This window comes from Euleptes europaea, chromosome 5 (genome assembly GCF_029931775.1).
Source record: "Euleptes europaea isolate rEulEur1 chromosome 5, rEulEur1.hap1, whole genome shotgun sequence".
Lineage (NCBI taxonomy): Eukaryota > Metazoa > Chordata > Lepidosauria > Squamata > Sphaerodactylidae > Euleptes > Euleptes europaea.
In genome coordinates, this window is record NC_079316.1 from 21,703,849 (window position 1) to 21,775,937 (window position 72,089).

Here is a 72,089-nt window from a genome sequence, read left to right on the forward strand (position 1 = left end):
TTTGCATGCCCACTTTTTCTACCTTTTAAGGAGAATCAAACTGGCTTACAATCTCCTTCCCTTCCCCTCCCTACAACAGACACCTTGTGAGGTAGGTGGGGCAGAGAGAGTTCTGAGAGAACTGTGACTAGCCCAAGGTCACCCAGCTGACTTCATGTGTAGGAGTGGGGAAACCAACCCGGTTCATCACCAGATTAGAGTCCACCGCTCTTGGGGAAGTGGGGAATCAAGCCCGGTTCTTCAGATTAGAATCCACCACTCCTAACCACTACACCACGCTGGCTCTCCTTAGGGGAGGGTAGAGCATCTAATTTGCACATAGGAAGTCCAGGGTTCAATCCCTTGCATCTCCAGTTAAAGGGATAATGCACTGGATTATGTGAAAGATCTGAAGCCAGTCTGACATTTCAGACTGAGTAGACAATACTGACATTGATGGACCAACGATCTGATTCAGTATAAGGCAGCTTCAGGTATGTGTTCATGCATAAAGTTATCTATAAACATCTTCAGTCTTGATATCTTGGATATAATGTTGATCCTGCTGATAGTGTCTGGTGACAGTTACCAGCATGCAAGTTCTCACTGAAGCTAAAGCAAGGAAATGGGCAAAAGTGTTACTCCTGCTTCGCCCACACCTGCTGCAAGAGAGGAAGATGGAAGCAAAGGGCAAAGATTGAGAAAAGGAATGGAAGCTCCACATCTGGGGTTTTTTTAGCTCACTTTTTTTTAGTCTTGAAGATGGAGAGCAGACGGTGGAGGCTTTGAAGTTTGAGCTGGATTTACAATCTCTGTGTCCTATCCCTGTATATTGACTAATCATCCAGCACCCTCCCGCTACAGGTTGAGAATAAAACTGCCAGTAGTATAGTTAACAATGTTACAATGTAAATATCATACCCCAAGACTGCTTGATGTAAAAATGTCAAATTTTCGGGCTAGTCTAGTAATCAGGATTTGGACTACATATACCAAATTTCAGTTCTTTAATTTATCAGAAAGTACAAGTTGAGCATCCCTTATCCGGACTGCTTGGGAGCAGAAGTGGTCCATATTTTGGATCTTTCCATATATTGGAATATTTTGGAATTTGTGCATATACATAATGAGATATCTTGGGAATGGGACCCAAATTCATTTATATTTTATATACACTTTGCACAAATAGTCTGAATGTAATTTTAAACAACATTTTTTAATAGTTTTGTGTACATGGAACCATCAGAAAGCAAATCTTACCGGAATACCTGTATCAGCTGTTAAACAAGAGCAACAACGAACAAACTAACAATGGCAGGCTTTCGGTTTCCACCTACGATGCAGCGTATACCGTATTTTATTTTGTTAGGTGAGAGGAAACATTGAAAGCAGGCAGCATGGATCTGCCTGCATGCCTGTTCGAAGGGTCCGGTTTTCAGGTCAGTCCAGATATGGGATGTCTGGATACGGGATACTCTGCCTGTACCTGCTGCTTATGTTTTGGAACTTGGAATATAAACCCCATCAGCTCACATCAAAGGCAGATAAGAATTCTCCTTCCTTCCTACAACTACATACAAACATCATCTACAGCATCTAAAGGCCCTCCTGAGACCTTCTTGTCTCCCTTTTCTCACCCTTCTTCGAGTCCTTTGACTGTTGCCTACGTTTCTGGGAAACAGTCCGACATTAGACTCATAGGTTATATTCCAGAATTTAATTTGACTCCTGTCTTTAAGCAATCGTATAGCATTGTCTTTATAATTTATGCTCTTTTCTTCCTTGGTTTGTATATTAATAATATAATGCTATTTAATTATTCATCTTTTTTTTTTACAATTTACTGACTTTTTAGGGGGTGGAAATCAAACATATTTTAAACATTAAAAATTAAAAGGTGTCTTCGTCCATTGTACTGGCTTTTTTTTTTTAAAGGACACCTTCATTTTTTCTTGTGAATGGGATGCTGGAAGGAAGGAAGATGGGAAGAGAGGAGGCCAAATGAGGACATTTCCCCCCCACAAGGGCATGCAATAGTGTTCAACTAGCCAGCAGGTCGTCACCAATCTCTTAAAAAAAAAAAAAGGATACTGCCCACCTCAAAGGGACTTTGAATCTTACATGCATACGTGATACATAACCTCCACTTCAGTCCTTTAATATGCATTTTGTTCTATTACAATATTACATTACAATATGGAAATGGATGGTCATTGCTGAGTGCTAACCCAGGGTTCCTTCTTTGCTTGAAGCTTTAAACCCAGCTTCCTTCCTTTTTGGGGTTTTCGCTTTCATCCCTCAAATGATTAGGGTTGCCAACCTCCAGGTGGTGGCTGGGGATCTCCTGCTATTATAACTGACCTCCAGGCAACAGAGATCAGTTTCCTTAAAGAAAATGGCTGCTTTGGAAGGTGGACTCTATAGATTTTGGAAGGTGGACTCTATAGCATTGAAATCCCTCCCTCTCCAAACCCCACCCTCCTCAGACTCCACCCCCAAAATCTCCAGATATTTCCCAACCTGGAGCTTGCAACACTACAGATAAGGCATACTTATGTACTATTTTGGTCTACTCGAATATTCCATTTGGCCAACTTTGGCAGTGCTGTTTGGACTTTCTAATCTCTTCTGTAAATAGAGACAGGTCTTAAAAACAAGTGTGGGAGCTAAGCAGGACATATTCTATGGATTGAGGTTATCTGAAGGTGCCTCACTGAGAACAGAAGATGCTTCTGCTTGTGCACAGAGAGATTTGCTAAGTTCTCTGTTCAAAGTGCAGACTTCCACATTGCAGCTCTCATCGTTCCCATGAGTCCTCCATATTCAGAAGCAGCTCCTTTGGTAGTGAAGAAGACAGACAGTGATGAAAAGGACCTGTTCCACCACTGCAGCTGTGTTCATTGTTCTTTAGATCAACCCCATAGTCTTCATGCTGTGCCAAGTCTCTTACAGTGCAATGGGACACTGAAGCCCGTGGGTTTGGATGGATTTAACTTGGCTTGGGATGGCATTGCTGGTCATGTTGCAACAGGAAAGCCTGGATACCCTTCCCAAAAATGCAACAGTACAGAATCATGTTTCATGAGAATGCGAAGCTGCTGTATAGCCAGAGCTTTGGATCCCCATTAATTCAATTTTGTTTTGTTTTTCTAGAGAGAGATTTTGTGTCACGTTGATGGAACCAGAGGGCAAGGCCTGAATTCAAACAGATGACCATTAGAACCTCAGATCTGAACAATGGGGAAATCTACTTGTGTCTTATCAGAATAGCAGTTTCATTTCTTTTCTTCCATTTTATGTCATTATTAATACGATTAACTATATGTTTCTAACTGGGAATATTTGACCTGCTCCAGATTTGTATTAAGAACACTGACACTGTAGGGCTGATTGCCTGATAAATCCTACTTGTGATAAATACGTACTTGTGGAAAATCTTGACACACAAGGATCAGCAGCCATTTTAAAAGTTATCTTCCCTACCTGACATATTCAATAAAGATATTTATGTAGTTCCTCCAAAGATATAAACATATAGCCAATCTGAAAACATTAAAAAATTTCAGATAAGTGTAACTGTGCCATATGATCACTCATTGTGCTTCAACAGCTTTGAAAAGTTTGTCTAAGGTGTTCTAGATTTTATATAGACCAGTGGTTTTCACACTTCCTATGGTCAAGGAACTCAAGCCTATTAAGGAATCCCTATGAATGTGTCACCCTGACCTGGATGGTCCAGCCTAGCCCAATCTTGTCAGACCTCAGAATCTAAGCAGAGTCAGCCCTGATTAATACTTGGATGGGAGACCACCAAGAAAGTCTGTGGTTGCCACACACAGGCAGACAATGGCAAACTGCCTCTGTTCATCTCTCACCTTAAAAACCCTACAGGATCTCCATAACTTGGCTGCACCTTGACAGCACTTTCTGTCACCATGTGGGGTGGGGCTGTGGCTCAGTGGTAGAGCATCTGCTTGGCATGCAGAAGGTCCCAGGCTCAATCCCTGGCATCTCCAGCTAAAGGGACTAGGCAGGTAGGTGATATGAAAGACCTCTGCCTGAGACCCTGGAGAGTTGCTGCCGGTCTGAGTAGACAATACTGACTTTGACAGACCAAGGGTCTGATTCAGTATAAGGCAGATTCATGTGTTCATCATGAATCTGTCATGGGACTCCTTGGTGTTACAAAAGAAATCTGGGATGGATTCTAAAAGCCCAACATAAGCTGGCAATATCCGGGAAATATAAACGCATGGGAACCGAAGGCCCTGAGCCTATACTACGAAACCATTTGCTAGCGGTCACCAAGTAGCAACGATGACCTTTTAGTACCTAGTGTTCATTTGGGGAGTCATTCACAAAAAATAACTTTTTCAGTTAACGGCGCCCTAGTCAAGCAACGGCAAATCGGAATGGGTCCTGTGGTTTCTCATTTGAGGTACAAAGTCCTTCCCCGCTCAGCAGGAACTCTTAAATGTTATGCCACGGAGGCCTCTCAGAAGCCAAGGCCGCTCGGTTCATACATAACGCCGCCAGGGGCTGTGAGAAAAAAAGCAGCCGCTCACCACAAATTTGGTGGCCACCTGTTATGTGCCTGCCTCATTAATCAAGCTGCTTTCCCCGATAAATGCTGCTGAGTAAACACCCTTAGCCTTCTCCTTGTCCTTAGAGTTACAAGACAGCCTCAGCGAGGCGCATAACCGCACTCTAAATGGTGACACTGATGTTTTCCCCAGGTACGTCCTTTTTTTATATGCGTTAATAAAGTGCTGAGAAGCATGTGGGGGGAAAGCAAATGCATTTGTGACAGCGATTTATGCAAACAAGCTGACTTTCCAAGGAACATTTTGCCTCCGCGTCGCTTTTTCCTTCTGTGCATTTCTAATCTGCTCTTTGCACTACGTTTACCAGAGAAACGGATCTCGGTCCTGAGGAGTGCGCGTGAGTCTCCTGTCCTAAATAAGTGATGAAGATGTCCTAGCCAGCATTGTAAGATCCTGCATTTGTTTGCTCTGCCCGAGGCATCTAAATGGCCTCCCTTGTGTATAAAAGCCAGGAAGCCAAGGCAGGCAATTCTTCTGAAGGGGGAACTAATTTAGTTCCATCAGCCAAGACAAAGAGTTGAAGGCTAGCATGGCTTTTCCCTACCTCTTTCATTGCTGCCTATCTAATTTTTTTATCCCATTCTCCTTTCCAAGGAGCTCAGGGCAAATTTCAATAGTGTTTTTCCCCCCTTTGCTTTAGCTCCACAACAACCCCATGGAGTCAATAAAGTTCAGAGGTTGTGGTCTCCAGTATTCCCATTTGACCCTCTGACCACTGCACTGAATTAGTTCGCTGCAGAGCTCGTATAAGATAGTGATTAAGGACCAGACTTCATTACAATGCATTTGTGTCTAACAGGAGCCCAATAATTCCAATAACCCTTTATCTATTTCCAAGCTTCTTTCTGCTGTGTGCTGCAGTATTTTTAAGTCCCTTTCCCATTAGCTCAAGACATGGGCGTGCTAAGCCTCTGCCCTAGGGTTGCCAACCTCCAGGTACTAGCTGGAGATTTCCTGCTATTACAACTGATCTCCATCCGATGGAGATCAGTTCACTTGGAGAAAATGGCTGCTTTGGCAATTGGACTCTATGGCATTGAAGTCCCTCCCCTCTCCAAACCCCGCCCTCGTTAGGCTCTGCCCCCAAAACCTCCTGTTGTTGGTGAAGAGGAACCTGGCAACCCTACTCTGCTCTGTGATTAAGGTTGCCAACCTCCAGGTAGTAGCTGGAGATTTCCTGCTATTACAACTGATCTAGATCCAATAGAGATCAGTTCACCTGGAGAAAATGGCTGCTTTGGCAATTGGACTTTATGGCATTGAAGCCCTTCCCCTTCCCAAACCCCACCCTCCTCAGCCTCCACCCCAAAAGCCTCCTGCCGGTGGTAAAGAGGGACTTGGCAACCGTACCTGTGATCTGCAAAATGAGAGTACTTGCACAGTTCTGTGTTATGAAAAGCGCTTTGAATGCTCTACAGTTCTTTATCAGTGACAGCATTTATACAGTAATATTACTATATGATGAAGTTGCCTTATATTGAATCAGACCACAGGTCCATCAGGGTCAGTATTGTCTACTCAGATTGGCAGCAGCTCTGAAGGGTCTCAGGGCAGAGGTCTTTCGCATCACCTACTTGCCTGGTCCTTTTAACTGGTGATGCCAGTGGTTGAACCTGGGACCTTCTGCATGTAAAGCAGAAGCTGTTCCACTGAGCCACACTCCCTCCCTGTCCCACACACCAGTATTTTTCATGTAGTTTGGACTCTGAGAGAGCTTCTGTTTCTTTCATATTGTATCCCATGAGGAACAGCGCTGAGTAAGGGTGTAAAATTACCAGCCCTGGGTGATTCAGGGAGCAGGTACATAAGACACCGATGTCTTGCTTCAGGCAGCTGACTGTAGCCTTTTTGGGGATGAACCATTGTGAGAGCCAGTGTGTTTAGTGGCTAGAGTGGTGGATAGGGTTGCCAACCTCCAGGTACTAGCTGGCGATCTCCTGCTATTACAGCTGATCTCCAGCCATTAAGATCAGTTCACCTGGAGGAAATGGCCGCTTTGGCAATTGGACTCTATGGCATTGAAGTCCCTCCCCTCCCCAAACCCCATCCTTCTCAGGCTCCACCCCAAAAACCTCCCAGCGGTGGCGAAGAGGGACCTGGCAACCCTAATGGTGGACTAGTATCTGGGAGACCTGGGTTCGAATCCCCACTGCTGCAGAAGCTTGCTGGATGACCTTGGACCAGTCATACACTCTTAGCGAGACCTACCTCACAAAGTTGTGGTCAGGATAAAATGGAGGAGAGGAGACCAGAGTGAGCTCTTTTGGAAGCAAGGCATAAATAAGTAAATGAACCATTAGTAGAAAATGTCTTTTGTGGGCCGGTTCAGTTCCTGTTATTCCTGGCTTTTTAAAAATATGAATAAATTAATGCTGTTTGCATGATTTTATCTTCATTTGCAAGCTGCCTCAAGCAGGTCTCTGGATTTTCAAAATGAATCTCATCTGGTGACCTTTCTTAGCTTGCGACCCTGGGGAGCTAATGCCAGATTGGATCCACAAATAATTGGGTTTGTTTAACATAATTCCCCCCCCTCCTGGATTTATTTTTGGCCATACAAGAAAATGCAGTAAGTGAATGGTTATGTGTGTGCAAAATCCAGCAATGTCTAGATCATATGCCGGTCAGCGTAAAAAATAATGAGCTTGATGGACAAAGATCTAACTTGATAAAAGGCAGTGCCAGATGTTCAGGTGCACCTGCTGGTATTCTCCATTCTGTGCAGTTCTTATAGTCTGAGCCTATGCATATTTACTCAGAAGTAGGCTACACAGATTCAAGGGGACTTACTCCCAAATAAACCACCTCGGATCCTTATTAAAAGAAAGATGGGATATTTTTAAAAAATACAAATAAATAATTAGGTCAAATATATTTACTTGGAAGTAAGTCCTATTGAAACTGACAGAACTTACTTCTGAGTAAACAGGAGTCAGCCCTCGCTACAAAAACGTGAAGAATCCTCTCAGACCTTGTATCTGGCAATCTTATCTGTCTGAAGAGGAAGGAAAAAGTAGACGAAAGGAGGCTAATTGCTTTCACAAAGATCAGTGACCTGCAAACTGCAAAGGGCTGAATTAATTCCATTTAGTGTTAGTACGAGGGTCAATTTGGCATTTGATAAGAAAAAGCGACAGATGATCTTACCTTTTTGAGGCAATCCTTAAAGGTACAGGAGTACTCTAGCTTGACATTTTACACAATGTATGAATAATGATATTGCACACATCATATGGGTGAACTCTGATGGCTTTTCAGCCCCTGGAAAAGCACCTTTGGAAGGGGGACAGTGCAAATTGGGGGGATATGTATGTGAGATTACTTTCTCTACCCACCGTCATATGCGCTACACTGCCCCCCTGCCTGCATTCCCTGCCCCCACCATGGGTTCGCATCTTGGACTAGAATCTGGAAGATCCCAAGTCAAATCCCTGATCTGCCATGGAAGCTTGCTGGGTGACCATGGGGTAGTCACTTTGAGCCAAATGGATAAACAAATGGAAGGAGGAGAGAATGATGTTGTAAGGTGCTTTGGGGTTCCCATTGGAGAGAAAAACCAGGTATAAATATCTAAACATGTTTTAATTTGCCAGGGATATTTTGAGAACAAATTAATTCATTATATCTATAGACCACCTATCTTCCATGGAATACAAGATCATATCCATACAGTTCACAGGAGATCTCTCATCCATACCAACATGGAGTATGTAGTGGTGTAGTGCATTCAGTGTCAGAATAAGATTTGGGCAACCTCGGTTCAAATCCTCACTCTGCCACAGTAGCTTGCTGGATGAATTGGGCCAGTCGCATACACTTAACCTAAGCTACCTCACATGCTTGCAGTGAGAGTAAAATGGAGAAGATAAGAGTGTTGTAAGCTACGTTGGGTCCCCATTGGAGAGAAAAGTAGGGTATAAATGAAATAAACGAATGTCCTGACTGTATGCAAGTTGCTCATTAAAGTGCCTTGGACAATTTTCGCTACCTTGCATAAAAACATGCCCCTTTTCTATTCTGTACCTGTACTGACAGGAGCCCCATATTTCTTGTTCTCCACTTGGCCCACCCAGATGTATGGGGTTTGGCCTCAACATAGGTTATGCAGGAATAGGGATGCCAGCCTCCAGTTGGGACCTGGGGATCCCCCCAAATTACCACAGACTAAATAGACCAGTTTCCCTGGGAGAAAAGGGATGTCTTGGAGGGTGGACTCTAGGGCATTGTAACCCACTGAGGTCCCTGTCCTCCCCAGGCTCCATCCCCAAATCTCCAGGAGTTTCCCAACCTGGATCTGGCAATCCCACCCCCCCATCCCCCACTGGTGACTGGGGGGGTGGGGACATGGCAACCCTAAGTGGGAATGCTGCTTTCATTAGCCCTGGGAAATGGGCTTTCTGTTTCCAATGCAGTATGCTTTTCCATAGCTGCATCCATTAATTACCACAAAACCGTTAATTGCTAGTAGTGAAACCACACTGGTAATAATTAGTAGGGATTCTAGTGTGGTAATTTTTTATCACGGGGGGGGGGGGGACTGAGCGGAGAGTGTTTTTTAAATGACCAAAATAAAAATTGCCAATGGTATGCAATTGTGTAGGAGAGCCGTGCATGAGAAAGTGAAGACGCTTCAGTCAGTTATACACTGTCTAGTAGTCTGGATTGGTGTCCTGCCTTTTCGATGGGTTTTTAATTTATGGATGCAATAAAGACATGTGGCAAAAGAACATAAAGGAAATGAGGGTTTATGTTGCGGGAGGACCATGGGGCTTCCTGAAGGGAGACTGTGATTATTCCAAAGATGAATAAATGGAATCTTATCTACCAGAGTAAATCACACCAAAAAAACCCAATGGGGCTTCTCTCATAGCAAATGGTATTTAGGATTGCAATCGCAGATTATAATCTGAAACCCAGTACTTGGATCACAAACTTTGCACTGCATTGTTGGAGTGATAGAGCATATTCATCCAGTACTTATTGCTTCTTCTAGAGCCAGTTCTGTGTGGGAAATACCTGGAGATTTGGGGGGTGGAGTCTGGGGAGAATGAGGTTTGGGGGGAGAGACCTCAGACTCTACAATGCCATAGAGCCCACCCTCCAAAGCAGCCATTTTATCCAGGGGAACTTGTATCTATTGTCTGGAAATCAGTTGTAATAGTGGGACATTGGGTTACCAGGTCCCTCTTCACCACTGGCGGGAGGTTTTTGGGGTGGAGCCTGAGGAGGGAGGGGTTTGGGGAGGGACTTCAATGCCATAGAGTCCAATTGCCAAAGCGGCCATTTTCTCCAGGTGAACTGATCTCTATTGGCTGGAGATCAGTTGTAATAGCAGGAGATCTCCAGCTAGTACCTGGAGGTTGGCAACCCTACTAGTTGAAGAGGGGCTGAAGTTTGTGTTACGTATTCATCCCACTTTTGTCTGTGGTAAGCAAGTTTTTGTAGGGGAGGAGTTGTATCAAAGACTTGTTTGACCAGAAATAACAGTAGGACAGGAAATCTCCAGCTAGTAACTGGAGGTTGGCAACCCTATCTCTTTAGTAGTTTGACCCACAGAAAAATATAAGTGATTTTTTAAAAACCTTTGTGCCATGAAAAGGTTCACTTGCCCATTTCTACACATTTTAAACCTCTTTTAAAGGGACTGGACCCTTTTTTCCTGATCTCAGATCATCATTTTGCTACTGATCTAGGTTGCGGGGTGAGCCTTACAACAGTTGCCTTTAGTTGCTAGGCCACCACAGTGTGTTTCCTTTGCTATTGCCCCCAGCAAAAAGGCTGACTGAGGAATTAATTGGGGTATTAGAAAGGGTACCCTGAGGCAGCAGTTTAAAACTTGAGCCAGGGAGAGCGGGATAGTAAGTCGAAATAATAAATAAATATAAATAAATAGTAGTTGAGGTTCACTGGGAAAAGGGAAGGGAAAATAAATGAGAAAAAGTGGGCTTGGGGAGCAGTGGTGTGGTGATAATATCTAGGGATATAAAATTGGAATGATGAGAAGGGCGAGCTAGAATCTGTTATGCTCTTCTAAGCCATTTGACTTAGAGTGGTTTGACTCTGCTTTGAATTGCACTGTTAGAATCACATCTAGAGATGTAAAATATCCAAAAATGTAGAAGCCACAGCGAACAAAGGTCTCCCCCACCCTTTATTTAAACAGAAACTTTGGGGGAAATTGAAATTCATGCAACGCTTACTTTCCTATCAAATCTAAACTAGTTTTTCTGCTTAACGCCATAAAATTCATCATGTGTAACAACCTTATCATATAAAATTGTACTATTTGGCATATTTATGGAATTTAATATTATGCCTCCCATATTGCTGGGTTGAGTTTTTTCTTCCGGGGTCTTCACATCTCTGAGAGCCAGTGTAGTGTAGCAGTTAAGAATGGCAGACTCTAATCTGGAGAACCAGGTGCGATTCTCAACTCCTCCGCATGAAGCCTGTTGGGTGACCTTGGGCAACTCACAGTTCTCTCAGCCTACACAGAGGAACCACCTGTGAACGTCTCTTGCCTTGAAAACCACATGGGGTCGCCATAAGTCAGCTGTGACTTGATGGCAAAATCACACACACACACATACTTCCATCTCTAGTCACATCTCTGCTATGAAAATAACAATCTCTTTCGTAAATAGGGTTGCCAACCTCCAGGTTGTGGATAGATCGGCCGCTGTTACATCTGATCTCCAGGTGACACAGATCAGTTAACCTGGAGAAAATGGCTACTTTGGAAGGTGGACTCTATGGCATTATACCCCATTGAAGTCCCTTCCCTCCCCCAAACCTGCCTTCCTCAGTCTCCACCCCCAAATCTTCAGGTATTTCCCAACCCGGAGCTGGCAACCCTATTCATAAAGTTATTTTGAAGTCACATTAAGGAAAAGTGTTGCAGAGAAGTGATAATGCCAAACTTAAGGTAATTTGTTTCAGTGTTAGACAACTTCATTTCCAATCATTTGACAGCAAAAGGACTGACCAAGCACGCTGCTCCAATGGGAAAGATTTCCTTTCTGAAGCTTCTTGTGACGGTGATCAGGATTTGCCTGACAAGCAGCCACATCAGCATCCCAACGGCTGATGGTATTACTACACCCTTTGCTGTGGATCTCTACCAAGTTCTTCGTATAGTCCAGAAAAGTGAGAACATTCTGTATTCCCCGCTCGGGGCTGCATCCTGTCTGGGAATGGTACATCTGGGGACGAAGGGGAAAGCGCAAAATGAGATAAGCCGGCTTTTGAACCTGAAAAATGATTCCCGTAAGTATCTGTGGCCTATACTTTGTAAGCTTTGGCATATCCCCAATAACTGTTATTGTCCGTCCTGCCTGTTTTTTTTTTTTTAAATGTGTTTTAATTGAATTATTTTATGTGTTATTTTAAACAATCAAATGTTTTAAGGTTTTTGTGTTCGCCACCTTGGGGATCCCATTAAGGTGGAAAGGTGGCATAAAATGTTTCAAATAAAGATAAATAAATAACATAAATAATAACAATGATGTAGCCCAGTGGTCCCCAGCCATTGAATTTAGAGGCACTTTTGGAATTCTGAAAACAGGGAGTTCACAAAATGCTGCCATGGGAGAGCAGGTGGGGCCAATCAGAAAACATTGGTAGATACCACAAAATTTTACGAGAGTCCAACCCCAGCCTGCTCTCAGGATAGGGTTGCCAACCTGCAGGTACTAGCTGGTGATCTCCTGCTATTACAACTGATCTCCAGCCGATAGAGATCAGTTCACCTGGAGAAAATGGCCACTTTGGCAACTGGACTCTATGGCATTGAAGTCTCTCCCCTACCCCAAACCGCACCCTCCTCAGGCTCCGTCCCAGAAACCTCCCGCCGGTTGTGAAGGGGGACCTGGCAACCCTACTGATCTAGCCAGCTATCTGGGTGAAAAATTACAAAACGAACATCGTACAGACTGTGAACAACCATAGCTTTACAGTATGGCTTAGAACAGGGGTGTCGCACTTAATTGTTACGAGGGCCAGATATGACATAAATGCCCCTTGGCCAGGCCCAGCCATGCCTTGCCAGCCCAGATTGAGAGTTGGGGGGAAGTGGCTGGCTTAGGTGGCTCGCAGACCAGAGAAGAGCTCTCAAGGACTGGATCCTTGTTTGACACCCCTGGTTTAGAACTTTCTGAAACACTATCCTGCTGAACTCTGATCCCTTTGGGATCTACTTATTCCATCTCCCATGTGTTTTGTGAAAGTCCACGCAGCTACTGCTAAATGTAGATTTTTAAAGAAAGCGGTTTTTGAATTTTTTTCTCACTGGGAATGGCTAGCAGAGCAAGGAAGACAAAGATATTATCTCCTGCCTGTTGGCAACATGATATTTTGATTTTTGTATGTTGTGCACAAGTGTGTGTGCGCGTGTATAAAGGCTGCCTTCTACACAGCTAAATGAGAAGGTAATTGAAGTCTGCTTTTCAACTGTAGTTGACATAATTATGCATTGTTCCAATGCAATCTGGGCAAAATGCAACCTACAGCTCCAACTGAATGTACAAGGAACATATCCGACAGAACGCCATGTGTTTTTTTTTGTGGTTATATAATACACAGAGAGACAAACAGAGAGAGGTTGTTTTTTTTGTTTTTGTAAATCTCCTGTCTTCAAACGAGAGAGAGAAAGATGGGAGTTTTTTCACAGCGCATTTTTCAGACCTTTCACAAATGATGTAAATCCATCCGTTGGAGCAGATGATTGCCTACCATTACGGTTCAATTTTCCCTTTAGAGGGAAGATGTTCTCTTTCCTAATGTATTTTCCAAATTCCATCAAATGCCTTGCTGTCAGTCACGTGCAAGATGAAAAGTTCTTTGGAACATCTGTCGGGTACATGCAATTGCAGCATCCAGCGAATGTTCACAGTCCCTTTCCTTAATGGATTCCCTAGCCCTGTGCTGTAAAAATGTAGCACCTGATGATACAGGAAAGAAATAAGATGAGCTTGGGGCACATGGGAAAAAGAGGTCAATCTAGAAGACATCAGTTCGTTACCCTGGAGGCAACTATTTTTAATAGGGTTGTATTTTGAATGGCACACGGGGTTGAGTGACCAGCGTCAATGATGCCACCTGTTGACTGGTTTCCGGCACAAGTCAGCTACAACCAAAGGGCTCTTTGGCTCCCTCCTTCTGGAACCAGCCAATGATTCAGCAGAGCCCTTCACTTCTTATATAGCTCAGCTGTTGACTCCCATTTGCCTTGATTCATGTATAAAGAAGCAGGCAGCTGCCAATGGAATATTTCTGGGTCTGTAGATAAAAGCTTCTCATTTAATCTAATGCATTTTCCATTCTCCACTTCTGACACAATGTACTCTTCCTTGGTCCACAGGCATGGCTTAAAACAATGTTGACATGAACAGCAACTAATCCATTTTGCGCAGCAGTCTCTAAGCCTTTTTCTAAATCAAAGGTCATGTTATCTTAGGACAAATTCACACATTACCAATTTCTTAATACCGTAACTTAATACTATAATCACTGGCAAAGACAATCATGCTAGAGAAAGTTGAAGGCAGCAGGAAAAGAGGAAGAACCAACAAGAGACTCAATAAAGGAAGCCACAGCCCTCAATTTGCAAGACCTGAGCAAGGCTGTTAAAGATAGGACATTTTGGAGGACACTGATCTATAGGGTCGCCATGAGTCGGAAGCAACTTGATGGCACTTAACACAAACATAGAAGTGAAGGTTTCTAAATTGTCAGTTCTGTCACTACAGTCAAAGCTTCTGTTCATGCTATTAACAGGGGCTCCTAACCTATGAATGAGTTTCATGTGCCATAGATAATCTCTGCTACGGAGCTTCCTCCTTCTTCTAAAATTTCCATTAGTGCAGGATCAGTGGTTTCCAGTGGGCCCCCAAGCAAACAGAAGCCGTAGTGGAAAAGGAAGCATTCTGAGCAGCAGAGATAGTTCACACAGAACTCTTTCAAATGATCCAAGCCAGTATGTCTGTGTGTTTTAAAGAGTTTTTGTCTGTAGGCGCTTCCATGCTAGACCTTTTCTCCATCACTGAAATAAATAATTCAGGAAGTTACTACAGACATTTACCTCCATACTTTGTAGCCTGATGCTCTCTCTGATGTTGTTCTGCTTACATCTTCCTTGTGTGCAATGATCACGATGAACCAAAACCTTCGTCAGGTTATTCATCTGCACTGAGCCAGTGTGGTGTAGGGTTAAGAACAGTGGTTTGGAGTGGTGAACTCTGATCTGGAGAAGAAGAGTTGGTTTTTATATGCCAACTTTCTCTGCCACTTAAGAATCAAACTGGCTTACAATCACCTTCCATTCCCCTCCCCACAACAGACACCCTGTGAGGTAGGTGGAGCTGAGAGAGCTCAAGAGAGCTGTGACTAGCCCAAGGTCACCCAGCTGGCTTCATGTGGAGGAGTGGGGAAACCAACCTGGAGTCCACCATTCCAAACCACCACTCTTAACCACTACACCACGCAGGGTTTGATTCCTCGTTCCTCCACATGAGAGGCAGAGGCTAATCTGGTGAAATGGATTTGTTTCCCTACTCCTAAACATGAAGCCAGCTGGGTGACCTTGGGCCAGTCACACTCTCTCAGCCACACCTACCTCACAGGGTGTCTATTGTGGGGAGGGGAAGGGAAGGTGCTTGTAAGCCGGTTTGAGTCTCCCTTAAGTGGTAGAGAAAGTCGGCATATAAAAAACCAACTCTTCTTCTTAAACACGCCCAGTTGCAAGGAAAAGATTTCATTTATTTACTTGTTTGTTTGCATTTATAGCCCCCCTCGTTCCCGACAAGCCGGGCTCAGAGTGGGTCACAACAATTATAACCACAAAACATACATTAAAACATATATTAAAGCTACATTCTCCATACAATCCAATAAAACAAGATGGCATACATTACCGTAATCGTGAATAGCAGCCACTAGAGAACCTGGTCAGGCAGTGTAAAAACTCCCCATAACCAAAATGTGGGGAGGGGGGAGATGAGGAGGCCAGCAACAATGTCAGAGAAAAACATGCACTGCCCTCATTTATAAGATGCCCACCGCTTGCCCTGTTATGTGCTGCTTTCTCACAGCAGCTACCCTCTCTCCTCATATCTGGTGCTCTCAACTCCCATTTAACACTGTTAAAAACAGGCAAAAAAAACCCAAACATTTTTACATTTTGTATTGAGATGTCTTCCTCTGGTAGCACTGTGCCTTTTATTATGACAGTGTAACTCACTGGCTGTTAATAGCTGTTGAGCTGTTCAGATCAATTCATGCTTCTGCATTCTCAGCCCTGCGCTTTTCTCTCTCCTTTCACATCCATTAAACAAACAAAATAAATCTTGGTTTTTAAAACTTTAACTACTAAAAGGGATGTGTCTCATGGCTTGCTATAACTCTATGCCTTGGAATACTGTGAGAGGGTTCCAGTACTTGAAAAGTAGGTCACATTAACGGCCTGACCTTGATCCTAATGGATACCTGAAATCTTCAGCGGTGATTGAGAAGATGGTGTTTCCCAACAGTGCAAGTGCAAAAGCAACTGCAAGCTGCCGCACAGAATTAAACAAAAACTTACCTAACAAGGTACAACTAAGCCATACAACTATAGTACAACTATAGTACAAGTAGGGCTGCCAACCTCCAGGTGGTGGCTAGAGATCTCCCACTATTACAACTGATTAGTTCACCTGGAGAAAATGGCTGCTTTGGAAGGTGGACTCTATGGCATTATGCCCTATTGAAGTCCCTCCCATCTAGGGTTGCCAACTGCCAGGTAGTAGCAGGAGATCTCCTGCTAATTCAACTGATCTCCAGCCAATAGAGATCAGATCACCTGGAGAAAAATGGCCGCTTTGGCAATTGAACTCTATGGCATTGAAGTCCCTCCCCTCCCCAAACCCCGCCCTCCTCAGGCTCCGCCCCAAAAATCTCCCACCAGTTGCAAAGAGGGACCTGGTAACCCTACTCCCATCCCCAAGCCCCGCCCTCCAGAATCCACCCCTAAAATCTCCAGGTATTTGCCCACCTGGAGTTGGCAATGGCAACCCTAAGTACAAGTGACTACCATGTAGCCACAAAGCGGCTTGCTACAGTGTTTGAGTTGGACATCAAAGTCCAATGCTGAGACTTTCTGGTGAAGTAACTCAAGTGAGATGTTTGATCAAGGTAAGTTTGGCTTCCAATGAGGTGTCTGTGTTAAAGTTCTCACTATCCCATGTCTCCATCATTACCTCCTGGTATAGTTGGGTTGCCAACCTCCAGGCAGTTAAATATAACTGCCAGTGGCGAAGAGGGACCTGGCAGACCTAGGAAGGCCTCATGTAGGGTTGCCAGCCTCCAGGTAATAGCTGGAGATCTGCTATTACAACTGATCTCCAGCCGATAGAGCACCTGGAGAAAATGGCCGCTTTGACCATTGGATTCTATGGCATTGAAGAGGAAGAAGAAGAAGAAGAGTTGGTTTTTATATGCCAACTTTCTCTACCACTTAAGGGAGACTCAACCTGGCTTACAATCACCTTCCCTTCCCCTCCCCTCCCCACAAGAGACACCCAGCTGGCTTCGTGTGGAGGAGTGGGAAAACAAATTCAGTTCACCAGATTAGCGTCTGCCGCTCATGTGGAGGAGTGGGGAATCAAACCCGGTTCTCCAGATCAGACTCCACCGCTCCAAACCACGGCTCTTAACCACTACACCACGTTGGCTCCAGTGAAGTCCCTCCCCTCCCCAAACCCTCCCCTCCTTAGGCTCCACCCCCAGAACTTCCTGCCGGTGGCAAAGAGGGACCTGGATACCCTAATGGGGACCAGCAGCTGGCTCAGGGATGCCAGTCTTGGAGGTAAACATGTGCCTTGTTTGGCCCTCAAGGACTCCTCTAAATGAATGTTATTTCAAGCCTCACACAGGGGGTGCGAAAAACACATTATGCAGGACAGCCTGATGGACTTTTACCTTAAATTTAAAGATGCTTTTACTATGTGTGAAAGAACTTTATCCTGCAATAAAAAGGAGCAAACTTTCAAGATTAATAAGAATATAGAAGTAAAATGCGGATACACTTACAATAATTAAATGGCACCAGAGATTATGGTCAATAGTTTTTACATCCCAAGTTTGAAGCATTTTATTAAGAGCACATAAAAGACAGCAAAGTAATGTGATGTTTGAAAATTGGATTCTTTTTCATTATGTATTGGGAGGATAAGTATGATGATGTTTCCTTGTACGCTAAGCTTTCAATGTAGTATTGGTAATGAAACTTTTCAATACAAAAAGAAAGGTGCATATACACTTGGCATCATTGAAGTCTATGCCATCCTACTACTCAAGGTCCTCCTGTATCTCTGGCATAATCAGGGCTACGAATGGAGCAGGGGCAACAATGGAAGAGTTGAATCATGCCACTAGAGGCATTTGTAGGGTTGCCAACCTCCAGGTAGCTGGAGATCTCCTGCCGATATTGGACTCTATGGCATTGAAGTCCCTCCCCTCCCAAACTCCACTCTCCTCAGGCTCCACCTCAAAAACCTCCTGCTGGTAGCAAAGAAGGACCTGACAATCCTAAGATCTCCTGATATTACAACTGATCTCCAGGCAATAGAGATCAGTTCACCTGGAGAAAATGGCCACTTTTGAAGGTGGACTTTATGGCATTATACACCATTGAAGTCCCTCCCCTTCCCAAACCTCACCCTGCTCAGGCTCCACCCCCAAAATCTCCAGATATTTCCCAACCCAGAACTGGCAGCCCTAGGCATTTGCCAAATCTGGCCTTGGGTATGGCTTGGCCAATAATGCTTATTAACTGACAATCAAGACCATCTAATAATATTACCCCAACCTACCTAAGTGCACAAAACAGTAGCAAGAGGTTTTGACTGCAAAACAGTAGCAAGAGGTATCAAACAGTAGCAAGAGGTTTTGACTGCCTAAGGGACACAGCTGCTAGAGTAGCACGTAGTATCTGGTAATAGGTAAATAGAGATGGGAGGATCTGTCTCTTCTTAATCAGTAGACTTGGCAATTCATAACTGAAATTCATAGCTAGTCAATTCAGTGTTACTTAAAGCAGCACACACATTCCCTGAAAGGAACATTGGTTCTTAAGGGACAGGCCATGGCTCATTAGTAGAGCATCTGCTTTATATACAGAAGGTCCCCAGTTTCAACGTGTGGCATCTCCAGTTGAAAGGTCATGTGAAAGATCCCCACCTGAGACCCTGGAGAGATGCTGCCAGTCAGAGTCATGACCTTGATAGACCAAAGATCTGACTCAGTCAAAGTTAGTTTCCTGCAATCATGTGTATTACTAGGCACCTGCATGGATGGCAATGGCTGCTTCTGCACCAGTATGTGCAACAGTGTGCTACCATGACAGGACGAGTTTTGACATTAAACCTTGGGGGGGGGGGAGTGGAGACTAGTAGCATTGGTGCTATCATGCTGGGAATGGATTGCATATTTTTCAAGGCTGTTTGCCTCGAATTCTACAATGCAGGACTGATCTCTTTATTAATTCGGTGAACAAATGGCTTAGCACCCAAAGTCTCAGAAGGCAATTCATGAAGCTGCCGTGTACTGAATCAGATCGTCAGCCCATCAAGGACAGTATTGTCTACTCTGACTGACAGTGGCTCTCTGGACTTTTAGTCAGAGGTCTTTCATATCTTCTACTACGCTGGTCCATTCAACTGGAGATGCCAGGGATTGAACCTGAGACCTTCTGCATGCAAAGCAGATGCTTTAGCAATGAGCCACAGCCTCCCCAATTCATTAAAAGCAGCAGTAGATACAATACTTTCATATAATCTACTACCCTAGTCCTTTCAACTGGAGATGCCAGGGATTGAACCTGAGACCTTCTGCATGCAAAGCAGATGCTCTAGCAATGAGCCACAGCCTCCCCAATTCATTAAAGGCAGCAATGATACAATACTATTGCACGCCCATCTCTCCCACCTTTTTCTTCCTCCATGTAATTTAAATCCTCCCAACTGGTAAGGAAAACATGACTGGCAAATGGAAGATGTCCTTTTTTCTCTTCCAAAGCTAAAGATAGCATGGGGAGTGGCTAGGGTTTCCAGGTCCCTCTTCGCCACTGGTGGGAGATTTTTTTGGGCGAAGCCTAAGGAAAGCAGGGTTTGGGGAGGGGAAGGACTTCAATGCCATAGAGTCTAATTGCCAATGCGGCCAATTTCTCCAGGAGAACTGATCTCTATTGGCTGGAGATCAGTCGCAATAGCAGGAGATCTCCAGCTAGTACCTGGAGGTTGGCAACCCTAGGAGTGGCAGGCCTCAGGTTGGTTTCAGCTGGTAAATCCCTCCCCCATCCTACTCAGGGCTCTGCATGGCTGCGATTGCCCTTTTAAAGCCATAGAAAGGAACCAAGCAGAGGTCACCAAACATCCCAATACGTTAGGCCCTCAGAATCTTAGAAAAAGGCTTAAAGTTTTGGGACATTACCATTTTTATTGTGTGTGTCACGTTAAATACACAAGTTCTGTTCCCCGGAGAAGTCATTCGGTCACTCCTTTCCTTTCTCTGTGCTTTCTTCAAGCATAACAGTTATATCACACATGCATCAGAAATAACTACCTGTCCTCTGCAAAGAAGCCTGGCTTCCAAGCGCACCTACGACTTCAGGGGGAGCTTAGGAGGGGGACAAAAACATTGTCTATGTTGGATAACTACCTTTTACCCAGCTGCTTTGTGTTCTTCGAATGAAGACATTCACTCTTAACATTTATTTTCTGCAGGTGAAGCCTTCGCTCCACTCCAGACACTCTTCTCTGTCACCTCGAAAAGAAAAGAATTTACATTTAATCTTGCCAATGCCCTTTACCTTCAAGAAGGATTCATGGTGAAAGAACAGTATCTCCATAGCAACAAGGAATTCTTTCAGACGGCTGTAAAGCTGGTGAATTTCGAAGATACTAAAGCTTCCGCAGAGGCCATAAGTACTTGGGTAGAAAACAAAACAGATGGTAAAAACTCTCTCTCTTTCTGCAGCTTTCGCTCATTGTTTGCTTTGCGGCGCTGGCTGGTTAAGTCTTGTTGCTTTCATCAAAGCCCAGGGGTGGTAGCTAGGAGAGGATTTGTATGAAAAATGTTGGGTAAGCATGTGCACACCCAGTCTTATTTCAGTTTTGGTGTTATATCCCCTCTAAAGAGCCAGTGTGGTGCAGTGGTTAAGAGTGGTGGACTCTAATCTGGAGAGCCTGGTTTAATTCCCCACTCCTCCACATGAGCAGTGGACTCTAATCTGGTGAAGCGAGTTGGTTTCCCCACTCCTCCACATGAAGCCTGCTGGATGATCTTGAGCCGCTCACAGTTCTCTCTGAACTCTCTCAACCCCATTTACCTCACAAGGTGTCTTTTGTGGGGGGAGGAAAGAAAGGAGACTGTAAGATGGTTTGAGTCTCCTTAAAGGTAGAGAAAGTTGGCATATAAAAACCAACTCTTCTTTTTCTTCATCTCCATCTGAAATCTGGAGAGCTGCTGCCAGTCAGAATACTGTAGATAATACTGACCCCAATTGGCCAGTGGATTGACTTAAGGTACCTTCATGTGTTCTAGGAAAAAGCCCTGCACATCCTTTTCCTGTCTGCCCTGTCACCATGCGTGCCATGACATCAGGTTCTGAGTCTCCCCACTCCTGCAAGCAGCTGTCAGTCGTGAACACATGAAGCTGCCTTATACTGCTGAATCAGACCACTGGTCCATCAAGGTCAGTCTTGTGGACTCACGCTGGCAGCAGCTCTTCAGGGTCTCAAGCAGAAGTCTTTCACATCACCTACTCCCTGATCCTTTCAACTAGAGATGTCAGGGATTGAACCTGGGACTTTCTTCATGCCAAGCAGATATTCTACCATTGAGCCATAGGGGATTTGACTCCAGTCTCTTAACTCCCCTCCATATAAGGGTGGAGGATGGGAAACTTGAACACGCACACATTTGAACACATGAAGCTATCTATTACTGAATTAGACCATTGGTCCATCAAGGTCAGTATTGTCTACTCAGGCCGGCAGCTGCTCTCCAGGGTCTCAGGCAGAGGTCTTTCATATCATCTACTGCATGATCTTTTTAACTGGACTTGCCAGGGTTTCAACCATGGGTCTTCTGTATGCCAAGCAGTTACTCCACCATTGAGCCACAGCCCCTCCCTTTAACTCTCAATGCTATGATGTCCCATCATGTATTTTTACATGATGATATTTTGCCAGTTGTGGGTGGGGGGAGGGGATGAGTGGAGATACTATGTTACAGGGTCACCCTGGTGGGGAGCAAAGGACAGAGCTAGATGCCATTGGTGTGCAGCTGGGCCCTTTATTGAGAGAAGAGCATGACCTTGGGACTGTCTCCACCTAACATCCATCATGGGGTTTTTGTGAGGCTAAAATTGGGGCACCCTGACATGTATGGCCCAGGTTAGCCCGATCTCATCAGATCTGGAAGCTAAGCAGGGTCGGACCTGGTTAGTAGATGGATGGGAGATGACTGAGGAAGTCTAGGGTTGCTCTGAACTTCCCCGTTCATCTCTTGCCTTGAAAACTCTACAGGGTTGCCATAAGTTCACTGCAACTTGACGGCAACACCGCCAAAACTGGGGTACTTGTACACTGCCCTGAGTATCTTGGAGGAAGGCCAGGATATAATTGTGGAAAACTGAATGGTAAAAAAATGATGGTGGCATGATGAAAACTGGTAGCCAATTCATGTTTACAGCAAATCATGGGATTTATTTTGATTGGGAGTTTCGGTTGGGTCTGGATGGTGTGAGGGAACATTTATCACAGGTCTCTTGGCTGCCCTTGTTTTGAGGGAGAGACAGGGTGAAGACTTGGGGCTACTGCTTTTGGTGGCCACTGACCATGTTCTATAACATCTAGCTTCAGCTTGTGAGAGGATTTAGCTCCAGTCTCCCAAGCCCAAGTCCAGCCCTCAGCATCACACACATGATGGTTTTTCTTAGCACCCAGTAGGCAGATTTTTAAAATCTGATATTGTAGCCTCTTCTTACCAAATGTATCTTAACTAATCAAGGAGGCAGCTAAACATGCTAATGGTCTTTTTCCATATAGGCCAAATAAAGAATCTCATTTCAAGTGAAGACCTTGGTCCCCTCACTCGACTTCTTCTGGTGAATGCCATTTACTTCAAGGGGAATTGGAAACAAGCATTCAAAGCAGAGAGCACCAGCTTGATGGATTTCACTAAGCGTGATGGCTCAGTAATCAATATACCAATGATGCATCTTCAACTTAGAACAAGGCTTGGTAATTCATATATATTTCTCTCCTCGCGGGTCGGATTGTTCTGGTCCCTTCTATTGGTGCCAGTGTATTCCTCTGATACTAGGAGTCAACCATTGTTGCAATAAGCTCTTCCACCAGTGAAGGAGGCCCTTGCATTGGTGTTACTGGTTCCTCTGATGCAAGGAGACTTAGTTGATACAAAAGGTTCTTCCACCAGTGAAGGGGGCTCTTGCATTGGTGTCGGTTATTCATCTGCGAAGAGACTTCAGTTGATGCAAGAGGCTCTTCCAGCACAGGAGGTTCTTGCACTGGTATCAGTGTATTCCTCTGATGCTAGGAGTCTTTCACTGATGCAAGACACTCTTCCACCAGTGAAGGAGGATCTTGCATTGGTGTTAGTTGTTCCTCTGATGCAAGGAGACTTCAGTTGATGCAAGAGGCTGTTTCACTAGGGAGGAGGTTCTTGCATTGGTGTCAGTGTATTCCTCTGATGCTAGGAGGGAAGGCATCACACTATAGCCCAATCTTGTCAGATCTCGGAAGCTAAGCAGGGTCACTACTTGAATGGGAAACCGGTAAGGAAGACTCTGCAGAGGAAGGCAATGGCAAAACACCTCTGCTTTGCATGCATGGGCTGTGGCTCAGTAGTAGACCCTCTGCTTTGCATGCAGAAGATCCCAGGTCCAATCCTTGGCATCTCCAGTTAAAGGGACTAGGCAAGTAGGTGATGTGAAAGACTTCTGCCTGAGACCCTGGAGAGCCACTGCTGGTCTGTGTAGACAATACTGACTTTGATGGACCAATGGTCTGATTCAGTATAAGGCAGCTTCATGTGTTCACTTATTTTGAAAGCCCCTTGGTGGGGTCATCATAAGTCGGCTGTGATGTAACTTTACATGCACACAGGAGTCTGCCAATGATGCAAGACTCTGGATGAAGACATTGGTATGCAAGTAAAGTGTGCCGTTGAGTTTCAACTGACTCATGGTGACCACCTCATGGGGTTTTCAAAACTAAAGATGAGCAGAGATAGTTTGCCGTTGCTTTCCTCTGAATAGCATCCTCGGTCTTCCTTGGTGGTCTCTCATCCAAGTACCAGCACTGTTTAGCTTCCAGTCTCTGACAATATCAGGCTAGTCTGGGCTATTAGGACTGCTCTTGGGGCATTAGTATCAGACTCCAACTGAGGAATTGTAGGTAGCCCGGCTGTAAAACGTTTCTCTTTTGAAAACTTGATATGAAACCTTCACAGAGCCTCAGTCCTGGCTCACATGTGTGCAGGAGAAGATGACAGATAAAATGATGTTGAAGAAGTAGAATGGACTGGTCCACTTCAGACAGCAGATGACTGGCCCAAGGTCACCTTCATGGTGGAACATGGATCTTAAACCAAGTCTCTTCAGTCAAAGTGCAGCATTCTAGCCAATAAACTACATTACCTCTCTTACTATATCTTCCAAGGCAGATATTGAGGAATGAAACTAGCTCAGAGCAGGATGAAATGCTCAACATAAAACCCAGCCCAAAATTGCCTTAAAATTGCCTATTGGGTGGATTTACCTCAGGGATTCATCCATTTTTTGGTTGAATCCTGTCTTGGCTTGTACTTTTCCTGTGTGTTTGTCTGCCTATCGGCCAGTACTGACATTGTCCCAGCCTGCTGATGGATATTTCCTGTGACAAGTGACCCCTTTCCTCCTGTAAGATTGTATAACTTCCTTTCTTCATTTTATTTTCCACTAATTTTAATCCTTTAGCAGCATGGCTCTTCCCATTATGAGCCCCATCATCAGAACATACATAGGACACATTATTTTTCAAATGTACTTTATTTTGGAATTTTTCATAAAAACACAGATCGCTTTAAAAACCTAAACGGTAAAATACATCAATGATGCTTTTGTCAAAACAGTAAAGTAATACCAGTGACATTCCAATTAAATCACCTGTTCCCATACATGTCAAATAATTCCCAAGCCTCGAGATCTCAGCTTGTCATCGCTCTCTTTTCCCTGAATCTAACCAGAAGTGTGAAATAATAAAGCACAAAGTATACTGAACTTCTAAAAAACAAATCTCAATCAGGAGCCCATTTGTGGATTTCTGTTTACTAAACAGAGAGCCAGCGTGGTATAGTGGTTAAGAACGGTGGACTCTAATCTAGAGAACTGGGTTTGATTCCCCACTCCTCCACATGAACACAAACAAGATAATGCTGCTGCAGTAATCTTATTTGTGGACTTCCTAGAGGCCCCTGGTTGGCCACTGTGTGAACAGACTGCTGGACTTGATGGACCTTGGTTTGATCCTTCAGGGCTTTTCTTATGTTCTTATGAGCGGCGGACTCTAATCTGGTGAACCGGGTTGGTTTCCCCTCTCCTATGCATGAAACCATCTTGGTGACCTTGGGATAGTCACAGTTCTCTCTGAACTCTCTCAGTCCCACCTACCTCACAAAGTGTCTGTTGTGAGGAGAGGAAGGGAAGGAAAGGGGGTTACCGCATTATGTATTCCCAGCGATGTATTAAGAATTTGAAAATGTTATAAAAAACATCGCTTTAAAAGGGTTTTTGGATACCATGGCTAAAAAATGGTTGGAAGACGTCTTCACAGCTAAAGGGGCCAAACAAAGTGCGAACAGTATTTTTTATAATGTTTTCAAACTCTTAATACATTGCTGGGAATACACAGAAAGTGTGAACAGTATTTTTTATAATATTTTCAAACTCTTAATACATCCCTGGGAATATATAATGCGGTAACCCCCAGAGCGTAAGCCGGTTTTGATTCTCTTTAAAAAGGTAGAGAAAGGCGACATATAAAACCCAACTCCTCCTCCTCCTCCTCCTCCTCCTCCTCCTCCTCCTCTTCTTCTTCTTCTTCGCCACTCAGTTCTAGTTTGTGAGACAAGCTGGCTCTCTGTGGTGAGCTTGCATTGAGGTTAGGGTTGCCAACCACCAGGTACTGTGGATGACAATGTTAGAATAAATGGCACAAGGTCCGAGAAAAATCCATAGAAGGAGGGACCTTGTGCCATTTTTCTCGGACCTTGTGCCATTTATTCTAACATTGTCGTCCACAGTTGGATTGGAAGAATTCTTCTTTTGCCTTGGATTTAGACTTTGCCTGGTTTATTGGAGATTGCTATTATGCTTGTGACAACTACTTTGTAAATAACTATAATTGTATATATTTTGTGTGTAGTTTTGCACTTTATTGTCATTGTTTCTTTGTTAGCACGTTGTTAATGAATTGTTGAATACAGTGAGTTGTACTGATTTTTTTCTTCAGCTTATTGTTATCAGTACTGTCAGTATTTGTTACATAACCTCCAGGTACTAGCTGGAGAGCTCCTGCTATTACAAGTGACCTCCAGCCGATAGAGATCAGTTCACCTGGAGAAAATGGCCGCTTTGGCAATTGGACTCTATGGCATTGAAGTCCCTCCCTTCCCTAAATCCCACCCTCCTCAGGCTCCGCCCCAAAAACCTCCCGTCAGTGGCAAAGAGGGACCTGGCAACCCTAACTGAGATGGCAACTGCCCTTTGTGATGGCTGCTGGGCCACAAAAGTCCACAGGACCTTTTTCCTGTTTAGATTTCACAAATTGCTTAAGGCACTTTAACTTCAAAGGGCTTTTAGAGAAATAATAATCGGATTTTGTTGCTGGGGTAATGCTCTCATATTGATGGATTAACAGTGCAATCGTAAACCGGGTTACACCCTTCTAACTCTTGTCTGGGATTGCACCATTGATCGTTTTTAGGCTGTTACTATTATGATTTTATATGCATTTAAAATATTGCATCGTGTTTAATCAAATGGCTAGCTGCTTCAAACATGCAGAGGAAGCTGTATGCCTGCGTGCAAATAAATAAATAATGGTCCAGTTTGCCAGTCGAGATTTCTTATGCTCCGTTCTTTGTTTCAGGCCTCTTTTCTGACTGTAATGTGAGCTACCAGGTTTTGGAGCTGCCCTACAAAGGGGAGGAATTCAGTTTAGCTCTAATCCTTCCTGCAGAAGATGTGCCTATCGAAGAGGTAGAAAACCTCATTACCGCAGAGCTGATAGAAGACTGGTTTGTCAAGATGGAAGAGGATGATGAAATAGAAATCAGTCTTCCTAGGTGTGTAATGAACTCGTTGGTCCTCTGTGCTTTCTCATTATCCCTTTTGATTTTAAATCCCACTAGCGGGAGAGCTGGGGAATTAAGACACTGGAAAGGGCAAATAGATTTACTGACCCTGAAGCTTTGCACTTATTTAAACTAATGGCCATTTATGCTTAGTAATTTCTCCAGTGAGTGTTGGTGAGGCGAAGGCCTATATTAGAGCTGTCAGGTACCAAATTTCTGTTCTGAAGGACACTGTGGAGTTGTAGACTGGGATGTTAGAACAGCTGCATTGGTTCCAGAAAACAAGAAATATATTCCTACTGTCTGTTTACCAGTGAAAGTTCCTCTTTTCTGCAACTTTGTTGTGGCTATATTCAGACACGACAATAAACCGTGGTTTGACCAAACTCTGGTTAGTTGAGTTGCCTGGTATTTGTTGGTTGGCACTAAACCAGATTACCAGACTACCATTTGTAGGTGGTTTATCAACCACAGTGGGAAAGGGAAGGAGGCTGAAAGTAGAAGACAGCTTCTTTGCCATCTGTCTTCTTTCTCCCTCTTAGCGACTGCCACTGCTGGTCCCTTCTCTCTCCCCTTCCCCCCAGCCCTCGAAATATATTTTGGGATAGCAGTTAAGATCTTGCAACACAGCTTCATCAGATCTGTTTTTTTCTGTAACTTTGGGTTTTCTTTAAAAAAACTTGTCATTTCTTATTTTGCCTTTCAGATTTCTCTATAAGCCTGGTCCCTCAGGCTTGTAACACACAAATCTGTCCTATTTGTACATGATCCCATTGTCTGGATTGTTTTGATCTGTACTCTGGGGACATTTTCTGAATTAGAGATCAGATGTTTTCTCTATAACTCGTAAGACTGTATGTATATAACTGGGAACGGGGACCTGTGTTTCAAGTTTGCCCAGGGCATGGGGAAATTGTGTGTGTTCTTATGAATATGAGAGAGGCTCAGATGTGGAAACTTTGCCTGAAAGGGAATCTTTCCTTCAGAAGGAATTGTTGACTGGGGGTCTAGCTCAGTGGCCTTGACTGTAGAATTAAAAAGCTGCTGGTGGCGTATGTTAATATACTCGGCAAAAAAAAAATTCATCTGTAGAAAGATTGAAGCACTTACAGTACATTCCTAAAAAAGGGGGGGGAATACTCTTAGGAGCCAGTGTGACCCCAGTGTTGGCATCCATGCCATTTGCACATGAGAGCCAGCGTGGTATAGTGGTTAAGAGCGGTGGTTTGCAGCTGTGGAGTCTGATCTGGAGAACCGGGTTTGATTCCTCACTCCTCCACATGAGTGAACTGGATTTGTTTCCCCGCTCCTAAATATGAAGCCAGCTGGGTGACCTTGGGCAAGTTACAGTTCTATTAAGAGATCTCTCAGCCCCACCTACCTCACAGGGTGTCTGTTGTGGGGAGGGGAAGGTGATTGTAAGCCAGTTTGAGTCTCCCTTAAGTGGTAGAGAAAGTCAGCATATACAAATCAACTCTTCTTCTTCTTCTTCTTGCACCATGCAAACTGGCATGGACGCCAGCATAGTGCCACTTACACCAGCCCGATGGACCACAGTGGCAGCAGCGCGGGGCTCGGGTGCTGGCAGGGCCTTCCACTAGCATCCTCTCAGCCCGAGTCCCCATGCCAGCATCCCAGCAGACGTTCCCGGGGCGTTCTGGGGGCAGAGCTGCCATTAGGCATCTTCCAAACCCCTTTTGCCCCAGGAACACTTCCCAGGGTGGTGGCAGCCCTGCACCACCTTTTTAAGTGGCGCTGGCCCGCTTTCTCCTGTGAGAGAAAAATGCCTTTTTTCTGGTTTTATTTTGGGGAAAGGGCTTTTTTCCCCTCCGCAGCAGCCAGGAAGCCTCCGAGGAAGCTTCTCAGCTGTGCCATCCCGGCCACCGTGGTTCACTCCCCCCCCCCTTCAGGAATGCACTATCTGACTGGGATCACTTAGAATAACATTAAAATTGTTTCAATAATACATGAGTGTCCCAATTTTCCACTGTGAATTGCTGGAGAATATGGAAACAGAATAAATGAAGCAACCGTTTTTGCAAGATTCGTTCATCTTGAAAATGTGGGAAACAGGACTTGGAGAAATGCTATTGATTATCACACAGAAAGCCAAATGTCAGGGCAAGTCTCATAGATGGAGGCACACTAATGTCTTGTAGGGTTGCCAACCTCCAGGTAGGGGCTAGAGCTCTTCCAGAATTACAATCGATCACCACACAATGGAGAAAATGACAGCTTTGGTGGGTGGACTGTATGGCATCACATCCCTGCTGAGCACATGGTGAGGGCGGTTCAACGATGGAAAGCGCTGCCTTGGGTGTGTGTGTGTGTGTGGAGTCCCCGTCTTTAGATGTCTTTAAGCAGAGGTTGGATGGCCATCTGTCAAGAGTGCTGATTGTGGGATCCTGGATGGCAGGGGGTTGGACTGGATGGCCCTTGTGGTCTCTTCCAGCCTTGTGTGATTTTGTGATTTGTGACATAAAACTGCCTTATACTGAACCAGACCCTTGGTCCATCAAAGTCTGTATTGTCTACTCAGACTGGCAGTGGCTCTCCAGGGTCTCAGGCAGAGGTCTTTCACATCACCTATTTGCCTAGACCCTTTAACTAGAGATGCCAGGGATTGAACCTGGGACCTTCTGCATGCCAAGCAGATACTCTACCACTGAGCCACAGCTCCCTCCCTTCCCCAGCCTGTGCCCCAAATATCTAAGAACTTGGCAACCCTACTCCCTCCCCATCACTCAATATATAAGCAAAGAAACAACGTTGATCTACAGCAACTACGATTGTCTACCCACACAGTCAAGGCAATTTATTGCAATACATTGCTCCCAATAAAATTGACGAACTGTGGCTAGCCTTTCTGTTAGATAATGTTTACAAAAGGGGGGAAAGTCCAGATTTGTCCAATAATAATAAATCAGCTTAATATCTTTAGAGCTGCCAAAAATGAACGTCATTAAAAATGCCATAAAAAATATCCATAGACATACATATATATTTCCCACAAGAATGTTAATATGCTGGTTCTTGTCGCTCGGAAAAAAAAAAAAAAACAATGGCTCTCTTAAGATTCCAGTTATCCAAGCCCCTTTATATGGACAACCAAGCAATGAGTTTGGAGTCCGGTGACTGTGAATGGGTCTGTTCTGTGTAGAGTTCCCAGGTCCCCGTCTACTGGTGGGGGATGGGAGGGTAGGGTTGCCAGATCCAGGTTGGGAAACTCCTGGAGATTTGGGGATGGAGCCTAAGGACCACAAGGACCTCAGTGGGAACAACGCCACAGAGTCCATCCTCCAAAGCATCCATTTTCTCCAAGGGAACTGATCTCTGTATTCTGGAGATGAGCTTCAATTCCAGGGGATCCCCAGATCCCACCTGGAGGCTGGCATCCCTAGTTCTGTGGGCTTAGACCTCAGTGGCAAGATGGCGGGAGGAGGGAGAGCCTTTGACAAAAAGAATAGTGATATTTCTTTACACTTTTGTTAAGAAGCACCCACCAGAACTTGGTTTTATAAAAAAACCCAGAGGTGATGGTAAAGAAAGATATGTTTGTGGGTGAAGAAAGAACAGCTTGGATTCTGGCAGAGTTTGTTGTGAATAGGCTGAAAAGAGGGGCATAGGTTGGATCCAGGCGAAATATTCTGCTCGTGCAAGACACGTCTGTGGAACAGAATGTCCTTGTGTCCCCCCTCTCATCCCACTACAGTCCACTGAGCTACTTGACATGCTAATCCTTGGGGACAAGGAAGCCCCAGGAATAGCTGGAGAGGCAAATTGGGAGTCTGCTTTAGGAAGCGGGAATAAGTGAAAATTACTCCATCGCTTCCATTAGCAGTAAATTCAGACTGGCTTAATCTTTTTCTGCAGGATCTGCAGTGAGACAGCTGCCTTGTAGGAACACTTCTTTACGTCTAGCTGTGCTCTAATTTTATATTAACAAATAAAAAATCCTCCAAAATATCATGATCATCATCATAAAATGCACTCAAGTCACAATCGACTTAAGGTGACCCCTCAGGGGGTTGCAAAGGCAAGAGATGAGCAGAGGTGATCTGCCATTGTCTTCCTCTGCATAGTAACCCTGGTCTTCCTTGGTGGTCTCCCATCCAAGTACATACTAACCACGGCTGACCCCGCTTCGCTTCCAAGCTCTGACGAACTTGGGTGATTCTGGGCTTCAAAATACCATACATCTATGTTATTGTTTCCTCCAAAGGGAACCAACCCCAGGTAATGGTCTCTGAGCTGTATCAGCACTCAGACCATCAGGAAACGCATAAGGACAAAATCATTACCTTCCTCTGTCCTTGCAATAGGCAAAAAAAACAAAGAAAAAAAAACAGATCAAACCCAAAATATAACCAGAATGACGAATGTTTTTTGGTAGATCACTGATCAGCAGTTAGTATTAGAGTTGCCAACCTCCAGGTAGTGGCAGGAGATCTCCTGCTATTACAACTGATCTCCAGCTGATAGAGCTGTTCACCTGGAGAAAATGGCCACTTTGTCAATTGGACTCTATGGCACTGAAATCCCTCCCCTCTCCAAACCCTGACCTCCTCAGTCTCCACCGGTGGCAAAGAGGGGCTTGGCAACCCTAGTTAGTATTGCCAGAGGCCTACTTGAAGGTAGCAATTTGATTGGAGCGGGCCCCGTAGCCCTCTGTGGTCTGCTGCCGAATCCCATTGCCACGGATGCCACTCATCCTTACACCCATCCTTACATCCTTGCATGAGGATCTTAGACTGGCAGCTGTGGACCAAATGGGAATGCTCAGGAGTGGTCCTGGGCTCGCCAGATTGCTCATTTAGTTGAAACCAATAAGCTGGGGAAAAAAACCTGAGAAAGAGATTCCATTGTTGGTTCATAAAAGAGTTTGCCGCTGTATGAGATCAACATGTGAACAACCCTGGCTTCCCTTAGTTGTGGACATGTGTGGATGTGTACAAAGCATAAGTATACAAGCGTACAATTTCTACAACTGCGATGCTGCTGTGGTCTGGGAAATTGCTATGAGTGGCACATCAATGGTATGCATGGCCATCCAGTCCATAAACTACGGTATATTATCTGCACACATAACTATTTGGGGATAGAGAAGATCGATTGTGTGGAAAGACATAAGTCTTGTATCAAATTATGAACCAGTCCTGTGCTTGATTTCCTTCCATTGTAGTCAGTGGCCCCCAGAGTGTTCCATGTTGGCTGGATCATGGCCATAGAATGGCAGCTCAACAGTTTTCTTGTGGAATCACCTTTTATATTTACCACTCCTACAGGTTTAAAATAGAGCAAAAACTGGATTTGAAAGAAACTCTCCAGGCACTCAACGTGATCGAGATATTTAATAATGGATGTGACCTTTCTGGATTAACAGGTACTTTGATTGATTGTGCTGATGTTGCTATTGCAAAAAAGTTTTATCTCTGTTTTCTGCCCTCATTGCCTGCTGAAATAATGTACTTTAAACTAGGTGTGTTTCAGCATTTGCTCAAGGACATAGCAAAGCCATGTGTGTGTGTATGTGATGTGAGTGTGTAGTGCTGCTTTTTATTCTGCATTGGAATCCTTGCTTCCTTTAGACTTCAAATTAAAATATGAAAAAGAAACTGAATTCAAAACACAGCGACCACTGAAATTTTACTTTAAGTACAATTCTAAGCAGATTTGTGGAGTCAATGTTGGCAGAATTCTGAGAGAAACCAAACCATTTTAATAAGACTAATGAACACCCTGACAGGAGTCTGTACATTATCACAAAAGTTATTCACTAAAGTGAAATTCAAATCAAATTTGGGTCATTCCCTTCTTAGATTTCATCTGAAGAAGTTTTCAGGGAACCAAGAAGCATGTGTATAGGATTAGTGATACTTCTCATTAATGCCTTATGTATCACTGGATAAAAGTCAAAGCAAATTTGGGGTTCCTCCTCAGGAAAACCTTCCGAAGAATTTTGAAGGAAACCAAAGAGCCTCAGTATGAAATTTCTGATGGAGGTTTTGCAGATGATGGACCTAAAACTGTGAGGCCAAACTAGATGATAGGGACACCACTGCCATTTCACTGCAAGAATTCCCTCACGTTGCAAATGTTGCAGGGGCCCGATCATGCTAGGAACCGTGGCATGGGGGGAGGAGCTCCCGTCCCCCTTCACCATTTTCAAGAGTCCAAATACCATGTGGAGGGTTGGGGTCTTGAAAATGGTGGGGGGATAGGAGCCCCGCGTTCCATGCTGTGGTTTTGAGCAGGATCAGGCCACCAGGGTGTTTGTAAAGTGAGGCAATTCCTGAGGTAAAATGGCAACAGCCATCCCCAAGGCATCCCTAGGGACACCATATCATCTAGTTTGGCCCTCACAGTTGGGTTAGTAAAAAAATCAGCGTTGAGGAGGCTTTTCTTGTGGCTGCTATGTGCAAAAAATGATTATGACGACAGACCTTTTGACACACCGTGTTCTGAAACTCAACAAAAGCTGCATTGAACTAGTATATGGGATGGGTATGCATGGGTATGCGTTTAGGTGCTTGATCGACGTGCATGGAAATCCATTCCAAATGACAACATCATGTACTAATCTGAGTTCACCTTTTTCTCACCCATTGTGGTGAACTGGAGAAGAACTGAGGAGATTCTTGTCACAAACAGTCCATGTTTTACCAAAGGTGTTAGTATTGAAAGGAATTAAATGGATGCATGCTTGTTTGCCGTGTGCAGACTATTCATCGTTCACTTCTTCCATCAGATTCTGCTGATGTACACATTTCTCAGGCTATTCAAAAAGTCTGCATTGAGGTAAACGAAGACGGGAGCGAAGCAGCGGCATCGACTGGTAAGGCCATGACAGAGAGCTCATTCAGCCTATCAGGATGCTAATCAATGCGCCATTCTCGCCATCGCTGGCGCCTGTGGCTAGTGAGAAAGAAGAAGGGAAGCTGTCCAGCATGGAAAAGTAGTTAGGGCTAAGGCCAGGCCCTATTATGAGAATTAGCAGGGGAGCTGTCCAACCAGGCGGAATAGGGGTTGCATCAGCAGCAACAGAGGGTTTATATAGCATGTTTTGCAGCCCCACCCTAGTAACTTAATGGAAGTCCAGATCTTGGAAGCCCTAAAGTTGGAAAGTTGTTTTCAGGAGTGGAGCTTAGGGGAGAGAAGTGTCATGCCTATAGGGGAAATCAGTGATCTTTCCCCATACAAATTACCCTCTGCCAGGTAAGAGGGAAAGGCAGATATCTTCACGTCCACAAGTAAAAAGTGTGTGTCTTTTTAAGCCGAGCCAGAACAAGCAGATGAGGGGAGCTAAAGACTGGCCATCCTATATTGAACTTCATGGCTTTGGGCATTTTTTCCCAGGCTTGGAAAAAAATGTTGAAAGCATCAAAGTGAAATAAGTTTATTTGTATAGCCATAGGCCGTTACACAGTATCCTAAAATATTTACAAAATTCAAAAAAGACCTATTAAAAGTTTATTACAGGATAAAAAGTAAAACAATAATTATCACAAAATCACAAATCTATTATCATACAGTAAAAGAAAAAAAAAACACACGTTAAAACTAAAAGCGCTCTCACTGGCTATACCTAAACAGCTTCCTTCTTTGCGGCCTCGAGAGCTTTTATCTTCTTAGCAGCCAGGGCAAATTGAGACATTCTATAAGTCACACGCGCATCAGAGTCTGACAGTAGGAAAATCAATTTTTCAGATTTGGAACAGAAGTTTACTCCTTTCAATATTCCATCCAGAAATTTAGCTCTGGGCTCCCTATACATCGGGCATAATAAGACATAATGAAATATGTCCTCCGGAGACAGGGTTCCACAGATGCATATCCATTGTTCCTTTGGCGTTTGACTATACCGACCTAACAGAAAGGCCGAAGGCATGGTCTGAAATCATAAAGCAGTGAAGGCCACTCTGAGACTTTGAATTGTGAGGTTGGCAAGACATGAAGATCTAAGGTGATCTTTTTTAATGAGTTTAAACCAAAGTGAAAATTTGGATTCCCGGATTGTTGCTCTATCGATCAGTGCATCCATCCTGAACACCCAATCTGAGTGAAGTAAGGTATGCACTGGGGAGGGTGTATGTGCTCAAAGTGCATATCTATTCTCTCGCAGACTCTATTTTTGGTGTGTGCAGGAGAATAGACCTCCTTACCTACTGCTTCAACATCCCACGAAAGGAGGAAAAAACTAGCTCATTCACATGCCAGTGGTCTCACACCTCCCTGTATACCTTTCCCCTTCTATCTCCACAACAAAAAGGGCTAGAGACTATTAAGAATGAAAGCTTGTGAATTAAAAGAAGCTACAATAGATCATATCAATGTTAGTGCTCAATAGCGAGTCCCACTGTAAAAAAAAAAAAGCCTGCAAAAGAGCTCTGGTGCTGCCCGTGGGGAGGGGGAGAGAAAGCTATTTAAACAATTGCCTGCTTGATCAGGCTGCAAGAGAAAGTTCACGTGCAAAAAGCCAATTGTTCTGTACTGTTAGAAAGTCAGGGGGTAAAATATTGTCGCAGGCTTTCACGGTCAGAGTTCATTGGTTCTTGTAGGTTATCCGGGCTGTGTAACCGTGGTCTTGGAATTTTCTTTCCTGACGTTTTGCCAGCAACTGTGGCAGGCATCTTCAGAGTAGTAACACTGAAGGACAGTGTCTCTCAGTGTCAAGGGTGTAGGAAGAGTAATATATAGTCAGAAAGGGGTTGGGTTTGAGCTGAGTATTGTCCTGCAAAAGTATTGTCCTGTAAGTATCAAGATAATGTGCTAATGAGGGTATGGTATGTTAATATGGAACCATTGTATCCTGAAGTGATCTGTTAATGTGTGTAATCCAAAACTAATCTGTATGGCTATTGTTGAATGTTGTCTTTGTCTGGAGGTTTTTCAGGGCAGGAAGCCAAGCCTTATTCATTCTTAAACTCTCCTCTTTTCTGTTAAAGTTGTGCTGATGTTTATGAATTTCAATGGCTTCTCTGTGCAATCTGACAAAATAGTTGGTAGAATTGTCCAGTCTTTCAGTGTCTTGGAATAAGACCCTGTGTCCTGTTTGTGTCAGTCCATGTTCAGCCACTGCTGATTTCTCAGGTTGGCCAAGTCTGCAGTATCTTTCATGTTCTTTTATCCTTGTTTGTATGCTGCGTTTTGTGGTCCCGATGTAAACTTCTCCACAGCTGCAAGGTATACGATATACTCCTGCAGAGGTGAGGGGGTCTCTTTTGTCTTTTGCTGATCGTAGCATTTGTTGTATTTTCTTGGTGGGTTTAAACACTGTTTGTAGGTTATGTTTTTTCAAAAGTTTCTCCATCCTATCAGTGACTCCTTTAATAAATGGCAAGAATACCTTTCCTATGGGAGACTGTTTTTCTTGAGTTTTCTGATTTTTGTTTGGTTCAATGGCCCTTCTGATTTCATTCTTGGAGTAGCCGTTTGCTAGCAGTGCGTGATTTAGATGGTTAGTTTCTTCCTTGAGAAACTGTGGTTCACAGATCCGTCTTGCACGGTCCATTAATGTTTTGATTATTCCTCTTTTCTGTCGGGGGTGGTGGTTGGAGTTTTTGTGTAAGTAGCGATCTGTGTGAGTTGGTTTCCGGTAGACCTTGTGACCTAACTGAAGGTTTGATTTACGGATGACAAGGGTATCAAGAAATGGGAGTTTACCCTCAATTTCCTTTTCCATGGTAAACTGAATGTTTGGATGGATATTATTAAGATGGTTTAGAAAGTCCATTAATTTTTCTTCACCATGGCTCCAAATGGTAAATGTATCATCTACGAACCTGAACCAGACTGTAGGTTTGTAAGGTGCTGATTCTAATGCTGTCTTTTCAAAATATTCCATGTAAAAGTTTGCTATTACTGGACTGAGTGGACTTCCCATAGCTACTCCATCAATCTGTTCATAAAATTCTTGATCCCATAGGAAATAACTTGTTGTCAAACAATGGTGAAATAAGGCTGTTATATCTTCTGGAAAAATCTGGTTAATCAATGAGATTGTGTCTTTAACTGGAACCTTGGTAAAGAGGGATACAACATCAAAACTGATCCTTACCATAAATGTGTCCCTCTGCATTTAAACCCAGAAGCTGTTCCAGATCTTTTCTCCTTTCTTGGAGGTTTTTAAAGAGGAGGTTAGATGGCCATCTGTCAGCAATGCTGATTCTGTGACCTTAGGCAGATGATGAGAGGGGAGGCATCTTGGCCATCTTCTGGTCACTGGGGGTGTGGTGGGGGGAGGTAGTTGTGAGTTTCCTGCATTGTGCAGGGGGTTGGACTAGATGACCCTAGTGGTCCCTTCCAACTCTATGATTCTGTGATATGAGACAATGAATGACCAAAAATTGGCTGCCTGTCCATGACTGGCAAAATGGCATGAGCTGAACCAATGGGTGTTCAAGCATCCCCAGTTCTCCCTGGTGGTGGAAAGTGTCACCAAGTCACAGCTGACGAACGGCACCCCCTCATGAGGTTTTCAAGGCAAGAGACCAACAGAGGTGGTTTGCTATTGCCTGCCCCTGTATAGCAACCCTGAACTTCCTCCGTAGGCGCCATCTAAGTACTAACCAGGGCCGACCCTGCTTAGCTTCCAAGATCGGATTAAATCGGCCTAGCCTGGGACATTTGGGTCAGGGCCTAGTTCTCTCTAGAGGGTGGTAGTTAGGGTTGCCAGCTCCAGGTTGGGAAATACCTGCAGATTTTTTGGGTGAAGCCTGAGGAGGACGGGGTTTGGAGAGGGGAGGGATTTCAATGCCATAGAGTCCAATTGCCAAAGTGGCCATTTTATCCAGGGGAACTTTGCTGGAGATCAGTTGTAATCCCAGGAGATCTCCAGCTAGTACCTGGAGGTTGGCGAGCCTAGTGGCAGTCCTTGTGGCTCTAGCAGGAAATGTGGCTTTCATGGGGCTCTCACTCTTCTTCTAAAGAGTTTCTGACTCAGCCTTCAGAAGCTGGTAGGTCTTCACAATCACATTGACTTACTCCATTATTGGAGAGTGGTGGGAGGAAAATAGGGTCTGCTTGTATATGGGAAATTTATAAAGATTGCTTCTGGAACAGTGAGACCAAAACTGAAATCATGTAAGTCCTGGTATGAACGCATCCTAAACCTTTCTCTCATAAGAAGAACATAAGAAAGGCCATGCTGGATCAGACCAAGGTCCATCAAGTCCAGCAGTCTGTTCACACAGTGGCCAACCAGGTGCTTCCAGGAAGCCCACAAACCAGACAACTGCAGCAGCGTTATCCTGCCTGTGTTCCAAAGCAACTGATATAATAGGCATACTCCTCTGATCCTGGAGAGAAGAGCTATGCATCATGACTAGTATTCATTTTGACTAGTAGCCATGGATAGCCCTCTCCTCCATGAACATGTCCATTCCCTTCTTGAAGCCTTCCAAGTTAGCAGTTGTTACCACATACTGCAGCTGGGAGTTCCCCAATTTAACTAGGGATATTCAGCCAATCTAGATATTATGTAGAAGAGTTTTAAAAATAGTCACTGCATTGAAGACTGGGGAAGCAGCAATGAGGACAGGGATTTCAGTCCTTTCATTCTATAGCATTTCCCTAATCTAACCACCCCCCAATGCATTTAGCTCAGAGGTAGAATAGCAGCTGCATGCTGCTATTAGTTAAATACATATTTTTCATTAAGTAGAAGAGCCAATGGGCAGTAGACTCAGGATGGACAAAAGAAAACATTTCTTTACACAATGAATGATTCAAATGTGGAATTTGCTGCCAGAGGATGTAGTGATGGCCACAGGCATAGATGGCTTTAAAAGGAGATTAGACAGATTCACGGAAAATAGGTCTATCGGTGGCTGCTAGCCATGGTGACAAAAGGGAACCTCCACGTTCAGAGGCAGTAAACTTCTGAATCCCAGTACCAGAGAAAGCAACATCAGGGGAAGGCCTCAGCCCCTATGCCCTGCTGTTGGATCTCCAGAGTGGTTAGCCACTGTGTGAGACAGGATTAGGATTGCCAGGTCCCTCTTTGCCATCGGCGGGAGGTTTTTGAGGTGGAGCCTGAGGAGGGCGGGGTTTGGGAAGGGGAGGGACTTCAATGCCGTAGAGTCCAATTGCCAAAGCGGCCATTTTCTCCAGGGGAACTGATCTCTATTGGTTGTATTAGCAGGAGATCTCCAGCTAGTACCTGGAGGTTGACAGGATAGGATGCTGGAGTAGATGGATCACTGGTCTTATCTAGCAACCCCTTTTCAGTGGGAGCATAAAACTTTGTAGCAAAAAACAAAACAAAAATAGCAAAAAGAAACAGAAGACGTTAAGTCGAATTTATTTACTGAAATGTGGTAAATGGAATATGATGATTCTCCCAGGCAAACTGTCAGGCCTGTATCTCAGTTGCTTTTGTTTTCCCACTGACCAGACTCAAGGACTGTTATATGCATACCTAAACTCCTTTGAAGCTGTGAGAACCACGGCGCTGTTTGTGTTCTGTAATCTCTTGCTTTTTTCCATGCTTTTATATTACCAAGTGCAAGCCAGCAAGTTCCATTGCTGTCACCTTTTCTTTGTGCTCTGTTAATCTATATGACCAGTAAAAATCAACTTCTTTGGACCTGACTGTCTCTGATGCGATTTCTGGTTCAGATTGGGCCAAGGACTTACACAAACCTTGACCATATCCACGGGATTTTTTTCCTCTTAATCGAGGCTGATGAAGCTTTATATGGTGAAAGCGCTATAATTATCTGGGAAAGCGTTTCCTCCTCTCCGTCCTGCTTTTGTCCGGTTTTCGGCAGCGGCAGGATTGTGGATTCCATCTTTGGAAGTTAACATCAAGATCACCTACCTTAGTGGACTTTGCTTCACGTCTTTTTGGAGACAGCCAGTGTGCCTGTTGGTGTTATTGCTGTTCATATTTATGACAGCTGTTGTATATTGTTGTATATATGTATGTTACATTGAGATTGTTTGTGTCTTGCACCATTCATAACTTTGAATATAGTTTTTTGATATCTTGAGCCTGCTCTGTTTTGTTCTCACATTCTTGTATTAACAGTAGTTTTGAGTTTTTCTTGTTTAGTACCTGGAGGTTGGCAACCCTAGACAGGATAGGATGCTGGAGTAGATGGATCACTGGTTTTATCCATCAGGGCTCTTCTTATATTATTAACCGTGTGAGACTGGTTAGGCTGACTCAAGTTCACTCAGTTATATCCATGGCTGAGTGAGGATATTTAAACCTAGCCCCCCCCCCCAGTCCTCCTTAACCACTAAAGCAGAATGACTCTCCATCGGGTTACAGGCAAGTTTTGTTTGTCCTGGCTATCAGGTGATGGACATCCGTTTGTGAACCACCATCCCTATGATTCATTGATTCAACCTGCAAGTGCTTCAAGACTGCATAAATATTGGTAGGACTGTGTGTCTAAGACCTGGCTCTTCTCAGGACACAGTTTATCTCAAGGAGCTAAATAGGCCTTGAATGCGACGGCTGCCTGTTCTGCTGGCTATTTTGTATTGTGTATATAAATGGCACAGGCATAGTACAATTTGCAAAACCCCTCATTATAAATTATTTCCCACACGTAGCAAAGGTGCTAATAAAAACAACAACAACCAGGAAATACACTGATTTTATTTTAACAGCACAATCTGCTAGCATCGTATCTTTTTCTCCTCCTTGAGGCCATGTATTTAAGCCACTCTTCCCGAGCACATTCTGGAGTTTATGTGGCCCATTTTCAACTTTCTGCTTGACAAATGCCTGTGGGGAAGGTAATAACTATAGTTAACCGTGAATGTAGTCACAAATACGCCCTTGAAACGAGTTTCAAAATGGAGAGCCACATCTTGAGTTTTTGACTTCTTCAGCTGAATGCATCTCTAGCAGGTTATTATCCTTGATAGCTTTTGCTAAATTCCCAAAGAAAATACCATATTATAAAACAACGACACGGAGTATGAGAATTTTCTAGTAATGGCTCAATTGCCTTTTGATGATTTGTAACTAAAGAGGGGGGGAAGGACTGCTGTAATTCATTTCCCTCTTACTAAGACCCAGTTGAGAACAGTAGGTAATCTATAAAGTGAAAAGCATTTAACAGGATTTAACGTCTGTTTCTCTTCTACGTCATATTTTGGATACTGAGCTGATGCATGTTGCGATCTTATCTATTACAGAAAATCTTCTTGGTTAATAAAAAAAAGTATAGACAGCCAAAAATTATCAGTGACAAATTCAGTTACCTTATTACACAGCCATCAAAGTCCCTTTGACAATGAATTCAACACAGGACAAAAATGTGAGGGCTGAATATTAGGGCTGTCAAAAAAAAAAAAATTCGGTACAGTTCGGATTCGGCCGAATTTGGCCCTTGTGGGTTCGGTACGTGCCGAAGTCCGAACTCCCCCACTTCGGATCCGTTCAATTCGGCGGGAATTCAAAGTTCGGGAAAAAAATTTGGCCGAATAAAGCCATTAAAAACACAACCGCGCCTTTCCGCGGCTCTGGGGGGGGGGCATTTTTGGGCTTAGAGGTCCCAAACTTTCAGCAGAGCTTCAAAGGACGTATATTGAAAGACTCCCCAAGTTTTGTAAAGATTGGGTCAGGGGGGGCTGAGATATGGGCCCTGAAAGGGGTCCCCCCCACCCTTAATGTGGATCTCTCCGCAGAGCTTGCCGCCCACGCACAAAGCTCCCGGCCCGACAAACAGCTGATGAGAGCAAGGGCGGGGCAGGTGCTAAGAACTTTGCAAAGCAACACAACTGCAGAGCAACCCCTTTGCAAATATGCAAAGGGCGGGGCAGGTGTGAAGAATTTTGCAAAACAATACAACTGCAAAGCAACACAAGCACGCAATGCAAAACCTTTGCAACAGTGCATAGCAACACCTGACACCTGGGAGTTTGCATACCATGGAAAGGGACAGAGGCAGCTAGCTATGCATAATGAGCACGAGGGGGTGGAATGTCTCCTTTTGCATTGGACTTGGGACCAGGCAGATGCATTCTTTAAGTCACCATTTGAAAACCAGTTTTGAGCAAGCATCAATAACCTAACTGATCTTATGAATGAGGAAAAACCTGAAGAATAAAAATGAAGCCCCCCCTCAAACCAGGGAGAGACTGGAGGGGGAACACACACCCCAGGCAGAACCGGCAAAAGCCCCCTTTGGCTTCCCCCCCCCACCCACAGAAACTGCTCCCTCCCCACACACACACACAGACTCTGCTTTCCCCCACACACACACACAGAAAAGAAAAAATATAGATTAAAGCCCCCAAAGGGGTCTTACTGTGGCTGTCTTCTGTTCCAGCAGGAGGGGCTGGGAGGCTGGGTAATCCAATATGATTCCATTTGTATCCAATAGAAGATCCATATGTATGCATCTCTCGAGGGTGATCCATTCATCCCAATAGGGAAAAGGGGAAAGCCCATATCTCGGGGGGCCCTGACCCAATGTTTACAAAACTTGGGTGGTCTCTTAAAAAGCCTTGACTGAAGCTCCGCCGAAAGTCTGGGATCGGCACACCCAAAAATGCGCCCCCTGCAGCCATGGAAAGAGAAAAGGGGGGGAGCCAATATTTCAGCCCCCACTGAACCCATCTTTACAAAACTTGGGTGGTCTCTTAAGAGGGATTCTCTGAAGCTATGACAAAAGTTTGGGGGCTGAACCCCCAAAAAAGCGCCCCCTGCAGCCACGAAAATGGAAAAGGGGGGAGAGGAAAAAGGGGTGGAGCCCATATCTCGGGGGGCCCTGACCCAATGTTTACAAAACTTGGGGGGTATCTTAAGAAGCCTAGTCTGATGCTCCGCTGAAAGTTTGGGGTCGGCACACCCAAAAATGCGCCCTCTGCAGCCATGGAAAGAAAAAAGGGGGGAAGCCCATATCTCGGGACCCCCTGACCCAATGTTTACAAAACTTGGGTGGTCTCTTAAAAAAACCTGTCTGAATATCCCCTGAAAGTTTGGGGTCGGTACCCCAAAAAATGCGCCCCCTGCAGCCACGGAAAGGAGCGAATGTGCACAAGCACCCCCTCACACACACATGAGGATTTCCCTCTCTCTCTCTCTTTCCCCGGCCGGCCGCACATCAGCTGATTCCTCCAGCACTCAATCCTGACTGATTGTCCAGAAGAAGACCCAGCTTGGCCACCGATTGGCCGGGGGAGGAGAATGCTGCTTACTGACGGTTATGCTGCTTACTGACGGCCGAATTGGCCGAATTTATTCGCCGAACTCCCGAACTCGCTGAATTCGGGCCCCCCCGGTTTCCCGCCAGTTTTGAGTTCGGATCCGTCCGAACTAAAAACCGCCGAATCAAGGGAAATTCGGCTGATTTTCAGTTCGGGCCGAACCGAATTGACAGCCCTACTGAATATGTAGACTGTGAAACAGTTTTGCCACTGGGATATCCCATCCCAAATTTCCCAACCCAAAGCTGGCAACCCTAACTTTGAATGGCCTTCCCTTCTGAACGTGTCTCATTGGCTGCCCTGTTATTTATCCCTTACCCCCAATGACTGGTGCCTCCAATTATCTGAGATGTGGTACTAAATTGCATATCCAAGTTTTTTAAAAAGTACTTCTGTGCACTGCACCCAGCCACGGCTGCTTGTCACCCTTGGAAAAGGTTCTATATTTAACTTACACCTCAAACTCTCCTTTTACCGTAGTTTACAGTTTAGAAAAGGCAGCTTATTTCAAAATGACCCCGTTCTATAAAACACACAGTCCTAGATCAGTAAAATTCTATGGGACACATAAAAATTCACAGCTCTCCATAAATCATCACTTGAGTTGATAAGTCCAAGACTTTGCTGTGCATTTTCCCTCCCAAATCCTCCCCTCCTTTCAATTACTTTCCATATTCATAGGCAACATCATCATCCAACTTCTTGAAACTTTGATTTGATCTTTGATTTCTTAGTATTTTCCTGCTCTCCATATTCAATCGGTTGTCAAACCATACTGTGACTTACTGCTGTCTGCACAGGAAAATAAAAACCCATCCATGGACTCCATAGTTAAAACTCCTCTACGTTCCCCATTTTTCTTCCCACCCTGACTACCGCAGCCTTCTTCTTTATCATCTTCTCTTATGCCTTCATTCCTCTTACCTCTGTCCAGTTGTCTACTGCCCAAATAACTCACATAAACCATGCCAGGAGGCAACATCATGCCCTGTTGTTAGACCTCCAGAGGAACTGGTTGGCCACTGTGTGAGACAGGATGCTAGATTAGATGGACCACTGGTCTGATCCAGCAGGGCTCTTCTTGTGTTCTCTCTACAAATCCGTGCTTCCATTGCATCCACAGTCCTTAGCTCAAGGAGCCCCAATCTTGTTGAGCCTGTGAACATTTTTGAGAATGGGGAGTGGATGCCATTACAAGATGGCTGCCATGGAATGCAAGGGCCAATTACAAATTGTTGAGACCAAGGTTAGGGTTGCCAACCTCCAGGTGGTGGCTGGAGAGCGCTTGCTATTACAACTGATCTCAGGGTGACAGAGATCAGATCACCTGGAGAAAATGGCCACTTTGGAAGGTGGACTCTATGGCATTATACCCCATTGAAGTCCCTCCCCAAACCCCACCCTTCTCACGCTCCATCCCCAAAATCTCCAGGTATTTCCCAACCCAGAGCTAGCAACCCTAACCAAGGTGGAGAAGACCAAGGGCAACAGCCGAAGGGCTCTTGGTCCTTGACTTTCAATCTGTGCCTTGCAGCCTTCATGGGTCCTGCGGCCAAAATCAACATCAGCCCAGAATGACTTCATTTCCCACCACTTGCTGGAAGAGAGTCCTAAGTACATGCTTTTACTGTTTAAATTGTGGGTGTTTTTTTTTTTTTTTGTCAGTTTTATATCTAAGTCTCCTTAATAGCCCTATGTAGGAGGCAAGCAGAGTTTAAAAGAAATAATTAGAGATTGCAGTTTTGGGTATGAGAGGAACGTAGAATTTGCAGCTAAACTAATATGACAGTATTGTTTGCAGAGACTCTGTTTTCAAAAACACACACCTGTATATTGCAGGAATGCATGTGGCAGCAATCATGAGCACGACACGGAATCAGTTTGTGGCTAACCGACCGTTCCTCTTTATCCTGAAGCATAATTACACAGGTATGTTGCTACAAGTCACAGTTGCCTGATATTAGGTAATGGAGAAGTATATGAAGCAAGGGAAGAAAGGAAGTGATGGAACTAAATACACTGCTACAACGTATTGAGGAAAAGTGATTAATATTATATCCAAAGGTCTGGAAATAGATATACCTATGAAACCAGAAACAATTTAATTAAATTGCCTACCGAACATGCATAAGAAACATCTCAATATATTCCTCCACATGTTAACAATAGCAAGAGTAAATTTTGCTAGATGTTGGAAAGGGGAAAAAACTCACCAGATTTAATTAGTTGGTTTGGTAAAGTAAAAGAGACCTATGTTTTGATTAAATTGACATTATCAAAATGATAAAAACATAGAGGATTTAGAAGAAGTATGGAATCCTACAGTTTCCAGAATGGAAAATATACTTAAAAGTCTAGAGTCAGATGGTGGAGGTTCATAAAGTGACTGCTTGCTCGGAAATATTATATGTATTACATGTTTTATATATGCTATATGTTTTGGTTGATGTTTGGATTGGATTGTTTGCTTTTTAATGCTATAATAACATTTTAAAAAGAAGTAAATACTCTGCATGCATGTCCTGACATGGGTGTCCACTTTGGTGACAGGACCTTTACGTACAAAAGCCATGTGGGATATAGGTGGTAGTATGGAGGGGAATTGGGTGAGATAGAGCAGTAAAATTTCAACCCATTGTCTTCATCTCCATGACTTCTAATGTTTGTTCCTAATCATGGAGATGGGATTTGAACATGCATGGGCACTGTGTCCACATTTAGGTAAAGGGGCAGTTCCAGAGTGCTAATTTCTACTCCTTGTTAACTGCTCAGGGGTGTATCATGTGTCCTGAGCTAAAGGCAAGGGAAAGCAGACGTCCAGAGAAGCACTTGACATATAACAGAAGGAGAGGGCAGAGTGAATGATCTGAAAGTCTATTTCAGGGCCCTTTGACACCTTAGATAGCAAGTTTTGTCACCAAATGGACACTTGATAGGGAGCAGCACCTGATCCCAGTTCCCGGATATTTTTGTGGCATTCGCACTTTAAAAAAAAATGAATAGTTAGAAATGGCAGCCTAAATAGCCCTGACTAGCCAGAGCTGGTCAGAGCTTGTAAGCTTAAGCAGGGTTGGCCATGGCTAGTACTTGGATGGGAGACCACCAAGAAAGACCAGGGTTTTTATGCAGAGTAAGGCAATGGTAAACCACCTCTGAGCATCTTTTACCTTGAAAACCCCAGGAACAGTTGCCATAAGTTGGTTGCGACTAGATAGCACTTGATTATTAATTATTATCCCTAGAAATGTAATGTGTGAATATAGGCTCTCAATGATAGCCCAGGCAACAGTTGCAAAGACCATAACTCTACCCTAGTAAATCATTCTGCAGCGAGCTGCAACAGGAAGATTGCTACTACAATTTCTCCTGTTACTACCTGTAGTAGAACTACTGCCACCAATAGTACTAGGTAATAATCAGTTAACACAAAGGGTCTGTTGAATTCTACATGGTTTGCTTATAGTAATCGTCCTAGAGTGATTAGCATTCAACCACCTTTCTGATTCTTTTCAGTGCACATGCTAAACATGTAGTGTTTAAAAATTAAGGTTGCCAGCTCCGGGTTGGGAAATACCTGGAGATTTTGGGGGCAGAGCCTGAGGAGGGCGGGGTTTGGGGAGGGGAGGGACTTCAATGCCATAAAGTCAAATTGCCAAAGCAGCCATTTTCTCCAGGTGAACTGATGTCTATCGACTGAAGATCATCAGTTGTAATAGCAGGAGCTCTCCAGCTATTACCTGGAGGTTGGCAACCCTATTAAAAATGGATGTGACATAGGCACACACCCCAGGAAACTTCTGGTTCGCTGTGGACCCCTATGAAATTTGCCATTTTTGGAAGACTCGTGGCTTCCGTGGATACCGTGTAAAGAAAGAGGGGCTGTGGGACTCTTAAAAGACCCTGTAGTCACGTGGCTGCCATTGTCATAATATCCTTAGGAGAAAACAGGGGAGAAAATCCTTTTTTTTATTGGCTCCATAACATTTAACAACTGGTGCTTAGTGCAAAAAAAAAAATCCTGCTTTACTGTTTTATGATCTCTGTGAAAATCAAATTGTCTAAACTAACCTGCTGCTTTAAATTGAGGATTAGGATGAGTGACAGCTCATTTTCAGGAAATAATAGCGGCTGCAATAAAGAGGGGGAAATTACTGTTATTTTTAGCAATTACACAATCAGTATTTTTGTTACAGAAACTTCCACATTGAATTACTGATAATTTGTCATAATGGTAGACAAACCTTAGCAAAGCTCTTGGTAACCTGAACGGAATAAAACCGGAGTCTCTGGAACTAACTTTTTATCGGCATTCTGATTAGGGTTGCCATCTCTGGACTGGGAAACTCCTGGATATTTGGGAGGGGAGCCTGGGGAGGGCGGGGTTTGGGGAGGGGAGGGATCTCAGTGGGGTACAATGATATAGAGTCCACCCTCCAAAGCAGCCATTTTCTCCAGGGGAACAGATCTCTGGAGTCTGGAGATCAGTTGTAATTCTGAGAGGTCTACAGGCTTTGCCTGGAGGTTTGCAACCCTAATTCTAATCAAGCTATGTAGTGTATTTTGGTACCTGGAGTGAAAAGCTGGAATTTATTTTGCCCCTCCCCCCAAAACCACCATAGTTTTTTCAAGCAGGAATGTTTGGCTTGCTTCAGACGTAGGGTTGTCAGCTGTGGGTTGGGAAATACCTGGAGATTTTGGGGGTGGAGACTGAGGAGGGCATGGTTTTAGGTAGGGGAGGGACTTCAATGGGGTATAATTAGGGTTGCCAACTGCCAGATAGTAGCAGGAGATCTCTTGCTAATTCAACTGATCTCCAGATGATCAAGATCAGATCACCTGGAGAGAAAAATGGCCGCTTTGGCAATTGAACTCTATGGCATTGAAGTCCCTCCCTAAACCCTGCCCTCTTCAGGCTCCGCCCCCAAAATCTCCCACCGGTTGAGAAGAGGGACCTGGCAACCCTAGGTATAATGCCACAGAGCTAGGATTGCCAGGTCCCTCTTTGCCACCAGCGGGAGATTTTGGGGGCAGAGCCTGAGGAGGGTGGGGTTTGGTGAGGGGAGGGACTTCAATGCCATAGAGTCCAATTGCCAAAGTGGCCATTTTATCCAGGTGAACTCATCTCTATCACCTGGAGATCAGTTGTAATAACAGGAGATCTCCAGCTAATACTTGGAGGTTGGCAACCCTACACTTACTGAGCCCACCTTCCAAAGTGGCCATTTCTCCAGATGAACTGATCTCTGTTGCCTGGAGATCAGCTGTGAAAAAAAGAAGAAGAAGAAGAAGAAGAGTTGGTTTTATATGCCGATTTTCTCTACCACTTAAGGAAGAATCAAACCGGCTTACAATCACCTTCCCTTCCCCTTCCCACAACAGACACCCTGTGAGGTAGGTGAGGCTGAGAGAGCTCTAACAGAACTGTGACTAGCCCAAGGTCACCCAGCTGGCTTCATGTTTAGGAGTGGGGAAACCAACCCAGTTCACCAGATTAGAGTCCGCTGCTCATGTGGAGGAGTGGGGAATCAAACCCCGTTCTCCAGATTAGAGTCCACCGCTCCAAACCACTGCTTTTAACCACTACACTATGCTGGCTCTAGTGGGAGATCTCCAGCTACCACCTGGAGGTTAGGCTGGAGCAAAAAAGGCACGTTTACTATAAAAGTCAAGCTGAGAGAAAGTATAGTAAGGGCTCTATAAATGACATACAAACTCTTATTCTATAAGCCAGTGAATTTAGTGACAAAAGTGAAAAAATTACATACAATCTAATAAAGGAAACTTATGAAAATAACTATGAGTACATGTGAGGCAATACAATACAATACAAAAATATATTTTTTTGGCTTATCTCATTCAATGACTTATTAGTCTCTTAGAATTTTGTACTGTTCATATGCTTATTGTTCCCTCAGGAACCGGGAGAAAGATGATGGACGATAGGTGGAGAGGAACGCCGTCCGGATGCTTTGCGTTTTCACTACCCCGTGGGCAGCTTCATCAGCTCTCCTTTCAATTGGAGTCAAAGCTCCTTCAATAAGTTACCATATTCATATAATCTCTCTGAGGTTAGAAGTTTCACGCGCCCACTGGGCTGCTCTGCTCTTAGCTGCTTAGATGCTTCTAAGCAGCTAAGAGCAGAGCAGCCCAGTGGGCGCGTGAAACTTCTAACCTCAGAGAGATTATATGAATATGGTAACTTATTGAAGGAGCTTTGACTCCAATTGAAAGGAGAGCTGATGAAGCTGCCCACGGGGTAGTGAAAACGCAAAGCATCCGGACGGCGTTCCTCTCCACCTATCGTCCATCATCTTTCTCCCGGTTCCTGAGGGAACAATAAGCATATGAACAGTACAAAATTCTAAGAGACTAATAAGTCATTGAATGAGATAAGCCAAAAAAATATATTTTTGTATTGTATTGTATTGCCTCACATGTACTCATAGTTATTTTCATAAGTTTCCTTTATTAGATTGTATGTAATTTTTTCACTTTTGTCACTAAATTCACTGGCTTATAGAATAAGAGTTTGTATGTCATTTATAGAGCCCTTACTATACTTTCTCTCACCACCTGGAGGTTGGCAACTCTCCTATTAGGACCCAGCCAAATCACAACTGTCAGAGTGGAGGGGGCTTAAGATGTCAGGTGGGAAACTGTCAGAGACTACAGGACTAACACAATACATTGTTTATGGGTCTGATCCCGGCTGTCCCAGAGTCACATAGGAAGCTGGGTGGGGGGAGTACACATTACCTCCACACTATATGGTAACCTGAAATGGCATCAGGGAGTCACTAGTTGCCCTGTTGGGCAAATGCGGCCCACCAGTACATGGACTATCCTTGAACTCTCTAACCCAGAGTGCCAGGCTCCAGAAAAAATAATTGAAATGAATGAACTAATTAATATGCTGTTTTCCCCATTCATTTTTCATTATCCAAAAACACCCCCACCAGTATTCCCATTTGACCCTCTAACCACTGCACGAAATTAGTTCACTGCAGAGCTCATATAAGGTAGTGATTAAGGACCAGACTTCATTACAATGCATTAGTGTCTAACAGGAGCCCAATAACCCTTTATCTATTTCCAAGCTTCTTTCTGCTGTGTGCTGCAGTATCTTTATGTCCCATTCCCATTAGCTCAAGACGTGGGCTCGCTATGCCTCTGCCCTGTGATCTGCAGCATGAGAGTATCAGTTCTTACACAGTTCTGTGTTATGAGAAGCGCTTTGAATGATCTACAGTTCTTTAGCAGTGTCAGCATTTATGAAGTATTATTACTATATGATGACGTATTCTTATACTGAATCAGACCATTGGTCCATCAGGGTCAGTATTGTCTACTCAGACTGGCAGCAGCTCTGCATTGTCTCAGGCAGAGGTCTTTCGCATCACGTCCTACCTGGTCCTTTTACCTGGCACTCCAGGGTCTGAGCCAGGGTGGTGTAGTGGTTAAGAGCGGTGGTTTGATTCTCCTTTTAAAAAGGAGAGAAAGTCGTCATATAAAAAACAGCTCTTCTAAAATGAATAAACCTCCAAAGGAAGGACTTTAATGTTCAGGAAGGCTCCAACAGAATAAACCAAGGGTTCTAAGTCAATTCTCAGCAATGAAACAATCGCTGTAGCACATCCATTGACCTGGATATAGATGTATGTTAATGATTTTTTTTGTTCTGGAATGGAAGAGAATTTATTATAATCTTAACATTTGACACCTGAATGTCAGTAATGTCAAAACATTTCTTTGGCATAATTAGGTGTATGACAGGGAAAGTTACAGAGAGATTAAAAATGAAAATAGGTTCATTGACTTATTCCTGTCATTGGGGATTAAAATCTTACCTATCCTGCTTCGTGCTAGCCAAACCAGTTTTTGCTTTTGAGCTGAGCTCACTTGATAAATGTAGGCAAACCACCTCAGCCTTAGCCATCCCATCTGACCTACCTCGCAGGGCTGTTTTAAATTACATACATATGCAAGTGCTGGCAAGTTGCAACCAACCTACAGTGACCCCCAGCAAGCGGCTTTCAAGGCAAGTGAGAAACAGAGGTGGTTTGCCATTGCCTTCCTCAGCAGAGTCTTCCTTGGTGGTCCCCTATCCAACTACCAACCCTGCTTGGCTTCTGAGATCTGACAAGATTGGGCTACACCATGCCAACTTCCCTCTAGTTTAAAGGATTATAACCAAATAATAAGGGCAACAAAGAAGTCTGATAAACAAATCTTTCAGAAAACGCTGATGAAACAGGGTTTTCTAAAGAAAACTGTGCAGAGATATGAGCAAGAGATATGAGCAGGAGTCCAGTAGCATCTTAAAGACTAACAAAATTTCTGGCAGGGGATGAGCTTTCGTGAGCCACAGCTCACTTCTACAGATACTTGAAGAAGTGAGCTGTGGCTCACAAAAGTTCATCCCCTGTCAGAAATGTTGAGAAATGATGAGAGTTTGCTTCTTCAGATACCCGAAGAAGTGTATCTGAAGGTATCTGAAGAAGTGAGCTGTGGCTCACGAAAGCTCATCCCTGCCAGAAATTTTGTTAGTCTTTAAGGTGCTACTGGACTCTTGCTCTTTTCTACTGCTGGTGACAGACTAACACGGCTACGCATCGTGTGCAGAGATACGATTGCATTCTTCAAATACCTGAAGGGGCGTCTCATAGAAGAGGGCAAAGACCCTCTCTGCTGCTCAAGAAAGGAAGACTAGTTCCTGACTTAATTTACATAATGGTAGATTTCTGCTGAACTTCAGAAGAAACTTCCTAATGCTAAGGACACTTTGACAATGGAACCAGTTAACTTGAGTGGAGGGAACTCTCCCTTATTGGAAGTCTAGACAGCCATCTGGTGGGATTGCTCTCACTTAGGCTTCTTGCGGTGGATTTCTTTTTTCAGTGGAAGTTGTAACTCTAAGCTGATATTATTAAACTGAAGTCTGAATAATATATTTTTTCTCCCTAATGCATAGGGTCCATTATATTTATGGGGAAGCTGGCCAGTCCTGACATCCAGTCCAGAAAGAAAAGAGATAGAGACTCACTGTAAAGAGCAGAATCACTGTGAAAGCAAATGTGCTATCTGTGTGTATGAAGACTTCTATCTCTTAATGCAGTTTTCTGTGGGCAGATCGTTCTTTCTGTCTCGATATATAAAGGATTTAGGGATTTCCAAATAAACCTTTGTATATTACCTGCTTCTGTCCTCTCTGTAAATTACGATTGAGAGTTTGCTGTCTGATTACTGTGAATTGGGTTTCTTAATATGGTATAGAAGCCCAGTGGCTCAAAGTGGTAAGCTGCAGTACTGCAGTCCAAGCTCTGCTCACGACCTGAATTCAATACTGACGGAAGTTGGTTTCAGGTAGCCTGCTCAAGGTTGACTCAGCCTTCCATCCTTCCAAGGTCGGTAAAATGAGGACCCAGCTTGCTGGGGTTAAAGGGAAGATGACTGGGGAAGGCACTGGCAAACCACCCCGTAAACAAAGTCTGCCTAGAAAATGTCGGGATGTGACGTCACCCCATGGGTCAAGAATGACCCAGTGCTTGCACAGGAGGCCTTTACCTTTTTTAATATGGTATGGTTCTGCCTAAAGCGCCTGGGACCTGCCTGTTCTTTAATAACACTGGATGTTTTATCAGTGGGACTAAATTATTAGAAAATGTTATCTTGAATTGAAGTGCCTTCTAGAACGTGGCAAAGTGCCACCCAGTGGGTGACTAGGGGTGCCGGTCCAGCAATGGGACTGGGTGGGAGGCAGAATGGGGTGGGACATGCCTGAGTGACATCATGCCACCCTTATGATGCTCTGGGATCCACCAATGGGATTTCACCATACAGTTCTTGGTGAATCCTAGAGCATCACATCAACGTGATGACAGCACTTCTGGTTCATGTTGTCAAGTGGCGACAAGAAATGGGAGGCTTCAGGATGGGAAGTCTCTCGCTATAGACCTGGCCACCCTAATGTGTGTGTGTGTTTGGGAGATATCAGAATATGTGTGAAGAAGGTGATTTTGGGCTGAAACACAGGCAGGTAGAGAGGCATGAAACAGTTGAAGGTAAAAAAATGCAAAGGTTCAGGGTGTCTCTGAACATCTAATGTGGGGTAGTGGATCAAGTTCTTTATAGGCCTTTTTGTTTCCACTTAGTAGGGTTTCCAGGTCCCTCTTTGTCACTGGCGGGAGGTTTTGGGGGCAGAGCCTGAGGAGGGCGGGTCTTGGGGAGGGACTTCAATACCATAGAGGCCAATTGCCAAAGCGGCCATTTTCCCCAGTGATGCACTGACATCACTTCAGTCATGCTGGAAGTGATGTCAGCATGTTGGGATGCTAGTGGTTGCCCCCCCCCCCCCAATTTCACTCTCATTTATCTCCTGCTACCCAGCTGAGTGGTGGCAGGAAGGGCTTGCTGGAGTCTGGAACTTCCCCGCCCCCAGTGGGAACTCAGAAACCCTATATCCAGAGGGAGAATGAGTGTAGGCTTTGTGAGTCAAGAGAGAGACGTCTGGCTGGATAGGAGCCGCGGGACAAATAAGTGACTTTCTTACTCCCATGTGACCTGAAGCAAAAGCTTGCAAGGCCTGTTTCCCCACAGACACCCCTGGAACCGGATGCAGGAGTAGAGTTGCCAATCTCCAGGTGGTGGCTGGAGATCTCCCGCTATTAAAACTGATATCTCCAGGATCAGAAGAGCATGCCTATTATCTTGGGTGCTGTGGAACACAGGCAGGATGGTGCTGCTGCAGTCGTCTTGTTTGTGGGCTTCCTAGAGGCACCTGGTTGGCCACTGTGTGAACAGACTGCTGGACTTGATGGACCTTGGTCTGATCCAGCAGGGCTTTCCTTATGTTCTTATATCCTTATGATCTCCAGGCGACAGAGATCAGTTCCCCTGGAGAAAACAGCCACTTTGGAAGGTGAACTCTATGGCATTGAAGTCCCTCCCTACCCAAACCCTGCCCTCATCAGGCTCCACCACCCACCCCAAATCTTGAGGTATTTCCCAACCTGGAGCTGGCAACCCTATGCAGGAGGGCCCGAAGGTTACATTTTGCCTAAGGAACTGGGTTTGCTCTCTGCACCCCTGGCCTTTTATGCAGGGACGGTTCCCTGCGGTCACCCCCGCTGACTGCTTCAGGGCTTCCTTTTCATTATGCATGTCTTTTCCGACTGTCAGAGGTGGCCTCACTCTCCCTTCTGTTTTCCGGATGCTGTTTTAGCCAAAATCTGGAAAAATGCGGGCAAAATGCGGTGGGAGAGCGAAGTGACCTCTGACGAACAGAAAAGGCATGCATAATCAAAAGGAAGCCCCAAAGCATTTGGTGGGGGTGACTATGACCACAGGGGAACGTCCCTGCATGAAAGGCCCCTGATTCTTTCCATGGTCTTCATATGCCACAGTAAATATGAAATTGCTTCAATGGGCACAAGAAAAGAAGAACATGCTCTCTAAGCAATAAGACAGCAGATTGTCTCTGCCAGCTGATACACAAAGGGTAAAACAATTCTCATGCATTCCTAAGACTCAAAGTTCTTATGGAAATTTTCAGACAGCGTTCCGTTTATATCACCCTCTGACAGTTATTGCCTCAATCTACTCGCTACTCTGCTTTGCTAGCAAATGAAGAAGAAAAATCCACTGGTGCTAAAAAAGAAAAAGTAAATGTTGAGAGAATTCTATATTGTATTTTTTCACCCAAATATAAGCAAGCCAAAAAAAGTAAACTTTGAATACTTGTTATAGAACCTTTCTTTTTCCTACTTTAACACAATAGCCGAGCTCTTTCAGACACGTATCTGCTGTCACTCTCTTTTTTCACTGCCCCTCCTGCATTTCATAGCCTGGGAAAATGAAACTAGCTATCAAGATGCCAGAAAACGGTAAGACCAGAAGTCTTCTGGCCATTCTCAGATGTTGGAAACAATAATGTTTGGATTCCAGAACACTTGCCTGTTTTACAAATAGGCATTTGAATCAGATCTTCGTTGGGGGGGGGGGGCTGCTTGGTACAAGTGAGTTAACCTCTTTTGGTATTATATTATGCCCTGCTTCATCTCAAGGCATAATACAATACAATGCAAGTGTGTAAAGCGCCGTTAAGTTGCAGCCGACTTATGGAGACCCCAGCAAAGGACTCTGAAGTGAGTCCTTTGAGAAGTGAGCAAGTGAGAAGCAGAGGTGGTTTGCCATTGCCTTCCTCTGCAGAGTCTTCCTTGGTGGTTTCCCAAGTACTGACCCTGCTTACCTTCCAAGATCTGATGAGTCTTCCATAACATAACATAACATAACATAACATAACATAACATAACATAACATAACATAACATAGTGTGTAAAGTGCTGTCAAGTCGCAGCCGGCTTATGGTGACCCCAGCAAGGGACTCTGAAGGCAAGTAAGAAGCAGAAGTGGTTTGGCATTGCCTTCCTCTTCATAGTCTTCCTTGGTGGTCTCTCTTCCAAGTACCAACCCTGCTTAGCTTCCAAGATCTGACATGACCAGGGTATACCATGCAGTCTTCCCTCATGTCATGTCAGGTCATGTCACCCACTTTACTCTGCAGTGGGGACCCAAAGTGGCTTATGTCATTGGGAACCCCCCCACCCCAAGTTTCACTTCTTGTGTAATGAAAGCCCTAATCTAACACTCTAACCAGTACACCCTTCTGGCTTTCATTCTTGGAACAGTCTTGCCATTCTCCCACTGAATTGAGGATTTATGTGCTGTCCATATTTTATTTTAAAAACTTGTCTCTCCCTTTGCAGCTGGTAATTTAACACAGCCGACTCAGAAACAGGTGTGATCCCAAAACCGTGTACAAACTGCTCTCGAGAGAGCTCAGGTCATCACAAGTCGAAACAAACATGGATGGCTTTTTTTTTTAATTTAAGTACGACTTCTGAAACCGCTGTGCCATGAGATTCTGCAGCCTCTCTCCTTTTGGCATGACGTGGTCGTTGCTAAACAATGGGAAGGTTTCGAGGGAGTTGCGCTTCTCAGCAGTTTCTGCACACAATCTGCTAAAGAGTCATCAAGAGCAGTAAGTGGACATTGGTTCCAGAAACAGTGCACCGTTGGCAGTTCTGTGCACATCCCTAATGATTATATGCACACATAAAAATACAAATTCTTGGAGCGTTTTCTCTCTCATCTCCGTTATTCGTTTCTGAATCAGCAGCAACAACGGAGGGCCATTTCCATTTCCCCTCCTTTTATTAACGTTGTTTGACGGAAAGCCTCTTGTCCCATGGAGGCTGCTAATAAGGGATATTTATTTATAATATAATCTCTCTTTATGAAGGCACTTGAGTCTCACTTGCTGGTTATTGAAATTGTAAATATGCCTCCGCACAACACATGGAAAGCAGAAATTGCGGGCACACTTTCCCCATTTCTGGTAGTGTTTGAAAGGGAGATATTGGAATATCTTTCCCTCCAGTCCAGGGACACAGTTCTATCTGTTTATTAAAATTCTATCTTGCCTTTCCTCTGAGGAGAGCACAATGCTATATATGCCTATCCCGTTGTCATTTTATCCTCACAACAACCCTGTGAGGTTGGACAGTGCACAAGGTCACTTAGCAAGCTTCATGGCACAATGGGGAATTGAACTCTAGTCTCCCAAATCCTACTCTGTAATTTGAACCACTACAGCACCACACTGGCACTGAAAAGTGTCAGGCCTTTGCCTTCCAGCAGGAGCAAAGGCTCTTGACATGAGCTAGGCCAGGTTCTGGCTGCGAGTCATGTCCTTGGTTCTCATGCCTCTGAATGTCTGTGTACTCATCCTGTTTTCTGCAGCTGAGATAATGTTTCGTCTGCCTTTCCTGGGAACTGCTTATCTCAGGGTTGCTTAGCAATGTTTACTTTTTCCAGTCCGTAGTGTCTTAAGCATGTAACCTGTCTGTATTCCCCATTACCTGCGTGGTAGGCAGTCAGTTCTTTAATCTGTCTTTTTGTTCCTAATAAAGTATTACTGCTTCAGAGCTACCTGCCTGGATGCATTTGCTTTTGGGATGCTAGGGACAGACACCTGATCCTGACAAAAAGTCTGCTGAAGTGGCAAGGGTTCTTATATAATAGATAGAAGTCAGAAATTTGGCACATACATATGCTAACCATGCAATCCTATGCCAACTCTTCTTCTTCTTCTTCTTCCTCTTCCTCCATAGAGTTCTCCTGGTGCTAACCTTGGCTAGGACTGTCTGTTTTGGCAATGCTAAAACCATGACGTTTTTACCCATCTCCATCAAAACGTGGGACATGACATGTCCCTTATAATAAAAGCCACCACTTGGGAGCTAAGCATCACACAGGATGGAAGGCAAACAGGATATTTGCATTAGAAATCAATAAGCAAAATAAATGAAATACTGTCTGAGGGATGTGCCCTAACATGTATGCATGGACTGAGTTTCAAGGAAGGAAGGGACTTGGTAGAGCAGTAAAGGTGGGGAAGGCTTTCAGGAGGTGGGAAAATAGGGGTCAAATATAAAACTAGGGGCCTTTGCAAAGTAGGTAGGTTAGGCTGAGAGTGTGTGACTGGTCCAAGGTCACCTAGTGAGTTTCCATGGCAGAGTGGGGATTTGAATCTGGTTCTCACAGATCCTAGTCCAACACTCTAACCACACCAACTATCATCCCTGTCTTCATGCTCTTGCTCCAGTGTCGATATTGTTAAAGGCACAGGGAACTTTGTGAAGACGAGAGATATCAGCAACATTAAGTGAGACTATGACTGACAGCTTTGATACCAGGAAAGGCCCCTGTGCCTTTAAAACTTGCATAGAAGGAAGAATCAGGAGCCCTGTGGCGCAGAGTGGTCAGCTGCAGTACTGCAGTCCAACTCTGCTTATGACCTGAGTTCAATCCCAACGGAAGTCAGTTTCAGGTAGCCGGCTCAAGGTTGACTCAGCCTTCCATCCTACCGAGGTCGGTAAAATGAGTATCCAGCTTGCTGGAGGTAATGACTTGGGAAGGCAATGTCAAACCACCTTCTAAAACATATTCTGCCTAGTAAACATCGTGCTGTGACGTCACCCCATGGGTCAGTAATGACCTGGTGCTTGCACGGGGACTACCTTTACCGTTTTTAGAAGGAAGAATCAGGTATGCATTGGGTATCACTTTTTCTCCTCCAACAGCAGGTCAAAACTAAAGAAAGGGGAAGGAGCAGAAAAGTCTGAGGAGGGACAAAGGCTTTTAAAAGCCCATCCATGTTCCTCCCCGGTGCTCGCCCAATTCCTTCCTAATCAGAATGACTCGGCTCATTTGGGGTGAGATTGAAAAGGGAAGGGATTCTCTAGTCTGAGTCATTCTGATCATGGCAGAATTCCTTTTAGGTGTTCTTTAGATTTAAAAAAATTCCTCATTTGGCAACCAACTCAAAGAGGGAAATATGGTCAGACCTTGGAAAGTTGTCCAGTCAACAACCTGCTCCTCCAGCATCCAGGAAGAAGGAAGAGGAAAAGGTAAACATGTCAAAATTATCTCTTTGGACATTGTAGATATAACACACTCTCCTTCTTTAACATTCATTACATTTTCTAGTTTTCGATGGGCCTTTTCAAGAGCCCAATTTAATGCCTTTCCGTCAGCTATGCTCAGTGGGAGATTTCAGCATATACCTATAGAGGCCAGATTATATCCCTGTAATTTTAAGTCAGTTATACATATTTTATTACACTGTGAATTTTATCAGGAGGTTAGAAATAAGCAGATTTTACCTGTGTTGTCTAGAAATTTCAGAAATGTTAGCCATTTGGATGATTGTATTCTTAAATTTTTATTAGAAGATAAAGATGCTTTTATCTCTTATTCAGTGGCAAAGTTCTGTTATGTAGCCAGTAAGATACGGAGGTCCTCAGTTGGGGTTTATAAAATTGTAAATTTTGTACTGATACTTGCTGGTCAAATGACTGTAAATAAACTGGACTGATATAACACACTGAATCCTTTGGCCTCAGTGAGGCTGCCTCTCTTTGGAACTAAATGTGGTAGAGTTGGAAGCATCAAGAATTGTGCTGGAGGTGGACCTGGGTGTCTAATGCCATAGGGCTGTCCCTATTCAGAAACTAGGAACATTTGGGCATTGGTTCACACTTTAATAGATAAACCAGACTTTCTATACTGGCACAGAGAAATTCATCTCCGTCTGCCTCCTCCTTAACAGATGAATTGGTGTGGAGGTGGGAATTTTTGCTGATACCAATTTTTTCCCCGAGAGGCACTCTATTTTAGGCCTCTGGCATTGGAACATAGTTTCTCATGCTCATTAATCATGGCAGATGGATTTGTAAAGGTTTTGAGTTCAGACAAGCCTCTGGAAGTTCAGTGAGGGCGCGTCATACGAAATCTGCCCTCGTTCCCCAATCCTGACGGGTTTGCATAAATAGGATCTTGTGTCATGACATCTGGAATATTTGATTGCAAAGGGAGGACCGTCACTGTGCCTGGAGAGTTTCTCGTCTGCCGTTTACTCTTTGAAGCTCGATCCTTTCCAAGTACTGTGGGGTGACATAAAGCTTGATGACAGGCACCGTCTTACACTGTAAAAAGAGCAGTGGTAGATCATGGCTCGCCTTGGTCATTTCAGAGCCTAACGTGGCATATTAGAATTATGAATAAACATTGCAGCTGCCTTGTAAGAAGCTGAACGATTGCTTGAGCCAGCTCAGTATTGTTCACTCTGACTGGTAGTAGCTCTCCAGGATCTCAGGCAGATTAGTGGTCAATTCGATAGAACGCCAGTTTTTATGAAGCACAAAAAAGCTGCTGATGTAAACTACAGGGAGAAACGCTTCATTTCAAGCTGTGTGTTGTCAAATCGACCATCGGGGTTGCCAGGTCCCTCTTCAGGGTTGCCAACCTCCAGGTACTGGCTGGAGATCTCCTGCAATTACAACTCATCTCCAGCCAATAGAGATCAGTTCACCTGGAGAAAATGGCTGCTTTGGCTATTGAACTCCATGGCATTGAAGTCCTTCCCCTTCCCAAACCCCGCCCTCCTCAGGCTCCGCCCCCAAAACCTCCCGCCGGTGGCAAAGAGGGACCCGGCAACCCTATCTGAACTATCCAGTGTTTGTGCAGCTGCTGCTTGGGTGAGTGTTCTTTGCTCAGCTGATGTCCTGATCAACTTATATTTCTTTGATCAGATGATCTCTGTCGATTGCCTCCCTAAAAGCTGAAGACTGGAGATGTTTTCCTAAACGAGTGATCTATTTCCGAGGAAGGATCTGTAATCAGTGCTCTGCAGGTTTGTGTGTGCGGTAAAGGCATGCTAATTGCAGAGCCATGATTTTTAGTAGCGCTTAGCTTGAGGCAAAATGGGATGCAGTTGCTGTTTGGGGATTTAATGCAGGATTAGCATTTGTGCTACTTGCTTTAGGAGTCTGTTCCACTCTGTTCTGCTTGTATATTTCTAAATAAAGGGATATTATGAAGGCATCCTAAGTCTCCAGTGCTCTTCCTTCTAAAAGAAGTGAAAGGGGACAGCTCCTTGCTCTTTGGGATATTGGGGAGTGCACCAGATGACTCCTTCCAGTTTTTCCTACCCTCCCTACAAAATTTAACACAAAGCATCACTCAGGGCATAAATCAAGACCATCACCAGTGTGCTGTATGCTATCATGTGTTAGCAATGCTCTTATGTCATTTACACAGGTCAAAATGGATTGTCTAGAGTAGGAGTCCACAACGTGATACCCATGGGGTGACATAGCACCTGCTAGGGTTGGCAGGTGGGTGATATTGGCGGGCAATTGCCTGCCAATCCACCCAGCCACTCCAGAGCCGGGGCTGCGTGTACACACAGGCATGTGCACATGATGACAGCACTTACGGTTTTACTTCCAAAAGTGTCGCATCGCTGCGGCTGTTTTGACTGTTTTACTTCTGTTCTGTTTTGACTGTTTTACTTCCGGAAGCACTGCATCGCCGTGGGTTTTTGACTGTTAAATAGGCTGCAGCGGTGTGGCGCTTTTGGAAGTAAATCCGGAAGTGTCATCATTGCGCGTGCATGCCTGTGCACACACATGGCCACCAGAGCCTCGCCCCCTAAAACCTCCTGCCGATTGGAGGGGTCCTGGCAACCCTAGTGCCTGCTGACACCTTTCCTGGCACCCATCAAATGTTTTTAGCTTTAGTTTATAGAAAGTGGGTGGGGCCAGGTAGACATCTAGCTCAGCAAGGTTCTGATTGGCCATTGGAGATTTAATTGTGTGACTGAAGGTAAGCTGTGGCAGCCATTTGGTGGCTGGCTCCACTGCACAATTGTGCAGGCTCGTTGCAAGCATTCATGGGAAACTGAGATTTCCTACGACTCTTTGCAGAGGACTGCCATTACAGACTGTGAAAAGTAAGTCTTTTTAAAATTCTCCAGGGGGGCATCTTTTGAGGTAGAGTCATCAAATTGGCATCGTAGCTTCAAGAGACTCTCCTTGCATGAACCCCAAATTTTGGTAAAGTTTGGGACAGGGGGTCCGATTTTATGGGATCCTGAAGGGGTCACCCCCTCCTCCATAGAGAAGTATGGTGAAGTTTACAATGCTTCTCAATGGAGGAGGAGGGCAACCCCTTCCGGACCCTATAAAATCGGACCCCCTGACCCAATCTTCACCAAACGTTGGGGTTCATGCAAGGAGAATTCATTGAAGCTACCCTGAAAAAAGAGGGAACTCTTCCTCCAAAAATGCCCCCCCAGGAGCTTAAAAAATATCCCCAAAGACTATAATGGACTCAAATTTTTTTCTGTAAACCCGGAAATAAAGCCAAGACACAAATTTTCCAGTATGGGTATTCAGCTTATTCTGGGTTTACTGAAAAAATCGGGCCCAATAAGCCTGAACCCGAAATTTACCGGGGAAGCCAGCTGTGGCTGGAGTGAAATCTATGCAGAACATGGTCATTGCTAGTTTGATTCCAACCAATCCACACTGCAGTGCTACCCCTCTTGAACTGATCGGTTGCTATGTTTCTGCAGAGTTCCCCAGCCCTGATTCAAATGATAAAAGCCTCTTCCAGAAACTGCTGGAGTTAAATCTGACAAGCATAATTAGCAATCAGTTCTGTGTCAGAAGCCGTCTGATGATTTCCCATCCGTTTTTTTGTTCTTGTCTTTTTTGTACATATTTTTATTACTAATCGTCTACATAGAATTTTAATGTATTGCATTATTCCAGCTTGCCCAAACTGAGAATTCAGTAAGGGTACAATCCTGGGGAGTGGGGAATTGATACACTTCACTGGGGGCCCAGGGATTCAGGGCAGTGGGGTAGGGGTGGCATAGCTTACAAGTCCCTTGCCGTGATGTGATCTTTTTGTACCATTTCAGCAATATGTCTTTTTAAAAACGACTCACATCATGACATTTTATGCAACTGGTGGTGTCGCCTGTGCTATAAATGCCGTGTTCACACTGGGCTAGGGAATTATGTTTGCTTCCTTGTTCCAGGCGCAGCGCTGCCAGGTTTTAGCTTCCTTTACAGAACAATAGAACATAAGAAAGGCCCTGCTGGATCAGACCAAAGTCCATCAAGTCCAGCAGTCCATTCACACAATGACCAACCAGGTGTCTCTAGGAAGCTCACAAGCAAGACAACTGCAGCAGCATTATCCTGCCTGTGTTCCAAAGCACCTAATATAACAGGAATGCTCCTCTGATCCTGGAGAGAATAACTATGCATCATGACCAGTATCCATTTTGACTAGTAGCCCTGAATAGCCCTCTCCTCCATGAACACGTCCCCTCTTAAAGCCTTCCAAATTGACAGCCATCATCACAGGTGACACCACCAGATGCATAAAAGGAAGTATTTCTTTACACAACGCATAGTTACATTGTGGAACTCCCTGCCCCAGGATGTGGTGATGGCTTTTATCTGTTTTGAATCTCTCACCCTCCAGCTTCATGACCCTGCATCCTAGTATTATGAGAGAGGGAGAAAAGCTTCTCCCTGTCCACTCTCTCCATACCAAGCATAATTTTATAGACCTCTATCGTTTCTCCCCTTAACCACCTTCTTTCCAAGCTAAACAGCCCTAAGCGTTTTTCGTGCCGTGCCTGGAACTGAGATTTTAGCCCCAAGGCAGGCGACACTCCACCCTAGAAAACCCTGTAACATTTTGCCTTATTTGAAAATATACATGAGGAACGTGCAGAGGCAAAAGAGACAGATCTCCAGAGGACAACGTTACTCTCCCTTCAGCCTATGACCTCAGTGGACCAAACTACACGTTGGGTCCATGGAACTCCCACCACACACTCAGTTTGCCAGGTCCCCCCTGGCAAGCAGGAGGGCATGAGGGGACTTAATGGTGGTTTCGGGGAGAGGCTAGCCTGGCATTGCAGTGAGGTCACTGGCGACACAGTGACATCACTTCCAGTGCACACCAGAAGTATGGTTGACAGCCCCCCCACCCCGCCACCAGCTGGAGCTTTGTTATGGTGGGCCTGGGGATGGGTGTGTGTGATTGGCTCAATAATGTCACTTCCAAGGTAAACCTGGAAATGATGTTAACCACCCTCCCCTTCAGCTGGCCTGCTTCCACCCACTAGCCAGCTGAGGGGCAGCAGGCAGCCCCCTTAATTGGCAAGCAATTACCTGGAGGTTTTTAAGCAGAGGCTAGATGGCCATCTGTCAGCAATGCTGATTCTATTACCTTAGGCAGCTAAGGAAAGGGAGGGCATCTTGGCCATCTTCTGGGCATGGTGTGGGGGAGAGGTAGTTGTGAATTTCCTGCATTGTGCAGGGAGTTGGACTAGATGACCCTGGTGGTCCCTTCACACTCTATGATTCTACGATGAGTCAGATCCCGTGGATCCATTCCACTAGTTAATGCAATCTCCTCTGGCAGAGGGGCTTCCACAGATGCCAGAGGCTCAGCCCTTTCCTTCCAATGGGAGGAAAGCATCTCCCTAGCAGAACAGATCTGCAGATCCAACCCAATGGCTTTGGGAACCAGGGAGGATTTGAATACAAGTCCAGCAAATTCAGTAGTTTCGTCACTGTACCCCATCAGGTGTCTGGACCACTCATGCCCAACTCATGTCCAAGAGCTCATGCCCCCAGGTATGACCAGGCTTACCTGCAACCAAAACCGACAACACTCAGCCTTGATCTTACGAGCTGGCAGCCATCTTCCCAACAGTTCCCCCTCCTCAGAATACATGTCTACAAATTCTTGCTTTCCTAATATTGAAAAATGTGCATGTAATGATTTTAGGATTAACACTGTCCCACTCAATCTGGGGGTAGTCAGGAATATTGTATTATAACGGCATTACTGAGATTCCATTTTCCAGAGCACCATGCATCCCTAATAGACTCCTGCAGGAACTGTGATCATAACCTTGTCCCTCTTCCATAATGTGACATCCAAAAACATACTCAAAGTCAAAGCTTCGTGTGCCCTGAAAATTCTCTAGCTAGCATATCAAGGCAAGCAGCAACCCAAGGCCACGGGAGGACAACCCAAGGCTGAGATCACCGGGACCCTATATCCCATGCAGTCTAGGTACCCCTCCCCCCAAATTCCATGCTCCACAGGCACTGCACTCAAATCTCCAGGAATTTCCTAGAGTGGAGTTGGCAACGCTACCCACTATACTGCCACGTGCCAATTATACTTCACAGACAGCCTTCTCCTGGCAGTACCCTCACCTAGGAGTGCCCTGTGGCAACAGCTAGGTCATGGGCATTCTCTGGGGTAGTTCCCCTCATCTGGAATGGCCTACCAGAGTGGGTGTGGCAAGTGCCTTCACTTCTGCATTCAGGGAAGTGTGGAAGGAGACTGGGTCTTTGGCTCAGCCTCCGCCTGCTCTTTCAGCTGAGGCTTGACTGGACAGCAGGGGGGAAATGCCTGGGAAAAACTGACATTGTGCTGATGGCGCAACATTGCTTTCAGCCCATGCTCAGAAGGGAGGTCACCCAGTGAGAGGGGCACTCTACGATTTGGCCGAAACTCTGTGGTTTTACCCTCATCCCTGCACCCTCCGTCTCTTGCTGGTTGCTAGCTAATGGGTGGCAACCATATAAGACATGTAAAGCTGTTTTGTTCCAGTGAGCATTTGGTGGAGGGTATTAACTGTGCATATTGTTTTTTTTTTTTACTGTGTGTATACACTGGATCTTTGTTTTAACTTGTTGCTTTATGATGCTTGCATCTTTGCAGCTTTTACTGCTTTGCTGGCCCCCTTGAATTTGCAGAACTAAGATGGGGTAAAAATATTTTAAATGAATAAATAAAATGGGTTTGGGGAGGGCAGTGGACAGGTAAGAAGGATCGGCACCCTGCCTTACAACCTCCCATACTGCTAGGGTTGCCAGCTCTGGGTTGGGAAATACCTGGAGATTTTTGGGGCAGAACCTGAGGAGGGCAGGATTTGGGGAGGGGAGGGACTTCAATGGTGTATAATGCCATAGAATCCACCTTCCAAAGCAGCTATTTTCTCCAGGTGAACTGATCTCTGTCAGCTGGAGATCAGTTGTAATCCCAGTAGATCTCCAGCTTGGAGATTGGCAACCCTACACGCTGCACCCCACCCCATCCCCCACTCTAAGAATTCAGCAGTAATGCATTGCTCTGTTACCACTAGGATTTCCAGCCTCCAGGTTATTGGCTGAAGATCTCCTGGGGTTACAACTGATCTCCAGGTGACAGATCAGTTCCCCTGGATAAAACAGCTGCTGTGGAAGGTGGACTGTATGGCATTATACCCCACTGAAGTCCCTCACCTCCCCAAACCTTGCCCTTCCCTTCCCAGACTCCACACACCCCGCCCAATCTCCAGGAGTTTCCCAACCCGGAGCTGGCAACCCAAGTCACCACCCTTCCAGGTTGGACCATCACTTCTTCCTGCTTCTATGTGCTTCTCACTCCCTCAATATCCTCATTCACCTCAAATCTTTTCATTACGTGTCATTAAAAGACCCCAGTCAATCTGAAGGCTTATTCATAATTAATGGATAAGATTATGATTTGGTATTAAGAAGTTTTTTTTAAAAAGCCTTTGCCGCTCAGCAAGAGAGATAAAATACATTTCCGACGGGAAGGGCTTAAGGAGCTGTCTTTATACTTCTAATTTTTTAAATCCTTGCCGAGAGAACAAACACAACTCTCCCCCAACAAGCAAATCCACAGGAAGCCTTACAGATAATCTTGTACATCTTTCTCTTTTGAAAAGTTCAATCCTTCATTTGCTGACTGGACCACTTGTTCCTTTAAGTTATTGTTAAGTAAGCTTATGTTTCATTCCATCAAAATACAGGATATAGATTTTCATAAGAGGCCACACAGAAGAATAGGCAACAACTAAATTTTTAGTGTTGGGAGGCAACAGAAGGGGAAGGCCTTGGCTTCTATGTAGGGTTGCCAGCCTCCAGGCACTAGCTGGAGATCTCCTGCTATTACAACTGATCTTCAGCCAATAGAGATCAGTTCACCTGGAGAAATGGCCGCTGAAATGAAGTCCCTCCCCAAACCCTGCCCTTCTCAGGTTCCCCCCCCCCAAAAAACCTCCTGCCAGTTGCGAAGAGGGGCCTGGCAACCCTATTGTGGCTGCTTATGGGCTAGCAGGGCTCAAACCAGGCCTTGCCTTTGTTCCAATTAGTGTTGCTTGCTCTGGGTTGGGAAATACCTGGAGATTTGGAGGGTGGAGCTTGAAGAGGGCAGGATTTGGGGAAAGACTTATAATGTCATAGAGTCCACCTACCAAAGCAGCCATCTTTTCCTGGGGAACTGATCTCTGTCTCCAGGAGATCAGTTGTAATCCCAGAAGATCTCCAGCCATCACCTGGAGAATGGCAACCCTTGGTTTTTTCCCCATTTTCTCCAGGGGAACTGATCTTGGTCATCTGTAAAAGGTAAAGGTCCCCTGTGCAAGCACAGGGTCATTCCTCACCCTTGGGGTGACGTCACATCCCAATGTTTACTAGGCAGACTTTGTCACTATGTCACAAATCACTATGGGGTGATTTGCCAGTGATTTCCCCAGTCATCTTCCCTTTACCCCCAGCAAGCTGGGTACTCATTTTACCGACCTTGGAAGGATGGAAGGCTGAATCAACCTTAAGTAATAGCAGGAGATTTCCAGGTGCCACCTGGCAGTTGGCAATCCTATGCAGTGCAGAATTTGTGCCTTGAGGGAAATTTGCAGAAATCCCTCCGTGCCTTGGAAAGTACTTCCAACAAGTGATTATGCAAGTGTCTGTGTGGGAGGGGACATTCCTGCCAACCCCCTCTTCTTGTTGCTGGCCACGCTGTTGTTGAGGGTCTCCCAACTTTTTAAAGAAACTTTTAGAAGGTCACAGCAAGTTACTTGAACTCTTACTGTTCACAAGTCAATAAAATGTTTTTAAAAGCCTTGAATTATTCAAGGGCCTTTTCCTCTCTTGCTCAGTATTTGAGGCACCCCACACTAAGAACTGGGAATATTATACTAAACCGAAAATATACCCAAAAATACCGTATAGGTATTTTTGGGGTATATTCGGCACCCCAAATATACCTGGGAATTTTTCGGGATACCGAAAAAATGGTCCCTAAAATCCCAGAAATATTCGGGATTGACCATCCCCCACCCTGTTTTTCTTTGTTTTTCTTTATTTCTGTGTCTCCTGGGGTTTCTATTGGCTTGCCAGGCTGCTTCCGTCTATTTCAAATATGTTTCTTGGTTTCAAGAGGTGTTTTTTTTTTTTTCTTTGCCAGAGTTGCTTTGGGCTCCTACCACATCTGGGTAACAGAAATGAGGGACATGCAGACTACGATGTTTCACTCCCATCAGGACTCGAACATATAATTTTCCAGATTGCTGTCTGCCAGCATCCATGTGAGGACAACTCTATAATGTGAGTAGTTCCGTAAAGTGAAAAAAAAAAAATAACTGCGGCAGGAAACTGAATCCTATTTGAAAAATCTCCTCCCCTGCCACACCCAACAACACTCGATATATTCCAAGACTGAAAGAAAGAAATATCTCCCGTCAAACCAAGGGGTCACACACAGGCATCCCATATGTTTCTTTAGTGGGGCAAATAACAGCTTGGGGGGGGGGCGGTTATTTGAAGCCAGGAAAATGGCATGGGGAAAGGATTTTAACTCCCCTCCTTCCCTTTGTGTGAGAGGGAGTGGCAGCTCCCCCCTTCCTATATGAATGGCATTTGTTGCTCATCCTTTTACAGTATATGGGTGATAGGTCCCGCTTCACCACCGGCGGGAGGTTTTTGGGGCGGAGCCTGAGGAGGGTGGGGTTTGGGGAGGGGAGAGACTTCAATGCCATAGAGTCCAATGGCCAAAGTGGCCATTTTCTCCAGGTGAACTCCAGGTGAACTGATTTCTATCGGCTGGAGATCAGTTGTAATAGCAGGAGATCAATAGTCAACCCTCCAAAGCAGCCATTTTCTCTAGGGGAACTGTTCTCTATTTTCTGGAGATCAGTTGTAATAGCAGGAGATCTCCAGCTAGTACCTGGAGGCTGGCAACCCTACCCAGCATTAGGGCTGCCAATCTCCAGGTGGGGGCCTGGAGATCTCCCACTATTACAACTGATCTCCAGAAAACAGAGAACAGTTCCCCTAGAGAAAATGGCTGCTTTGGAGGGTTGACTATTGCCTTGTACCATGAAGAGGTCCCACCCCTTCTGAAACCCTGCCCTCCCCAGGCTCCACCCCCCAAATCTCCAGGTATTTCCCAACCCAGAGCTGGCAACCCTACACAGCATCTCATTTCGTTTGGCCCCGAGATGACCACTTTGTATGTTTAAGGAGCAGAGTGTAAAATTTTGGTTCCTTTTTTTTTTTTTTTTTTTTAGTAAAGTAATTCCTGCCAAGCCGATTTCGTTGGCGTCTGGGCTCCAGCCTGCCTGTGCAATGATTAATGACCGCAGGATCGACATAGGCAGAGAAGTCTGCACCACCCCAGATGAGTTATCAGCCTCAGGTTCCTTTGCTCCACATTGCCATGCTGCCTTTTGTATTTTTAGCTTCGTGCTGAAGTACCAAACTGTGAGAACAGGCTGTCCTATCACCCATACACTGTAAAAGTGATGAATAGTTTAAACACTGACCTTCCAGGATAGATTGGTTTCCTTTTGGAACAGATCTAGATGTGCCAGTCAAAGAAGAAGCCTGGATTTATTTTCGCTCTTGAGTTTCAGGAGCAGAAACGAATGATATCAGATTTTTAGATGTCTTCTGCTGCCGCTGCTTCATTAGGGAACAAAGGGCTGCCTGCCACTAAACTGACAAACAAGTTTATTGGAAATCTCTAGTTGTTCACACTGTATGTGCTGCAAAGTCCTATGATTCCCACACATTTTGCTCTTCTTCCAGAAGGAAGAATTCAGCTGCCTCTTTCCATATCCATTTTCTCCTTCTTTTAGGCAAAAAAGCGGAAGGATCAACGCATTCTATATAGCATATAGCTGATGCCTAAGATAGAACTCTCAGGGGTGTATACCCTGAAATGTATGCTGGTCATGTGCAGCCAATTGTATTTTGCAAAGGCATGTGTGGATTTTGTCCCATTATTTCCCCAAACGTGTCCTTTTTTTTTGGCACGGGCACCATATGTTTGGCACAAAATCCGCAAAAGCAGTTAAATGGCTTCTTTGCAAACCAGATACGAAGGATTGTTTCACAACTCATGCATTCCATTATCAGCAATTGACATAGGTGTGCATCATGTTTCCTGTGGAACAGCACAGACATCTCTCTAGGCAATTTCAAGCAGATCAGAACCACGGTTGCACATTTGATCTGTATTACTATGCACAGATGCCTTAAACTGCGCAACCACTCTTTGCTTTAATGAACTTGGGTGTGCATACAACGCTAATATTTGCAAATCGATTACTTGTCTGAGATATTTATCAGCGATGGCGAGTAAGATGCTTCCATAATGCATGTGGAGACATAGTGGATATTCATACAACCCTGATAACTGATAAAACCTCTCTATTTGCAACTGATTTTCCTTGCATTGTACAGCCCAGGGGCTTGAATCCAGACTAACATTTTAATAGATGCAGTGACTTCCATTGTCTGCAATCTTCCCTGCCCCCCCCCCCCCCCGTGGCAGCCTGAAATGCAACTGGGAGGCATTTGGGGCTGCCATGGGAGGGAGAGGGCGGGAATCACAATCCATAGGTGGAAGCTTTACACTCATGGAATTGTTATAACCCGGGTCTACAAATTTACAGGTCTGCTCTGTGGTATCTTAACAATGACAATCAAGCCTTAATTTTTTTGTCAGTAGACACACATGTAGTTTCCAAAATCTAATTTATATTTGGCATTGCCTGTTTCCCCTACCTGCTCTTTTAAAACGTAGAGCTAATTTTGCATCATTACAGGAACTAGAAACAGAAGCTCAAAAGGTTTCAAGTGATACTCCAAGCACAGATTCTTACAAACCCTTCCCTTTTTTTTATAGTTCAGGGTGCTGAGAATGGAGGAGAGAGAGGGTGTTTCTGACCCCCTGTATCGACAGCTTCAAAAGTAGTTTTTTTAAAAATGCACTTAGCATAAAACAATATTTTGACCAAGCCGTCTTTCCTGTTCTTACCAGCACATGAAAAGCAAAAGCAGCTAATAGAGGCCCCTGTGGGTCTTGTGAAATGTGAATTTTTTTTATAACTTATAGCACAACTCCACCAAATGGATTTTTGTTGAATTTCAGGTCTTTTGCTGAATGTAAGTTTTCCAGTGCAAAAAAAAAAAAAAAAGGTACATTGGAAGAAATGAGCATAGTTAGACATCAGTAGTTCAAACAGTGACAAAAGGCAACATTCATATTAAACAAAGCATGACTATCTTGTGAGTGTTAAATGCCTTTAAGTCCTCCAAAATGTCTGATCCCTAAAAGCCTTGCAAACTGAGGGTTGTGGTTTCCTTTATAGAGTCAATCCATCTCATGTTTCCTGCTACCTTCAACTTTTCCTAGCATTATTGTCTTTTCCAGTGACTCTTACCTTCTCATAATGTCACCCATAAGCTCCCGTAAGAGAGCCAGAATGGTGTAGTGGTTAAGAGAACCAGACTCTAATCTGGAGAAGCGGGTTTGATTCCCCCCTCCACATGAGTGGCGGAGGCTAATCTGATGAACCGGGTTGGTTTCCCCACTCCTACACATGAAGCCAGCTGGGTGATCTTGGGCTAGTCACAGTCCTCTCTGAACTCTCTCAGCCCCACTTACCTTACCTCACAGGGTGTGTTGTGGGGAGGGGAAGGGAAGGTGATTGTAAGCCAGTTTGATTCTTACTTAAGTGGTAGAAGAAGTCAGCATATAAAAACCAACTCTTCTTCTTCTTCTATGATAGTCTCAAAAATAGTTTTATGGCATTGACGAAAGTCATAGCAAACAGCAAACTCAGAATCATAAAGTCACAGCACAAACAGAAACAAACCCAATTTGGCCATTTTAGCTTCTAGAGACAGATCAGGCTTCATTTGATCTAGACTAAAGGCATGGAAAGGGAAGGCAAAGGTGGGAATTCAGGAAGTATGCATAATGAGTTAATGACTCATCTGCATGCATACCCAGGACAGGAACTGTGGCTCAGAGGCAGGGCACCTGCTTTGCATGCAGAAGGTCCCAGGTTCAATCCCCAACATCTGCATTTAAAAGGATCAGGTTGTAGGTGATGTAAAAGACTTTCTGCCTGAGACCCTGCAGAGCTGCCGCCAGTCAAAATACTGACTTTGACAGACCCATGGTTTGCCTTGATGTATATGGTCTGCCATGTAGGCTGGGATGGGGTGGTGGTGGAGAAAGTAGGTCGTTCACCCTCCCATATTACTAGCCCAATGACGTTGATTCAGAACAGACGAAATAAAATACTTCCCTCAATCCATAATTCAGTTGTGGAATTCACTGCCGGTGAATGTAGTGATGGCCGCTTGTACAGATGGTTTAGAAGGGGGTTTAGACATGGAGGATAATTCC

General features: G+C 44.6%; 1 protein-coding gene across 1 annotated transcript; it reads left to right on the plus strand.

The window, feature by feature from the left end:
* Positions 1-2,787: 2,787 nt before the first annotated feature.
* SERPINI2 (serpin family I member 2) lies at positions 2,788-52,196 on the plus strand. The gene is made up of 9 exons (XM_056850376.1): positions 2,788-3,043; positions 11,556-11,849; positions 20,342-20,569; positions 22,670-22,864; positions 26,774-26,969; positions 32,264-32,361; positions 33,727-33,813; positions 44,988-45,077; positions 52,120-52,196. Exons 1-9 carry the CDS (start codon positions 2,788-2,790, stop codon positions 52,194-52,196), a joined length of 1,521 nt encoding a protein of 506 aa, XP_056706354.1.
* The last annotated feature ends 19,893 nt before the right edge of the window (positions 52,197-72,089 follow it).

Coding starts and splice junctions, on each gene's coding strand:
- SERPINI2 (XM_056850376.1), top strand. CDS start 2,788: ATGAGTCCTCCATATTCAGAAGCAGCTCCTTTGGTAGTGAAGAAGACA. Junction 3,044..11,555: donor CCCTTCCCAAAAATGCAACA/GTACAGAATCAT, acceptor ATCATTTGACAG/CAAAAGGACTGACCAAGCAC. Junction 11,850..20,341: donor GAACCTGAAAAATGATTCCC/GTAAGTATCTGT, acceptor TATTTTCTGCAG/GTGAAGCCTTCGCTCCACTC.